Source organism: Columba livia, chromosome 2 (genome assembly GCF_036013475.1).
Source record: "Columba livia isolate bColLiv1 breed racing homer chromosome 2, bColLiv1.pat.W.v2, whole genome shotgun sequence".
Lineage (NCBI taxonomy): Eukaryota > Metazoa > Chordata > Aves > Columbiformes > Columbidae > Columba > Columba livia.
Genome location: NC_088603.1, coordinates 66,378,145 through 66,450,233, shown reverse-complemented (window position 1 = coordinate 66,450,233; position 72,089 = coordinate 66,378,145). Strand labels below are relative to the sequence as shown.

The 72,089-nt window shown below is 38.9% G+C and overlaps 1 long non-coding RNA gene across 1 annotated transcript; it reads right to left on the bottom strand.

Annotated features, from left to right (window-relative positions):
• Nucleotides 1-23,695: 23,695 nt before the first annotated feature.
• On the bottom strand, nucleotides 23,696-66,031 carry LOC110361247 (uncharacterized). The gene is made up of 3 exons (XR_002417717.2): nucleotides 65,770-66,031; nucleotides 25,428-25,473; nucleotides 23,696-24,770 (listed from the first exon to the last, which is right to left on the bottom strand). It is a non-coding gene; the product is annotated as an uncharacterized LOC110361247 (long non-coding RNA).
• Between the last annotated feature and the right edge of the window lie 6,058 nt (nucleotides 66,032-72,089).

The following is a 72,089-nucleotide window of genomic DNA, read 5'->3' as shown; positions in this document are numbered from 1 at the left end:
GTGTATCTATGCAGTTACATAATAGGTGGATTAGTTTTTAGCAGGTTCATTTATTAGCAGCATGCTGCAATTATCAACAAGGTGAATCAATAAGCATGAAGTACACTGGGCTGCCTATGTGTGACTAATACAGAACAAGTTCTGTTGCACTCAGAGCCAAGGAATGCCATGCTGTTGCACAGGTCTTCTACTCTGTCCTACATCAGTGCCAAAAACATCCACTCCTTGCAAAATGGATGACTTATTAAAAACCAGTTTGTTAATAGACAAATTCCCATGTTAGAGTGGGGAGCTTGCAAATCAGAGCTAAGGATTCCATGCCTTTGCCAACAAACACTGTAGCAAATGGGAATTTCTCTCATTAACTTCAGTGGCTTTGTTTCAAGTCCTTAATGATGAGAGGACTTATTCTGTCTTTAATTAAGATACACATCACTTCAGTCATAGTAATCTGGCTAAATGGTAAGAGCAATAATATGTTGGCAGTGTGGTAGTTCACCCACTCATTTCACACCAGGAACAAGAAAATCACTTTTACTAATGCAGGAAGCCACCACAAGATATTTCTCTAGAAACTGCTATGCACATGTGATTTGATCTTAGAATTGGTCTTAAAGGAGAAATGACAGGGTCATTTGATAACTACTTTGTACTTCAGACAAACTCCAATAATGCTTAAAACGAGGTAAGTCTAGACCAGCATCCATTACAATATTTTGTATAACTAAGTACAGTGTCCTAATTTTCACTTAGCTCTGGTCTTGCACACAGTATTGTAGTAAGAGATTCAGCCTTGCAGTGCTTCATTTACACATCTTCCACAGCCTGCGAGGCTACACTGCCACCAGCCCTTGGATTGTATTTTCTTGGCAGTGCAGCTACAGTGAGAAGAGGAGGGAAAAGTGTGGTCCCTTCAGGCTCTAGAGAGAAATGCTAAGCAGAAACATAGCATTTCTCTCTGGTGACCAGCAATGGGACATAAGAAAATGGAATAAAGCTGTATCAGGGGAAGTTCAGATTGGACATTAGAAGAAGGTTCCTTAGTGAGAGGGTGGTCAGTCACAGGAACAGGCTCCCTGAGGAAGTGGTCACAGTCTCAAGCCTGTCAGAGTTCAAGGAGCATCTGGATGATGCTCTCAAGTCATATGGTTTAGCTTCAGGTAGTCCTGTGAGGAGCAGGGAGTTGGACTCTATGATTAACTTGGGTGTCCTGATGTAACCTGTAAGTTTGTTCATTGGCTACAGAGGAAGACAAGGTTCTCCAGGCTAAGTTAAACATTGAGGACAGACCTGATTTTCTCATTTTCATTTGGTACATGTTAAAATAAAGGAAATAATTATTTACTGCAAGAACAGAGCAAAAATACTATGTGTCCTGAAATTTGTCCTCTGTTGGTTGCAGCTCTTTCATCCTACTGGAAAAGTATGTCACAGCTGCTAAATGACACAGGTTTATAAATACTCCTGGTCTTAATTGTGAGCACTGTTCACTGCAATCAAAAGCCATAACAAGTTATAGACATCCAAGTTATGAGACCTTTCCAAATAATGTTAGCTTCCTTCTTCCAAAGAGAAAGGCATTTCCTATAGCCTTCCCTACAAGTTTATAGGCAGTGGTAGCCAAACATAACCAAGAGCTGATATAACCTTCCTGAAAAATAGCTTTAAGATCAAATTTAGAAGTCAGTCTGTCTTTCTCTCAACTTATGTTGTGATATCATTACAGCTGGGGCAAAATTCACAAATGTAAGGGGACATATACACATTGTTGAACATCACAAACTAAATCAACAGTACCCCAGGATACTAATCAGCTAACTAAAGCAAAGTCTTTTGGGAGTACTTATTCCTCCTCAGCTTTTAATAATTACCACAAAGTATCTTAGATTTTTTGGGGGAAGTGTTTTGAGTGTTTTATAAAGGAGACAAATCACTGAATTTGCACCAAATGTAATTTTACAGACTTCCACAGAAGTCTAGCACACATTAAGTTTAAGACAAGCCACTAATCACATGTGACTTACTCTGCTCCCCTAGAGGACACATTAGAGGAAGCATTGATGCCAATTAAATATGCATTTGTTTGTTTGCACCATTTGGTCCTTTATCCAAGTTCAAAAGCAAAAAGAGGTTTTTCTGGTAATGTATTGGCATGTACCATGCCAGAGAACTGAATGAATTCACATTTTTAAACTGCTGTTGCGATGCCATGCCTTTGCATTGATATGTTTGTTGTCTTATGGTAATCAACACAGAATTTAATATGTCCGTATCACATTAGTTATCTTGCAAATGGAACAACTGGCTCTGTAGCATATTCTTAAACAACAACAACAAAAAACCACCACGCAAACCAACCAACCACGAAACACCAAACAACAAAAACAACAAGAAAGTATCTTAACTGGGATATTTGTAGTGGGACTTCAGATAAGAACACTTGGGATATTTGTACAAAGCCCATTCAAGGTTGTTGACCTTCTTGGTGGTCTGCTCTATTCTTCTGAGGCAGTCTTGTCTCAGTTTTCCCTTATTATTATATATATATATTGTCTTGCATAACCTTGCAGTTTGCTGTGAGAAAAAACAATGAACTCCATATACATTTGCAGCATAATTCTAACTGCTTTGACTTGTATTTTATCTCTAGCAATTGAGTCACATAAAGAAGCTGTGCTAGGATAACTTGAGAATAAGTGCTCCTGACTTCAGTAAAAATAAAAGTCAAAATCAAACAAGTCAGAATCTTCAAAAATCCTAAATAATAATCAATAGATCAATACATTTTCTTCTGGTATTGACTATTTTAATGCTTTTTCAACCTCTACTGAGGATATGTTTCTATAACTAAAGCTGGAACTTTCTGTTATGAAAATGTCAATATGAAATGACAGTTCAAAAATCTCCCCCTCACACTCAGAAGTTTTCAATTTGAAAAGCCTATCCAATAAGCTTGTTCACAAAGCAATTTATAGATTGTGAAAACAGCCATTTTTTATTAAGAAAACTAATTTTTATCATACAACATGGGGACAAAAGGTCATATAGGAGAGACTGTCAAACACAAGGGTATGTGGACTGCCCTTCACCTGCAGATGAAGACAACGTCTGAATACCTCACTAAATCTAACTCACATCCATATTTTAAACAAATGTAATCTGGGATGGAGTGTCTATTACCGCTTGCCTGGAAAGAAACGCTTGTCACTCAGACCCCTGTTATTCCTTGCACAATTGTTGTCTCAAATTTCTGGCAGTGAAAAGCTTTTTAGATACCCACAGTATCACATATTCTAGACACAGACCTCTCTAGTTTCACTCTTTACATATGAGAGACTCTTATCTCCATCACACACCCCACTGCTTCACCTCCAGCAGCTCCTAGGCTGATGGCACAATGCCATGCTGCAAAACTGGGCATCTGGATGCAGCTGGGAGGCTCACAGAGCAGTCATGTTTGGCAGAAGGTTTCCAGTGAGAGTAATACACCATACCAGGGAACACAAGCCTCCTAACAGCACCCTGCAGGGCCAGGGGGCCTTAACAAAAAGAAAATTCTTCCTGGCTGAAGTCACAGAATCACAGAATGGTTTGGGTTGGAAAGGACCTCTGGAGATCATTTAGTCCAACCCACCTACTAAAGCAGGTTCACCCAGAGCAGATCACACAGAAATACATCCAGGTGGGTTTTGAACGTTTCCAGAGAGGGAAACTCCACAGCCTCTCTGGACAGCCTGTTCCAGTGCTCTGGCACCCTCAAAGTAAAGAAGTTTCTCCCCATATTCAGATGGAACCTTCTATATTTCAGTCTGTGCCCATTGTCACTCATTCTATCATTGGGCACCAGTGAGAGGAATCTGGTCCCATTCTCTTGACACCCACCCTTGAGATATTTATAAGCATTGATGCAATTCCCTCTCACCCTTCTCTTCTTCAGGCTGAAGAGACCCAGCTCTCTCAGTCTCTCCTCAAGAAAGGTGCTCTAGGCCCCTCTTCATCTTTGTAGCCCTTCACTGGACTCCCTCCAGCAATTTCTTGTCCTTCTTAAACTGGGGAGCCCAGAACTGGACACAGTGCTTCAGATACGGCCTCACCAGGGCAGAAAGTCCTTTTGTGTCACATAATTCGGTGGAAATCTCTCTACAGGAGAACAGGGAGGAAAGAACAGTACAGAGAAAGACATTTTCTGGTCACATGAGTTAGCATACAGAGCTTCACATGTCAGGTAAGAAAAATTCCAAGAGGCCTGTATATGGCTCCATCAGCCACGAGCAAATGTGCAGGGTAGGTGAGGAATGCTACGCCTCCTCGCTGCAGATACCTAAGCAGGCAGTGAGAAACACTCCTGCAGCGTTCCACACGTTCCATTTTTTCTTCTTTTTATTTTATCTGTGCCCACCAGCTTTTAAATTCTGATAATTTACTGTGCTTTAGATATCAACAACTCAGATTCTGACTATAAAGCTTACAAGTTTGTTTGTTTGTTTTAAATAAAATTGGTAAGAGCAAGTAAATATAGGAATTCATTTGTATGGAGAAACTAACAAGTTAAATACTGCTTTGACTCCATTGTCATGGCTCAGGCTTGCACTCACTTCACAGACCTGACAAGAAAGACTCACTTTTTAAACGAATGCTGCCTTCTATCACTGCAGTGAGCTCATGACCTGTTTCAAACCTGGGCACACAGAAGAGGCCAGAACCTTTCAGAAAATTATGTTCTCTTTCTTAACAGATGCAACAAACCCAGCAACAGCAAGCATCCACAAACACTAGTTTATCCTGCTTACATTTTTGCATGACTCAGGCTTAAAAAAAGTTGATATATAGATGCAAAATAAGGTCTTTTCAAACATTACTCCCAAACAAGAATCTACATAGTCATACTTTAATCTAGCTACCAAGTTTGCAACTATCTACATGTAGTAGGTACATGCAACATCCACATATAATTTAGACTGTCTCAGCCTTGCAACTGGCTACAAAATTCCAGCAAGCAACACTGTAAGCTATAGGCCAGCATGATCAGAAAAAACAGGTAAAGGACAAATTAAGGAAAGATGTTATTTCTGCTCCACCTGTTTAAATGTTAATAAAGACTTGCAGTAATGACACTGCTGTGTGTTCTGATCATGCTGTAAAGAAATTGGAAACACATTCTGGTACATCAAGCCCCATCAAAAGCACTGACTCTGAAAACAGAGGATAATGCAGTCTCTCACATGACGTAGTCAATGTTAAAAATTATAAGTACCTTAAAGTATCTGATAAGCAGTATACAGCTCACACATGCTTAGACAGTAGGCTGGTTAATATTTTATAGTTTATCTGATAAAGTTAACAAAAGAATTTAAGTCAGAGTGGAGGCATACACTGAATATTTCATCACCTGCTTAATTGCAGGATACAGACAAGACAAGTTTTTCCCTTTGGGAAAAATACATGTTAAAAGTTATTAACTGATTGGAATCGGTTTGGCAATTAGGTTAAATCCAACTGAAACCAACCAGAATTGGAGTGCTGAAAACATCACTGAGCTAAAACATATTCAGCTGACTCTATTAATTTACATGATGAAGCAAAAATGTTGATAGTAAGGCTTGTGTAACTCAGCAAGCTGAGGTTACATTAATGCAGAATAAAACACTGCTCTGTGCTTTTTTCTTATAGTTAATTTGCAGTCTTGAGAAGCTGCTATTCTTTTGCACAGCAGACAATATGATATACCTAAGCCTTTTCATTCCGACTTCTGATTTAAAGGTCTTCAGCTTGTGCTACAGACCTTAGCCTTGAAGCCAAGTGCAAATTAGCTTTAAATCAATGAAGCTGATTAAAGCTTCATTGTGGCTGAGCCCTTTAATAGAAGGGGGGGAGGGGAAAGACCCACTTGAACATGGCAAAAGAGCTGCCTCTCAACTTGGAACATATGTAATGCTTTTCAGATCCACTTTACTCTGACAAAACCATGAAGGGTTTAAGGCCATTTACCTGCTGACAGGATGAAACCAAAGTCCCAGTTCAGTGAGAAAGGCCAAGAATCAGAGATGTTGCTATGCAAGCAGAAAGTAAAAGGTTCCTTTCAAAAAGAGTGGGGGAAAAAGGGCAGAGAGAAGGAGATAGGAATCAAAACTTCTCACCAGGATGGGACCAGGGAACAAACTTCCCACCCTGCTGTAGCAGCTTTTCTTTTTTAAATTATTTTTTTTAGATACAGAAGTTCCTATTTAGAGAAGGTAGCTGCAGGCAAGATGCAGTGCTATGAAAGGAACTAGCTCTTTCATGGAGTTCCATTCTCAAAACAAGCCACTTGTCTCCGGGGGCTCTCTTTCACTTGGAATGCAGACAACCTGCCAGATTCACCTTTAAAAAACAATAACAGTACCAAACAAGAACAGGGGAAGATCCTTACACTGCTTTGAATACCATCGTGGGAATCCACATTGCACAAATACGGGTATTGCTGTCCTTTCTTTCCTTAGCCTTATATTTAGTACAGCCCAAATACACATAACTTTAAAAAGTAAAAACAAACAGAACAAAAATGAAAATGAAAACACCACACCCCTCCATCATACTTTCTGTTGGGGAGAGGGTTTTTTTTGTTGTTTTCTTGATTTTTTTTTTTTTTTTTTTTAATACATATTTGGGAATTTTTGCCAAAAAAAAAAAAACAAAACAAAACAAAAAAAAAACCAAACAAAAACAAACAAACCACAAAACACAACACATTGTACTCCATGGTACTGAAAAACACTTCTCTCACCAGAATAAATAATATTCATATATTGCTAAGTTACACTTAAGGAACCAAGAATCATCCCACTCTCCCATTTGAAATCTTAGCCTTGAAGGTAGATTCCTCCTCTGAAGACAACTCAGTCACACTGAGTCCCTCAACCTCTTACCTTTTACCCTCCAGAGATAAGAGACAAAAATACTGAGATTTCTCACAATATAAGATGCTACAGAGGGGAAGTCAGTCCACAAAACATTGAGAAGATTAAAAAAAAAAAAAAAAATACAAGTAGCAACAACAATATTTAATAAAAAGAAAAAAAAAATATTTGAACACAGACAAGGATTAACAATACAGCCCAGTGCTTCACAAAGATGTTTGAATGTATGATCTGAAGAAATGGAGAGCTGATGCAAGGAGAGTGATCTTGGATAGCTTGCTTGGTATGCACGGGTTTATCTCCTAAGGTAGCTGTACTTCACTTACTCTTCCCTCATTTACGTACTGTACAAGCATTCTGAGCAGACAGCAATTTAGCACTAGCACCACACTCTGATAACTCCAAGTAAGTCACAATAGATGGTAGTGTGTTGTTACAGAATGCTAAAAACCTGCCATGATTAATTAATCCAAATTTTTATTTTTTTTTTGAAGATTAAAGAAGTCTTGCAGATAAACTCAGACTTCATGATTAAAAGGTGGAATTCTCTCAGAACAGAGCTCAATACATGGACAATCTACCAGTTGCAGTGTCCAATTCCCTGATGTTATCACCCATATTTTGCATGCATGATGTCATTGTCCATTTTCATGAGTTATCAAAAAATATTTAGAAGCATAAAAATGTTTATTTCCACTATCACAACTCACTCATGAACTAGCTATGTTGACTACTTTGGAACATAAACTTTCAGCAGCTTTGACAGATCATTTATTAGTGGACTTCAATATGTAGCATGAATACTCATATTGCCTCACTTTAAGCAAATATGGGAAGCTAGTCTGCACAGGCTCTCATCCCTCAAGTCAGGGCAGGGTACTGTCCTGGGTCTCCACACATATGTTATCAAATTGTTTTGGAACAAGGCAGGGAGTTAAATCTGTACTGTATCACAGAATCTCCTTCCCTCCTGGATTTTAGTAATAAGAGATCTATGCTGCTCAGGGAGAAGCAAATATATGATCCTCATTACACAGGGCTTTTCCTTGGCCAGCCTACACATCATCCACAATGAGAAGCAACTTTTTATCACAAAACTGGCCAAAATAATATATATTATCTTGAATGAAATCAATGCAACTCTGAGTAAACAGTTACACATGGCAATAATAATTCACACCATACATAAAAGCCCAATAACAACGGGCCCCGTGCAGAAGCGCTCATACTACAGATTTACAATTTCAAGAGCTAGTCAGCAAGTTAGTGAGTCAATTTTGGAGGCTTATGTCTTTTGGTTGCTTTCTTTTTAGTATCTACTATAAAACAAAGACTTGAAGTAAAGAGGTATATTTGTTGTACCAACATTAATGCATGTTATCTCATTTCTATATTTTATTACTGGGCATCTCAAATGTCTAAAAAATGGCAAGTTTCACAATACTATAGATTGGGACTGATCAGCAATGAAGGGTCACTGTAAGAGAAGATAAATCCTCTTCAGTGGTAGATGTTTCCTCACTGATGCATTTCACATTTTGTATTATTAGTATTCTTTTTTTAAGTGCACTATCATCAGTCATGCTGTGTTCTATGTGCTATAAAATATTTCCTGTATAGTTGAAAAACACTTAACAGAGTTTGTCACCCAAATCTTCCCTAATTAGAATTCAATTTGTCTGCTACTCATGGAATATATTTTGCTATTTAAGTCAATTGATCAAGCTTTTTTCATCCTAACAGCTGCAGGATTTGGTGAAATCAGGCTACCTGTCTGTGTATGTTGAAAGATGGGAAATGATGAGGGATTAATATTTCCTGTAGCATTAACTAACTGACAGGATGTAAAAGGATTATATGTAGTCACCATTCACGGCTCTCTGAAAACCCCTTAGTTTGAAAGTATTTGAAAAAACCCAAAATTTTACCATAGAACAGCACTCATTCACCTACAAATTTTGTAACAGACATCTCTTAAAGCCTTTAAGGCTACTGAGCAAAATTGACTACCCTATTCAATACTGATAGTAGTATGTCAGAGATCATAAATTGACAATCTGTTCTCAGGACTTCCTGTAATAGGAAAGAGACAAATTTAGACGAGCCTTCAGAACCCAGCTCTTCTTGGCATGGGATTCAGAGATCTCCTTTCACATTTACGTGCACTCTGCACAAGTCTCAAAAGCCAGCACCATCATTACTCTGCTTCCAGCCTGGGAACAGCCTCTGGCATGGAGCAGTAGATCCAGTGCAAGGACTGGTACAACCACAGTGCTCCAGACACAGTTTTTTGCACTATCCACACTAAGACAAACCTGTTATGCCACTCAAGGGCTTCAATCCAGCAGCCTTCTGATCTCTCTGTGCCAGGAGACATGGCACACTGCAGAACGTGGTTTTTAATGACTACACCAGAGCTGCTACAAACATCAAGTCATCTTAACACTACACGTCCTAAATTAAAAGAAATAAAGTGCCTATCATTAAAGGAATCACAGATAATTACAGGAACACATTAAAGACAAACAAAGGTCAAATATTACTATTGTGACCTCACACTTCACAACCACACACAGAACAAATGGAGTCTTGAAGAGCCTTCAAAATGGACAACAACTACATCCTCCTTAACAGTACTTACCTGTTAACAAAATAAGCACTGGCTGACATTATATCATGGCAGTATTTCTGGTGTGAGAGGAAATGTAATCCAAACACTACAGTGTGCCAAAGAGGTCTATACCATTTTCATCCATCCACTAGGGAGCACAGAGCCATTTCCCATTATTTTGACACAAGAAAAAATATAAAATAAATAGCTGATTATGTTTGTCATTTCTACAATCACAAATCAACCTCAGTTTTTCATTACTCCAGATACGGTTTGTCTGCAACAGCAGTTTTTTGGGAAAGGTTTCCCTATATTATAAAAACACCTTCAGGACCAGTTTGACAAAGCCCACCTATTGCAAAACAAGTAGGACACTGAAAGCTCCTCTTCCCTCTCCCAGTTCACAGTTTATGACCCAGATTCTTGAACACATTAAAATAATTTTGCACTGCACAAGATAGCTCCAAAGCCAGAATGACCACTTTAAGGTTAAATATACAACAGCTGGTTTTCAAAGTATAACACGCTCACTTCTTTACCCACACAATTTTCCAGAATTAAGAACTCTAAAAATCAAGAAATATGAAAATAACATACAACATGGCATAATGTGGCATAACAGTGAGCATCACTTCCTCATGATCAACAAAACATCAGGAAGATATAAGGCAATAAGAAAGGACATTTTCCAGTTCATTTGTGATGCTCAACTGGTGAAAAATAACCTGGGATTTCTATCTCCTGGAACATATTTATAATTTGCCTAAGATTGCAGAAGTGTAAATTCAAAAGTCTGCTGTGGAATTCCTAAATTCAGCCAAAACAAACATCTGAGCTTGTTGTTGCTCTCTTTTGTTTTTGGTTGTGTGGGTTTTTTTTTTGGTTGGTTGGTTTTTTACTCAGTAGTGAACACAAAGACAAAAGCAACACCTGAGCAGGCCAAGCACATTCACTTTTTAAAAATTTCATTTCATAAATCAGGGTGAGATACGAATATGGCTCATATTCTTATCTCTCAGGCAAATGTTAGAGTATACAAGCTCACATTACTATTGTTTAGACAATTCTGGAAGATATAGGCCAAGCAATATTCTCACTATAAAACCAATATCAGAAACTAAAAGTAGTTGATGAATCAAAAACAATTAAATGGATATAAATCTAATCTTAACAGAAGTTGGTTTGCCATTTTTGCATACAATGCATACAGCATAAATTATTTCTCAGGTAAAAACAGATTAGTTGAAAAATACAGCAGTAGCTTCGTTTTGCTTTGAAAAGTGCAAATTATCAACCTTAAAATTAACCAACTCAGTCAGGGGATGTCACATTTGATGACAGCAAAGGGAACAAAAGGAAGCTGATCTTTCTGTTGATCATAAAATTCACCCGTCTCCCTGCAATACATGAAAAGCAAGAAAAACCCTGAAGATTTCAGAGCAGGTATTACTGTCAAGAAACCAAAGGGGTGATAATATGAATTGCAAGAAAGGTGCAACAGGCCATCTATTTGAAATTTGTTTTTCACACAGTTAGTACAAAAAACACTGCTCCTGCAGGAGAGGTCAATCTACCCACGTATTAATCCCCAATCAAGCAGCACTCTGAGAATCAAAATGTGATTGCAAATCTCTTGCATGCCAAGATGAAGGAGTTTTTCATTTCAGTCCATTACTACGAGCATTTTACATTCATTATGGTCAGGGGGTGAAGTGAGTACTAGGTACTTGCTGGTTCTGAATGCCAGTGCTTTCTTGATTACATTGCCAGAGAATTAACATACAGAACCTGTATTAAATCAGTACAAATGGGCTTACTTTAGCCACTTTCAAGCTAAGGCTTTCATAGCAGTCTTACTTTCCAAGTCAGAAGGTTAAAAAGGTTAAGAGGTTAAAAAATAGCTGTATTACCTATAGATTGCTACAAAGAAAGGTCTAAAAGACCAAGCTTTGAGCATTACAATGACACAAAGGCTATTTTTGCTTTTGTAAGCATTTCTTTAAAATAAACTCAGTGAACTAGCAACCCCTGACGTTGAGGGTGGTTTTGGTTGCTGCTGTTGGGCTTTTGTTTGTTTGTGGGTTTGTGTTTTGTTTTGGGTTTTGGGGGGGTTTTGTTTGGTTGGTTGGTTTTGTTTGTTTGTGGGTTTTTTTGGTTGTTGTTTTTAAAGCTGTCAGTGGGCAGATCAAAATAAAACTTACAGAAAATATATATAACCTCCAGATTTACAATAGGCTAGCACATGTACTAACTCTTCACAGTAGAAATTGCCACAATAACAAGTTACAATGACTCCGACAGGTCATTACAATCTGCAGACCTTGGAGAAGATCAAGAGAGGAACTCATCTGTTTTTCTGAAAACAAACCTCAGCACAATTTTTCAGGATTTGAGGATGCTTGAAATAAGCCCTACTCCAAAAATAAGCCTTAGTTACAGTTCATTTTTTAAAAAGTCAATTTATATAACGCCCAGGCAGCTAAACACATTAAAAATTATATTATTTTTTGCTCCAAAATATGCTTAAGTCCCTGTCTTATTTTCAGGAAAACAGCATACTAAACACATTAAAAGGAAAGAGGATCTTCCCTACAGCAATGAGTGAGATAAGCGATCCTAAGGGAGTTTCAGATCTCAGTACACCTCTTGCAGGATTTCTGCCATTTATATCATAAACGTATTCCAAGCACTCTAATCAGGGACCAAAGTAGTGAATATTTCCATAATGGAGTTAATGCATTAACCCACCTGTATTAGGAGTTTAGATATCCAATAAATGCATCAAGTGATGAAGAGCAAGTGAAAAAACAGTGACTCTTCTACAAACAAGTCAGTGTAATGTATATTATTAGCTGTTATCTGAAAAAATTGTTTGGTTAATCCAATCACACTGAGAGTGCAAGTTATGGGCAGTGTATGATATAATGATTATATAAAATCATTTCTTTGATTATCAGAACATTATAAGATTGCACACATTTCTTTGGTTTTGTTTGGTTTTGTTTTGGTGAGTTGTTTGTTTTTTAAAGTTTACTTTTTTCCCCATTGGACTTAAAGGAAATCCTTTAAAAAAAAAATCTTCAGCATGGGACTATATTAATGAAGACTTATTATTTCCAGATTTTAGTTTATTTGCATATGGCCAGCTCACCCAGTGGACAGAAAAAAATTCAGGGGCTTCAAGGTGCAAGAAAAAACAGAACGCCTGTTGGAGCTATAAATTCTGAGGCCAGCAGCTGAGCTGGACCCATTCATTGCTTAATAAGATGAACCAAAGCAATTTACTCATTAAAAAAAGAAAACAGATATAACAGTGCCACAGGCAATACATCATACTTACATTGCTTGGATATTATGCACCAGTTGTGCTGCTAAAACAATTACAAATACATATAGCTGGATTACAATGCTCTACCTATAGAGCTGGACCTTTACTACTCTAGAGCCCAGGCATTCCTTGACACATATATTAATATGATCTCATGATATGGGAATCAGAAGAGAAAGTAAGCCCATTCATCTAGAAGTCAACCAACTCCAAAGGATGAACAGACAGCAATGACAGTTACAGCTACCTAGAATCGTAGAATCATTTCAGTTAGAAGAGACCCTCAGAATCATTGAGTACAACCATAACCTAACTCTAGTACTAAATCATGTCCCTAAGAACCTCGTCTAAATGCCTTTTAAACTCCTCTAGGGATGGTGACTCCACCACTTCCCTTGGCAGCCTGTTCCAATGCCTGGATATTAGGAAAAAATCTTCACTGTCAGTCTACCTGAGAAATAATAATAAACAATTTTCTGGACAACAATCTGGTAGCTATTAATCCAGTAACAGTTATTCTGATACCACGTTTCAGCTATCACCAACACTAAAATACATCACCACAGTTTTTCAATCAACCTAAAGAGGTTTTAGAAGCCAAATGAACACTCTCCTACTAAACAACATACACACTTAGTGAAACAGCAGATTCATTAAAGTACAGAGACTGAACCACACAGAAATGGCCTCACAACAAACAAGGGTTCTCAAACACTTGTACTAATTCCATACTTTGCAGGTTTTTCCTCAGTGGGAGGTTCCACTGAGGTTCACTCAAGCCTGTTTGCTTCTTTGCATTTGTTTCTTTCACTTTGTTCCTATTGATCAGTCTTGTTGTATTTGATGCAGTTTTGAACAACGTTTCCAAAGTAATGCATGAACTCAACAAATACAAGCTGTGTACAGTTGCATTAATTCTAGTTAACAATCAAGGGAACCACTTATTTTATGTGTTTTTTTCCCACAGGAGTGAAAAAGTCAGATGATCATTTAGGAGCAAGATTCCACAGTTAGAAACTATTCAGTGGGTTCAGGTGACAGGTTAGACAAGCATTTGTCAAGACAGACATTGCTACAGGTGATGTTGCCTGAGGATGGGGAGATGGACTGGATAGCCTATTGAGGGCCTTCAGCTATGTTTTCTAGGGTTCTCTGTTTTCTCTCCTCCTGAAAGGTTGGAAAGAATAAACCAACAAGTGTTTGTTCCTCCATATATAGCTTATGGCACCAAGAAGAGCTCTGCTGGATTCTGTGACATTTGTACAAAGTTTCTTGTGAGAGAAAGCAGGCATCTTGCTTAGGAAACAACCACATTCTGAAAACATTTTCCGAGGCTTCCCACAAAGAAAACTTCTCCCAGAATAAAGAGGCTAATTCCCCCAAACACTCAGGACCAGCAGAAGCCCTTTCCCCATTCACATGAATGAACCCAGGGCAAGAGTTTACAGCAGGCAGTGTATATCAAAAACATGAGGCCTTGTTTGGTTTTAGCTGATGACATTGCCTTGGCACAAAATATACTACTCCCTTACTATCACTGGCCAAAGTTACCTCTGATGCCTATAATCTGACAGCAATCTGGTCTGAGATGAGAAACAATAGCGTCACATTGGTGCTAAACCAACCTTATAAAGCAGAAATTCATTAAAATGCCCAAGGGATTTACAGGTACTTTGAAGCTACTGAAAGTGAATTCGAACATGGATAAAAGAGGCTTTTTAGGGAAGGTTGTAACCAACAAAAGAAATTGAAACACTTAGTTGTCAAGTAGTATTATACAGCATTAATATTCTTTCAGGAATGTGGCATACTAAAAGCATAGCAACAGAGAAATATTGATCTGCTCACAACAGAAGTGTCTTGCAGCTTCCATGGAATGACTGTATCCCAGGAGTTGTCACTGCAGAGCATTTTACCAATAAAAAAGTTCACCAAGAAGAGTTTGGACTCAGAGTGTGAGCAACTGGGGCAGCAAGTTAAACAGAAACCAAGATCAGAAAATACATATTTGACAGGAGTCCTGCACACCTGGAATTCACTTCTGAGCATCAGTCAAAGTTTTTGGACAACCACCCACCTGGGCATTAATAAAACTGATTCCCTAGATCCTGCATATCTCTTCTTCTAAGGGCACTGGGGAATGGTCATTAGCATCCATGACATCTGGGAGCTCATTAAACAGCAAGATGCAAAGGGTTGGGGGAGAGAGAAATCAGGAGTTTATTTCAGTAACAGTCACTTTAAAAAAAAAAAAAATCATTCATAATGTAGAACTCCCTCCAAAATTAGCCTACACACTGATATAAATTGGTTTTCTTTGTGGTCTAAAATTGACTTGCAGTTCACTACTTAGTCAGAAAATAGCTACTGAAAAGCCCTGGCCTCAGAGCTTTTGGACTGTGGACTCCTTTCATCGTGTAAACAAATGCTTCAGATTTAAAGCTTTCCCATAATTGTTATGCTAACCTTGGAGTGAAACCTCTCCATTTGCATTTGAAGGAGCTAAATATTAGGCAGGAAAGAAAGTGGTCTTTTTAAAAGCATGAGAAAATTTTCCTTCTTTTTGGTCCTCAACCATCTGGGCAGGCCCTGCTCCTCTCTCTCTCTCTCTGGCAAAGACAGAGGGAAGGAAAAGGAGCACGGATGGCGGTAATCTTGCTGAAAGAGAATTAAGAAATTCCTTCAAAACATGAATGAATGAGACTTCCTACAGGGGAGAAGAGTCTGTGTTCCAAGGAGATGTAAGAGGCTGTAGGAAAGGGGGAAGGAACAGAGACACGAATACATCAGCAAGTTAGTGAGTGATGTAAGAAGCACCTACATTTTGTTAGGTTTTTATACCAATGTGTTCTGGAACCCAAAGCCAATTTTCTTTATAGACCCACTGTGTGAACCCTACAGCTAATGGGACATTAATGTTTCCTCTTTGACCCTGCTGAAGCTAAGAGGAGTATTTGACTGCACATGCATGCACACGCATACTCACACTTGCATGTGTATACAAGTGAGTGAGCAGAATTATGTCAAAAAAAAAAAAAAAAAGAAGAAGAGAATAGCCATGGATTTCAGTCTGAGGTTTGTGACGAGATAATTACACCAAGTATTTCAGCAAGGGCAAAAAGTATAATACTTGCATGGAAAACCGACAGTTTTGAAATTTCTAGTAATACAGTTTAAACAAAAGTTTTCACAAGAGGAATCATTCTCATTTTCAAACAGCTCTATGAGGGGGGCTGTCTCTGTCTCTGCACTGGTCAAGAGATTACTCCACTGAGCCTGTTTAGAGTTAAAGCTGTAATCAGTAGAATAAATATTTGATATTACCACAGTAAACACATAATAGAGAAAAACAAGACTGACAACCTTCTTAAAAATAATCTAGGCCAAATTATCTGCTGGCACAACTCTGCTTTTGAAGTGATGCCAGCAGGGAGCTTGGTGTTACATTTTGAGCTGCTAAAGAAAGTTATCACAACACACTTTCTCATAACAAAAACAAACAAAAATAGTTAATTGTACTGGAAGGAAATTGAACAAGGATTACCGGATTATCACCAGCCAGAACAACAGAGTTTGTGTTAGCTCTGTTACCAGTTTCTATCTATTTTCCATCTGTTTCCTTGCAGAGCAATGGATCAACATTCTCATTGCATTTTCTGTTATTATCAGGACCTAACTGATGGTTGAACCACCAAGCGAGATTCACTACATCTCTGTCACATACAATATGAGAAATGGGCTAAATGCTCTTGATATTTTCCATTTCATATTAACATTCAGGATTGCATTTGAGTAAAGATTCCAGTTTCTAGAGGGAGGACAATTACAAGATACTGTTTGCCCATTTCACACTGGGATAAGGTAACTGCCATGTTTCATTGCTGGGCTGCAGAGCACCAAGCAGGAGATCTAACTACCAGAAAGACTTCACAGAAATCTCCTGAAACTACCAGGAATCTTTATACATGTAAATATGAGTTAAGCCCAAGAGAAAAATCAAGAGTCATCAAAATGGTAGCCGGGCATTCATAAGCATCATCTTTGTGCTTGAGAACATAAAGTGAAATTCACCCCATAAAGACCGCAGTATACAGCAGACTTTAAACTCACTTCACTTCTAATTGGAGAGGTCAAATAAGATGTGGGCAAGACCAAGCCTTGCCTTCATCTGCACGAGTATAGCTTGCATACTTAAAGTCTCCCACAAAGCTTCACTCAGCACAAAGGGGGACTGGTGTGAGGAAAACTAAAAATCATATATCATAAACAAAAATACCGACATATTCACTAGGTCTTGGGGAAAAGTTTTCTTCTTTGTTTACCAAAAAGTAAATTATTTCCCTGCCTCCCTCCCAATCAATAGAGCAACAAGAAAAAACAACATTGGATTAGATTTAATTGCCATCTATGTTCTCCCTACTAACACTTTGAAGAGGGTGTATAACAAGCTCCAAACTCTTTACTTTGTCCTAGAGTTTAAAAATTTTTGCTGCATACATTAGATACCAGCAGCAAATTTTACAGTTTATAAGACATTATATTTAATACCTAATTTTCTGTATTTATTTTACTCCAAGAGTAATACCAGAATGTAGAAACATAATTTACATTTATATAAATTGTGTTGCCTGTGCTAAGCAGTAAAAATGAACTCAAGCTATTGTTTTTTCAATTATGCTCTTTATCAGCTGCAGACCCTGCAGTTCCTTGGACAGGGCAGGGATGTGAACTCAGCTCTGTCTCATTCATGTTTCACCAACCTATTGCCATGTGAGAAGGGGGAGGGAGGGAAGCAATAAATGCATATCATTAATAGTTGGGATCTACTGTGCACCAATACCTAATTCTAATACACCTGAGCATCAGAATTTATGAGGATGACATGAGTTTTCCATGTAAAAAAAAAAACAACCAACCCACACACAACCAAAAACAAACAAAAACCAAAACAAAACAAACAAAACCCACACCAACCTTACAAGTATTATTAATTCTTCCAGTATTTATCAGCTGAATAACTGAGCTTTTGGTTCCCAAACTGGTAAATCACCACAAGCCCAAAAAGGAGGAAGCTAAAAACTCACCTCTCATCATTTGTTCTCAGTTCCCATTTCTTCCCAGCTCTGTTTCTGATGGTTCTTGCTTCTTCTAGTTCAAGGTGTTAGCAGCTAACTGTCCACCTGGTCATTAATAAAGCCTTTGTTGTATTTGTTGGCGTCCAGTTCCAGGCAAAACATGAATTCTTTACCTCTTGCACCAAATCGTAGAATCATAGAATGTCCTGAGTTGGAAGGACCCACAAGGATCATCAAGTCCAACTCCTGTCCCTGCAAAGGACAACCCCACAGTTCACACCATGTGTCTGAGGGCAGTATCCAGTCTCTTCTTGAACACTGTCAGGCTTGGGGCCATGACACCTCCCTGGGGAGCCTGCTCCAGTGCTCCACCCCTTCTGGCTGAAGAACCTTTTCCTCATGTCCAACCTAAACCTCCCCAGCACAGCTTCCTGCCATTCCCTTGGATTCTGTCACTGGTCACCAGAGAGAAGAGATCAGCGCCTGCCTCTCCTCCTGCCCTTGTGAGGAAGCTGTAGCCACCACAAAGTCTCCCCTCAGTCTCCTCCAGGATGAACAAACCAAGTCACCAGCCCAACATGACCCCATTTACTAGAACCCTTTGAAGCCTGGCCTGTCAGCCAATTGCTCATCCACTGCATTGTGGTGTTTATCCAGCTGTATGTTGGACATCTTGTCCAGGAGGATACTGTGAGAGACAATATCAAAGGCTCTACTGAAATCCAAAAATATTATGTAAACAGGCTTCTCTTGGTCAGCTAGGTGGGTAACCGCGTCATAGCATGAAATTAAGTTTGACAAGCAAGACTTTCTCCTCATGAATCTGTGCTGGCTGGGACCAATGACTGAGCTGTTGTTCAGATGTTTTTGAATAACTCCCAGAACAGCCTTCTGCATGATTTTGACAGGAACGGAAGTGAGGTCTGAAGTTGCCAAGGTCATCCCTGTTGCCCTTCCTGTAGATTGGGAAAACATTTGCCAGATTTCAGTCTTCTGTGACCTCTCCAGATTTCCAAGAGCATTGAAAAATCATGGAGAGGTGTCTCACTACAACATCAGCCAGCTCTTTAAACATCCTTGGATGAATCCCATCAAGACCCCATCAACTTGTAGGGATCTGGCTTGAGTAGCAAGTTCCAGATTGGTTGGGAGTTTATCATTCTCACAGCCATGGTTTTCTAACCCAGGGTTATGGGGGCTCCCAAGTCCATCATCAATGTTGAAGACAGAGGCAAAGAAAGCATTAAACGTCTCAGCTTTGTCTATGTCCCTGTTACTAAGGTGACCATGCTCATCAAGTAACAGGCCAATGTTATTTCTAGTTTGCCTTTTGCCATTAACACATTTCAAAAAGCCTTTTTTATTGTCCTTCACAGTACTGACCAGCTTCAATTCTAATTGAGCTTTGGCAGCACAAATTTTCTCCCTATGATGGCAAGCAGCATCTCTGCAGTCCTTCCATGTTGCCTGACCTTGCTTCCACTGCCCATGTAATTTCTTTTTTCACTGTGTTTCAGTAAGATCCTGCTCAACAAAGCTGGCTTTTTGCCTCACCTGCTAGATTTTTAGCATTTTGGAATTGCCTGGTCCTGCGCTTTTAGCAGATGATACTTCAAAAACGACCTACACTGATGGACCCCAATGCCTTCAAAAGCTTCTTCCCAGGGAATCTTACTAAGGAATTATCTGAGCAGCCTGAAGTCAGCTCTCCCCATACCTAGTGTTAAGGTCTTACTGGCAGTTTTCCTCCTATTAGTAAAGATTTCAAACCTGACTGCTTCATGGTCACTGTGGCCAAGGGAGCCACCAGTCATCACTTCAACAAAACCCTCTCTGTTACTGAGAACCAAATGTAGGAAAGCACCTTTACTGGTCAGTTCAATTAGTACCTGCACCAAGAAGTCCTTGTCCTTTAGGTATCTTCTGGACCTGTTGGTGCCAGTTGTGTGATATTTCCAGTTGACATCTGGCAAGTTGAAGTCCCTCACAAGGACAAAGGCAATGACTTGGAGACTTCACTTAGTTCCTTAAAGAATAACTCAGTGTCACCATCCTGGCTGGGTGTCCTATAGTGGACACAGTATTCTTATAAATACAGCAGAGTACTCTTCCATGGGATGTGCTGTAACCCATGGCTACACATGTACAGAAACTATGATCACTGGTCAAAAAGCAAGGCCATTGGTTTTAAGAACAGATGCTTCTGTAGTAGCTCTAGCAGTCAGCATCATAGTCTCTTCATATTACCCTCTTTGTGCCCACCAGGGCTTCCTACTCAATCCAGCTGCACACAGAGACCAGCCTCCCCAGCAGCAGTGAGATGTTTCTCAAGCAGTTATATATTCCATCCTCCACCTCTCTTCACATCCAGGGATAGTCCTTCCCAGATGCTCAGGTTGACCTAAAAGCTATAATTAGTGGCAGTTTAACATAAACAGAAGAGAATAAAATTTTAACAAGATAGTTGAACACAGTCATATTTAGATAAACACTGATGCTGAACACACAGGGGTTTGCGTGACTTAAAAGTGAATCAACAGGTTTAAAGTTGTCTGATTTTCAAGACTATCACCTGCTTTCTCCCACTAGCAAAGGAAAGATCATCTCCCACAGGAAAAATAATAAAAGAAACACAACACAAAACCCACTACACACCACACACACACACACAAACACACACACAGAAAAAAAACAACAACCACCACCACCATCAAGAGAAACCCCAAAACAACAACAAAAAAACACACATAAAACAAACAAACAAAACACACAAAAACCAACCAACAAGAAAAAAAACAAAAAACAAAAAACAAAACACAAACACAACACAAAACCAAAACCAACTGTCCTCACCAGGAAAGAAAGACTATCTGTGTGGTTATTCTATAGAGATCATTGACCTGTACTGCATGACTATACCCTTGATATAATATCTACTTGCTAACAAAGCATCAGAGAACATTACTCCATTTCTGGGACTGATTTCTTTTCGGAGCATCAGTTTTGCAGCCAAACACAGATATTTGGAAAAATTCTGAAATCTGGCATCATGTGCTTTCCCATGTAGTTCTTTATTTTCTGACTGCATAGATCCTAATTACAAATGAAGTTAACAACAGACTTTGGAAAGTATTTAAAGCTCTCAGATGAAATTATTAGACATTCTTGATGCCAGATACTGGGTGTGTCATGCCACACTGAGTAGGACTTAGCATCTTTAAAATCACACTTTTCTGAAAACAACATGGATGCATTTCTGAATTTAAGCCTGACATATATCATCTTTTAGAGAGAGGGTTCCTAATATACAGAGCAAATGGCAGATAACAGACAAAAATCCCTATTGCAGTTATAGGTGATGGGCTCTTATTATCACACTCTTGGCAGCTATCATGGAAGGAAGGGGACATAATTACACACACTTGAGGCTTCATTTCCTTCACAAGCACACTTCATTAGTATTCACTGGTAAATATACTTGCACATCTTCAGAAAGGCAAACGCTGCTTTTGCAGGATGCCTCATCAATGCGCTAATTTGTGGTGGCAAAACACACAGCAAATCATTTATCAGCACTTCTGTGGTCTTTGCATACACTGGGGAAGCCACAAGTTTATTCCCATCCTAATGTGTCAATAGCAAGGGCTAACAGCATTTCATATAGTTTGGTCTGCTTTGTTTCCTGCATATGACATTTAGAAACAGCCATGTATTCCCTGAGCGCCATCCAAAGCTGCAGGTGAGGTGGCAAGAGATGCACACATCTCCTGCCTGTGTCAAAATGGGAGATGCCACTTGAAAATCAGCAGGGTTGTGTTCCACGGAGTGGCCTCATTGCTGTCAGTACTGGGTTACCTGCAGCTCTGCAGTGACAGCAAGGTCAGCTACAGGGAGAGCTAAAAGAAGCAGAAGGTACTGAGATGGCCTTCCCAAGGAAGGCCTTCAACCCTTTCCACCCTCCTGTTGCCAGACTACTATACTGCAATACTCCCTGCTATCATGTATTTAACACCAGAAGACTATGTACTGATGTACACACAAGTATCCTGTTTTCTTTTTTGTTTGCTTGGAGGTTTTTTTGTTTGTTTCTTAAAAAAAAAAAAAAAAAAAATCCCCAAACTCTCCCCTGATTTTTCTTTGGGCAAGGGATTTCACCCCCTTTTCCTCACATCTAGTCTGTATGTTCTTTGGAGCAAGAGTGTTCCTATACAGCACTTCCCACCAGGGATTTTGTTCTAAGCATCTCAGGGAGCAAGCTCTCAACTCCTGACTTAATTTCCCTTTCTGCTGCAGACTTCTTGTTTGAAAATAGATAAGTCAGTAAACCATTCACACATCCTTTGAACACCTCTAAAACAGACAGAGTAATAGAATTCAGGAAGGTGAGTGGTTGGCCAGGGCTTCTTGGAGACGTAAAATTCAGGTGATAAAATTCCATTCTAATGTTTCACTCAATAGTTTCTCCCCAGCCCTTTCTAAAGCTTCAAATCAGATTTTTATAATGCTACAGGTTTCTACTTAGATGTTGCTAAACTGTAACAGAGTTAGATGTCAGGTGGACATCCTACAGTCTCATGCATGTTCTGATTTTCCAAATGGCAGATATCTCTTCAAAATCCTGCTCACATGTAAAATGTAGGTACCGCCCCTCTCCCCCTCACACACAAACAGAGCATTGACATTTTCAGGCAGTAATTTTATTTTCTCTTTTTACCCTTTCCTCTAATTTTCCTTCTAAAGACTCTGTAAAGTTTTGAGACTTCACCAGGCTTATAAAAGCAGCAGCTGTCTCCTCTCTCTGTTCATTTTCTCTGTTCATTCATAAATTCAGAAGTGCCCTGCACAAAGCAAAACCTTTTTGTGGTTAATATGATGTACATATCATTGCATTAGCCATATTTACAAAGCTATAAGCAAATTATGTTTTGCATCATAGCCGTGAAGACAAATATAGTAACAGAATCAGGTACCTTTCCAACCAGATGTAAATTTGCTAATGCAATAGGAAGTTGCTTATTAAATACAATGAACTTCTGGTGTCAGGAAATACAAAGTGCAAGCACCATCAGGTGAAGGGAAAATGGCTACTTTAACGATCCTGCACACAGACACAAATTTTTCCTGATTAGAAAAAAACAACACCCCCCCCTCCCCCCCCCCCGCCCATACACACACACAAAACCAACACAAAACACACACCACTGTCAATACTTAAACTCTCCTAACCAGGGTTGTTTTTCTGTTTGGTTGTTTAGGGGGTATTGTTTGTTTAAATCACACATCACAATACACTGCTAAAGAAAAGGCTTTGTAATCTTTTTACAAGTAAAATAGAAGCTATTAGTCAAGTTCTGAACTTTAGACCAATACTGGAATACAAAACAAATCCTTTAAAGCACTCTAACACCAGCCTTTTATGCAGATGTTCTAAACCCTTCAAGCAGTGATACAGTCTAAGACATGCTGTACCAATATTTTTAGATGAGCAACATCTAGAACAAGAGAATGGTGCTTTCACCCCATTTGTGAGAAACCACACGAAGAAGAATGTGTGAGCTGCAAACAAGCAGAACAAGCAAATTAGAAACACATTCTTCGATATCAGAAGAAAATTTGTGTCAAGAGTCATAATCAAATCCAAGATGACAACTAGCAAACAGCTTATCTTGTCCATTGCTTCTGTGCAAAGTCATTGAGCAGCTACTGAATAGTTCCACTTCACCAGGCCTTGCAAGGATAGGTGAGCCCACAGCCTCTAAGCACTGTACATGGGTCATGGAGCAGACTCCATAAAGGAGTCAGAAAATAGTTTCAGAAATAGTTCATAAACACAAAGACAAGGCAGTGAACATCCCAATCACTTTGAGAGATTACATCATGCTGTTTAATTAGAAGATGCAATTTTGATAAGGTTCTCACAAAGTAATCAATTTTCTAGAACACAGATCAGAATTATTGAAGATTTTTATTTATTTATTTATTTTTAATCAACCTCAGCTACCACCACCCAGAAAAACTATTGATGTCAGCTTTCTTTTCTGCTCGTATTAGGTCTGCAGTCATCATGGCAAAACTCACACCAACACCACAAAAAATAAAATTTCAACTTCACCTGTAAGGCACATAGTCTGCAAAATGGACCCAACACAAGAAGTCTGCATCAAACGGATCCATTCAAAACATACAACCACAACAAAGCTCCAGAGGAGCAAGTTACTTTTATTTAGGTCCACAAAACTCATCTACTGGAAAACACTTGGATGAGAGCATATGGGCTTCAACTGCCTGAAGAATTATTCTACCATAGAGAGGGTTAAGTAATTCCTGCTAGAACAGTCCTCCCAGGTGCCTGGATAAAGGGCACTGTGAAGTACAAACTAGCACAGAGGTGCGAAAAGACATTCCATAATTAAGGTTCTACTAGTATTTTCTTCTAAATGGATATTGCCAGTTTTCTAATTCACTTCCACCTTGAATATTTTGTTTCAGCAGTGCTCTGAACAGCAAATCTTTGGAATGTAAATTTTCTAAGGGTACTTCTGAGTTTTAGGGGCTAAACTAAGCAAAAGAATTTTTGTTCTGGCTTGCAAACAACAGAACACAGTCCAGTCAGCAATTGTGAACAATAACCCACCTACTTTCTTCATAAAACAACAACACAGAACAATATTCTGAGGCAGTTTTGTTTTGTGCTGGTTTTAAGTGACAAACTGCTTGCCTCTCCTGTCAGAAGACTTCTACCAGAAGCGTGCATTTTCAGCCCAAGAAGCTGTCACATCGGCATATTTCAGGGAGATGATAGATGTTAGTTCTTACGCCTTCTCATCCTTCTCTCAGAACTCAACACAGCAGCCTGGCACCTACCACAATAATCCAACAGATAAAACACAGAATCATACTTACAGAATGAGAGGGGCTTGTAAGCAAAGCCAAATTAAAAAGACATACACACTAAGGCTATAGCTGAGCATCAAAATGCAGTATCATAGCAGGTAACAGCTCAGAAAACAACGTCTTGCTAACACAACCATACCTCAGTTTAACTCAACCTGTGTAACACAGTACTGCTCAGACCTGCTCTAGAAGGCTCAGGCTCAAAGACCCATTTCCTTATATTGTCAAAATTGTCATTAGTAAGTGTACGGTGTTTGCCAACTTAACTGCCTAAAGAATTAATAAACCTGAGACTACAAAAATGGCAGAAGTGGTACGCTCATTGGAACTAGGAGGTGTCTGTTGCATTGCTCATGTGATAATTTGAGTCAACTAAATGGGATCCACTGAGGATTAAAGGAATAAAATAGAAGTGAAACTCAACAGTATGAAATGCAAGGTCTTACATTTCAGGACTAATGCTATTCTTGAGATGGGTTTAATCACCAGAAAAGGACAAAGACAACTTAAAAAAAACAGGTGATCAGTGGATGAAAGTGAACCACCAATGTCATGAGTCAGCAAGAAAAAAAAAAAAGCATCCTAGGATGTATTAAGAAGAAGAAAAAAAAAAAAACCCTCACCTCAAAAGCCAGTCTCAAGCTCAAGCTTTCCAGTCTCCAATTTTACCTGTTCAAGAAAGGAGAGTTAAACTAAAACAACTGTGATAACAGGTTATAAAAATTTCACTGTAGAAATGGATTGCTGTCAGGGAAAAGTACTTTGGGGAAGAGACCAGACTGCATTGGCAACCACTGCAGCAACCTCAAAGAAATGCTTCTGGATGAAGTTAAGCTGTGAAACCACCAGAGAGTTGTCCTGCACTGCACAGGCAAGTCTTGCCCCCTAAAAACCTCACTTTCAAGAAACACCAATATAGACACGCATCCACTAGAACAAGCATTCTTCACATGCCCATTAGTACAAGACCAGCTGACTCACGTTACCGGCTTGGTGTACAAGATATATACATTTTCTTTCTGAGTGAGCATGAGATTCAGGTATTGCACACAGTTGCTTCAAACCATCTACCAAACACCTCACCATGCCTCTATTCCTTCTTGGCAAATCTTTTCCTAAAGCAGTCAGTCATAAGCTAACACAAAGAAATATATTTATCTTTACCTGTGGAGGTATGTTTGTACAGGAAGAGACTCAATGGCAGCTTATTGACCAAGCCCATTAAAATTATCCAAAAGGTGAAAATTTTGTTCTTCTAGATAAAGACTGTTGGGCCAGTGTTTCACATGCAGCATTACCATTATGTAAAGAAATTCCAGATAGCTACCAAGAATATAGTTTCACCAAGCAAGGTTTCTTTTCCTTATAACTGCAAAAATAGTAACGGAGAAAAATAAAATAACCCCAAAATCAGACTTATCTATGTCGTGCTGCACTTTTTTTTTTTTTAAGCTAGCAAAAGATACAATAAGTTAAGATCAAGTTGCTTTTAATTACTACAGCATTAAAGAAATACATTTCATTTTGTATGGCTTGAAATTTTGACATCATTCTTGGCTTCAGTATCATCCTCAATTAGAAACCCTTAGAAGAGCGAAAACGACAAGAGCCATTAAACATGTCACAACATGGGACAAAGGGAAGTAGTGCTGGAAGTAGAGGCTTTTCAAAGAAAGCATAGGAAATTGTGCTGCACAAGTGCAGAATATGTTTTTTCTCTCTACCTCCCTGGCCTCCACCTCCTGCCCCCCTCCTCATGACATACACACACATTTTATGGCTTAAAAGCCAGTGCAAAAGGGTGTGTTCTTTCAGGTTTATAGCCCTGACTAATGGAATTGCTCTAAATAACATTTTGATCTTGTAAGGTCACGCAGAGTGCTATACCTTTCCTTTAATGATTCAGGTCTGGACCAAGCATTTCCCAGAATTGAGATGGTAATGAAGTCATTAGTTTCTTCCTACTTGAAGCTCTGGCTAGGAAAGGGAATTCTATGGGTAAAGTCTGAGAGGGTCTTTTTCATAAAGCTCATACCCAGCTGAGCTGTAACACCTGTTACATTTTCCCAGGAGCCTGAGCTGCAGAGAATTTCCAATCTATTTGCTCTTCTCCTACACCAGACTGACAAAAGCTGGAGGCATGGGTTTTCTAAGGGAGTGCTAATTGAAAAAATAAAATAAATAAAAAAAAAAAATATCAAAAACCACTATGGCTGGTACAGATGTTAGCTCGCATCATAGCTAAAGCATTGATAATTATTTCCTTGTCATCTTTGAAAATACAGGCAATTCCAGACTACATTTAAATTAAAAACACACATTTGAAACAGGTTACTTGGTATTTCCTCACCTTCTATGTATGATATAAAGGCAGAACGTTGACTCCAAAAGAAACTATTGAAAACAAGATTTTATGCTAACAGTTTTTGATACTAAAATACAGTCACTGCTCAGTAGAGCAACACAACACTAAGTACATGCCAGTAAACATAGAACTAAAAATTATACATGAATTCTTACAAAGGCAAATAATATCTCCTGGAAAAACATTTTTAAAACATGGTTTCTCAAGCAAAGAGAACAACAGACATGGGAAGGGGTGTGTTGTTTTTCCATTTGAAGTAACAATACATATGATTTAAAGAAATTCTAAATCACTAAAGAACAACATATCCACAAGTTAGACTCAAAACTGAAATGCATTTAGCAACCAGCAAATACTATGATTTGCCACTGGTACCCTCTCAGATCCCCTCCAAAATGAACCCATTTATAAACTATGTTTTATAAAGCAGACTAAGGTATTTCCACACATTTTAGTCTTGCCAGCTAATTAGCACACACACACACACACACACACACACACACACACACAGAGTAACATAGATCATTAGAAAGGAAGCTAGCAAGGGAACATTACTTGACTTCAGAATTTGTTCCTCCTAGCAAATCAAAATAACCCAGACTGACTGAACCCTAGAACATGCCACAAAAAAACCAGACAAAACAACATACAAACAAACAAACAACACAAAACCACCACCACAAACAGCTATCTGTGCTGAAAGTACAGTCTAAAGGTAGGACACTTCTTTAATTCTTTTTGCTGCAGGACTAGCTGGTTGTTGCTGTGATCATTACAGCTTGATAATCAGAGACAGAATGAGATTCTGAAGAAATGTCTGACACAATAGCATCTCAGTGTCTAAAACATAACATTGGAGCTTCAGCACACCTATTATTGGAGTCAAAATACTGCACTGCACTTCATTTCCTGACTTCTGTCTCTAAAAAGCCTCCAAACGTGAAAAATAACTGGGATTTTTCAGTTGCGAGGCTTTTTGGTTTGGTTGGGGTTTTTAAAGTTATTTATATGTCATATTGCACAAACATATAGTGTAAGCAAGTGGAATAAGGTATGGAAAATTTTGAGCATCTTTATAACACTTAGGAAGTCCATATGCAAGGAGGACCATATCAATAACGTATAATATAAAATTAATCTTGCATTTTTAAGAAAACAGAGTGTGCATTCAGGATAGACTACTACAGTGCTCATTTTTATGATTGTTATGCTAAAATATCATACTAGAAAAAAGTAAAGCATTCATTATAACAGGCTAAAGGGCTTTCTCTCCTGTACCCCTCCCCCAGAAACATCAAGTCAAATTATTGTTTTTCTTTTAGTATTACAAATCTTAGTGAAAAATAATTCCCTGCTTTTTAAATGAGAAATATTATAGATTTATTTCTTATAATTTTGCTCACACATCACAGCATACTTACCTTCCTGATTTACTAAGTCCATTCTACACAGCTGAGGGAAGCAGCCTTGCTGCTAGGCTTTACTTCAAGGATTTGTTAGTTTCCAAATAAAGTGAAGCAGAAACACTTTCTGTCAGTGTTTATATCCCCTAAAATCAGTGGATGCAATCACACTAATGTTACACATCAGAAAATGGCCTATACAAGGAAGCATATCTGAAAGTTTATAGCGTAGTTTTACTTTTATCTGTCTATGCTTTCGCTTAGCCCCAGCCAGGCAGTGAATCATGCTATATCAGCCCAATGGAGGAAGGGTAAGAAGGCAGTGACAGACAGAACCTCCCAAGCATTTCATCTCAATTCTGATCAGATCAAAGTAGCAGTCTTAATTCTCCCCTATAATGCATAAGCTAGGTATCTAATGCACCTGAAACATACCTATTTCCACATTTTATCTGTGTCCCACCAACTGTATCCTTCTGGTACGCTGCTTCCATAATTGTTTTGTCACTTCCTTCCAAACTGCCACTTGACTCAGCATGTAGTGTCCTCCCCATACAAGCTATTCTACTTCTTTAACCCATTCAACCAAGTAAGCTGCATGAAATCCAGTTCATCCCTTTCTAAACACTTTGCAAGCATATTTACATATTCCTGGTTTACCTGGTTACCTCTTCATTTTAATACTCACTTCCAAAAACAAGTAACATTATCTACTGGTGCTCCATGCAGGGCAAAATGCCTCGGTTGGACAACAGTATTTTCTATCCAATGACAAGCTTTCCCAGAAAGAGGTGGTTCCTGCACCACCCACAATCAAAGTCTGATGACGGCAAGTTTACAGATCTGCTAGATCTACTACATTTTGGGAAAAAAAAAAAAAAAAGAAAAGCAGACCCTATCAAGTAACTATTTGGAAATTACTGTGTCCTAAAGACTCCAGAACTTTTAGGCTTCTAGTTGTAACTTTCTTCATGTTTCCACATATCTGGCAAAGGCCTGACCAGAAACCTGGGATTCAGATATTTTATCTGTACTATATGATTTGAAGAGAAGTAGAAAACAGATTCGTTTCACCTTCACACTTGGCACAAATTTCTTCCTACACTGCACTACATCAAACTGTTAAATAACAGTAAATTGTTGAAAGTAAAACATAGCCTTCAGCATCTTTTGCCTGCCCACAGAAGGTGAGCAGCAGCAACCCAGCAAAAGCTGCCGCCCCACATGCTCTGCACACAGACAGAAGCACAAACCAAAAGGTATCACTCAATGGGACTGGGGTTTTCTGAGGCACAAACAGGCCATAAATCTGACTATATGTTTGATTAACGTCAAGAATTATCACAATACAGGCTGCATAGAAACAAGGACATTAAAAGTTACATAACTTGAATTATAATCAGCTACAACCAACACACCAACAAGCACCACACACAAATACCTATTGAGGCTTAATCATCTTCCATATTTTTGCCACCTGGAATGACTCCTTTACACTTTTGCCAAAAATAAGAGGATCAATAGCCACACAACTTGATGCTGCCTCTGGAAGAAGACTTCAGCAAGGCCTATTAAAACACTGGTAGCCCAGGACTATCCAAGAGCATGAAATCACTAAGGAATAAGGGAATATTCTGGAAAAGTATCACTGCATATCTGGCCCTCCCTGGACATCTGCAGCTGGTCAGTGCTGGAGACCAAGCAATGAGCAAGATGGACATTCAGATATGTCAGAACTCTGCAACAGAGAAAGGACCACTCTCAAAAGCTTATACAGCTCCCAGCATGACAACATCCAAACTTTCCATACTCATGTAAGTTGAACAAATGCGATTAACCTGGTTTTACAAGAGGGGAACAGAAGCACAGAACAATTAAGCAAGTTCTCCAAAATGCCAAGGGAAGTTTGAGGGCACCATCTGAGCCACAGTTTTGAGGTTTAGATGACAGTCATGACCCTTCTAATGCATGAGTACAGTCAACACCTCCATTTCCAGTAAAAGTCATCAGGGACATGATTTTGTAATCTTGTTTTCATCTATCAAAAATCTCACTAAAACTTTGACCTTTCAAGCTGAATTTAGGTGGAGCCACTACAGATGGTAGACTAGAGAAAAAGTTCCCTTTCAGCTGCAAGCAGAACCAGGCAAGCTGTTTTTGAATGTGATGAAAACAGATTAAAAATATTACCTTAAGAATATTCTTGAAATAAATATATCTATATAAAATAAATGCAAAAATTACACATTTTATTTACATATTTATGTTTACACTTCACTTCCACAACAAATTTATACACAAGTTTATAAATTCATTTCCTCCCACAGATTTGGTATTGTGGAAAAAAAAGTCTCAAACATTTTTAAGCCTTATTTAGTTACTATAAGATTCTCTTCAAAACAATTCATCCTGCAGCCTCCCTTTTCCCAAATAGTAATTGTGACTTTCAACTAACCTAGCAAACTGTTATGATAATCTTGTCATCACAAACACCTCAGTCTTTTAACTAAGTTACTGACACCTGCCAATGAAGTGCAGTATTTTAGATAAAAGCAATAGTGGTCATTTGCTGTGTACACCCAGAGTTAAAAACATATGCAAAAACCACCCTCAGATATCAAAATCCATGGAAATTAAGGTAAAAAAAAAAATTCTAAGATTTGCCAATCAATAACACATTTGAATTACTACAAATTTTCCCATATCTAAAACATTTATTTTTCCTTTTTATTTTAAAGCCAAAAGCTTGGGCTCTGTCACCTGAGTGCTGACAGTTCAAGTGCAGGGGAAAGAGAGGAAAGGTAGCAGTTGCTCTCAGATACATCATAAAAATAAGCCAAAACAAAAACCACCAATGAACATGGTAGAGATTCAAAGCTGAAATGAAATGGCCTTTGTATGCTCCAAAAGAAATTTGTTTTGTGTAAGTTAACAGCCTTTGAAATATCAAATACCAAGCAGCACATTTTCATCATTTTTCCCCCTCTGCTATTCAAAGTGCATAGCTAAGAAGAGAAGAATGGAAAGGAATTGAAGCCTGACTGCTGTTCGCACTCAAGTTATGTGTTACGTACACAAAGCATTACTGTGAACTGACTTGGAACAGAGCTTGTGTGAAATTTTCATACTAAACTCACATTTTCATCCAACAAAATGCAGTCAACTTGGAAGGTATCACACACCCAGATGCCCTTCCTAGTCAGTGATCTTCTCTCGCGCCCCGATCTCATGAGACACTAGCAGTTAGGAAACTCACCTGGGACGGATATCCAAGACTAAGTCTCCAGCCTAGCTAGTTCACAGCAACAAGAGCACCTAACCACCAAGTATCTCCCTTTCAAGCACTCTTGTTGGAGCTGTTATATCTTGTACTACTAACAGGCAATGTACCACAAGACGGGAAAAAAGTAGTAGGTTTGATTGCTTTCCTGGGGTAATGGAAGGCACCAAAGATGACAATTCATATATCGTAAGCCAGCATCCTGACCATGGACTCTTACAGTATCGTGCTCTCTCCATCTTACCAGCTGAAAGAATTTGATACAGAAGGTCAATGTATTCAGAGCAGTGAGGTGGAGACCTAAATTTGCAGGTAGCATTCTTGCTGGCTTTACAAGCAAGAGTCCAAAGTCAAAGGGAAGTCAACAACACTTAAACCACTCCGGCATCCTTGAAAAAGATCCATAAGTGCTTATCCTTACATGCCTTTCTACACTTGAGAACTGTGCCTGAGTGCCTTGTATAGGTTCTATAAACAAGAGAAAGAGAGAGAGAAGAACAAGAACCTCACAGGCACTGCAGAGAAGACAGCAAGAAGATTCTCCAAGGCAACTTGTACAGTGTTTACTGACAATAAAGCATCACCACATGGCATTTTCTCAAAGTGGTAGGTGTCTCAGATTCTGGAAGTCGCATTCCTGGGAGTTCTACCCATGTCTTCTCCTTTAAACATGCATAAGATTTTATGTGAAAATAATGGTATGGCACATTCATATATCAATTTTTATGTCACAATCACAGGATTATTCTGCCTCTTAAACAAAGTATTTACTTTGAAAAATGATTAGCAGTAGGATGATATAACGTGCCTCACAGAAAATCTACCTCACTCAAAAGCCTCCTCAAATTTATTACTGATGCACTTGCGTCCCCACAAAAAAAAAAAAAAAGCGCCAAACAAAAGAAACATATAAGCAGAAACTTAAGGTACTAGAACCAAGAGAATGTGCCTCTGTGTTCCTTAATGGATGCATGATCTTTAGCTGTGACTGCACATTACTATTCCACCAATGACAGGTCTGCTTTAAATTTGCATGTCCTTTACTTTTGAGGTTTGTACTCCTGTTGGGGGCTGCTATCCTTCAACATGCTGACTCAGGTGTTTACCTAGCTATATTATTGGTAGGATTCTGTTAATATTATTTAAAAACAAAACAAAAAAATTTAAAAAAAAACGCTTTGCAAATTTTAAAACACCGAAACCAACAACAACAAAATCCAATACAGATTATGTTAGATTTTTCCTGAAGAATCAGAGTGCAAAAACCTGAATTGTGTAGAGAGAAAGCAACTTCTGCAACAAAGCTGAGCAGTAGCATGTTGCACAATCTCTACATTGCATATGGTTCTGAAAAAAAAAAAAAAACCAACAAAAAAAACCCCACACAACCAAACATTAGCATAGAACCATAGCCTTGATATTATAACCCACTCACTCTCTCCTCTTCATCTCTGATCATCATGCATTCTTCCTGCCAAAGTCCTCCCTACAGGAACCATAGTTTCCTCTTGTTGCTTTAAAATTGGTGTTTGAACATGCTACCTCTCATGTAGATCTTTATTATATCACTTTTCAAACAACAATTCACACACAGCTTTGCGCTAACTCAATTGGATGACCCAGCATCAGACAACTGGGGGTTTTTTGTTTGTTTGTTTTTTGTAAGTTTGGTATACATTACCCAAGATCAGTTTGAACACTCTGCCTAAGAGCCATCATACCTCTTCCAAACACTGAACATCTGTCTTGTTGATTTGATCTATCATGTTGATTTAGACTATAAACTGTTGGGCAGGCACCATTTATACACAGTGGCCATACACTATGTAAAGCACTAGAAGCTCCCACTTCTCATTAGTCTTGGAGGTAAAGAAATAATAAGAAATAATGTGCTCAATTTTACACCATTTCCAATTATTTGAAATGAAAACCTTCTGGTTTGCTTATATCACTAAAGTTTTCTGCTCAGTTAGCTCTGGTACTAACCACTCCACTCATGAATTTCTGATAGGAGAAATTAGTTGGAAACAAAACTTCTAATGCAGATAAACAGAGACGCGCCCCCCCCCCCCAAAAAAAAAGCACACCACAAACACACACACACACAAACACACCCCACAACCTATCTCTTAAAAAAATATAAGGTTATATTCAAGAGTAGAAAGTGGTCACAAAACTAAAGAAATTAGTACCAGATACAAAATAGCCAACTTAGCAAGAAAAGTCTGAATGTTTGTGTTGGAGGTTTTGGGGATTTGTTTGTTTTTAAAGCAGACCACTAAGTGTGAATTGCAAGGCAACCTTCCAACACCACAAGGTAAGCCAGGGTCAGGTGCTGCTTAGCTGTGTCCAGAAATTACTATGTAAATACCAACCATGGTTATAGTGAGAAGAGTGCTTCACCTGATTGATATATATGAAATGACACTGAAGATGGAAAAGAGACAAACAATATCACTGAAAGTGATGACAATACTAAAGAAGAGATAGAGAAGAGATTAGAAGTGGACAAGAGAGACGTAGCATGTTATCATAAAGTTAAAAGACAAATGTTCTTGTCTGCTGGGACCTTGCTTCTCAGTTGTTTGGTGATGGCTGCCTACTTCCTCAGCAATTTCTGTGGAAGAAAAGAGCCCCGACAAACCCTTACCAATCCTCCTACAGTGTTGAATAAACAAACAAACAAAAGCACAACAAAAACAACAAACAGTTATCAGAAGCAGCTGGCTCCATCTCACAGACATCTAAAAGGAAAGCTGAGATGAACAGAACAATGTCCCATTGCAAAGTTTCATAACTACTTTGAATGAAAACGAACAAAGAAAGAAAGATGCTGTACACCACTACTCTTCTTACCAAATGATATAAGAGGGGAAAATGAAGGAGACTGGTGCATCATAAAGTAAAAGGCTCCTGGAACAGGAGAGGCAGGCCAGTGTCATGTTAAAAACTACACAAACACTTTTGGTGGGAGATAAGTGACTACATCCTGACAGCAATCAGACACACTGGGTGGCCTACTTCACGCTATCAGGCGTCAAATTTATGTCTAACCCCAGTAGTCAACACAGGGGAGGATAAGACTTGAAATAGGTCCTGTAGACTAGAAAGAGGTCACAGATAAGTGCTTAATACAGTTTACCAATGGGCAAATTCCCTGGAAATCACTGAATTGAAATTGGATGTTTCTGAAAGAAATTCAATAGTTAGTCTATAGTTATAGGCTCTGAACTGGAATTATCAGGCATCATTCAACAACCCTTGTTGCATAGGTAGTTCGACTACAAGTGATCAAAATAGTCCATTCTTGCCTTAAAACATACTACATCGTCCTTGTGGTCCTCCTTACCTCTAGCCACATAAACAGTGGCAGAGGAAAAATACATTTCACATCATAGGAACAAGCATAAATCCACTCAAGATGTTGTGAGGCCCTGCAAAAAAGCACAGAATTGGGAAGCATATGTAATGTGCTCAAGGAATAAGGAAGGATTTGGCACTACCTCACATTCAGAAGAGGTAGAAGATGGAGAAAGTGGGGGAGGGGCAGAAAACCAAAATCCCTCCTGTGATATGGCAAATCCTCAGATTACTAGACACAGGGGCAGGGAAAGTTTAGGCAGCAAGCTGATAGAATAGCCCTTCCACCCCCTCAAACGTCTAATTCTCCACGAGGATATTCAGCTTCAGTTTACATTTGTTATCAGGTCAGCTTTATATGCAGCCTAAACAATAAAATACATGGAAGACAGGGAGGGGAGGGCAGACTGAATGCATTCTAATCTATCACAGAAAGCAGAGACAGCCTAATTCGTGTCCTGTTCCTACCCTCATTCATACAGGTAAGAAAGAGGAAAAGGGTGAGAAAAAAAAAAAAAGAGGCTTTTTATTTTGCTAAAGGACCCCAGGGAAGGGCCCCTGATGCAGAGGCCCTGCTTTTACAAATGCTTCCCTTTCCTTACACAGTTCCTTTAATACGAGTAAAAATTCCAAATTCCTCATTTGTTTAGCCTGAAATCCCTTGAACATTTCCCACAAACTACTTCCTTTTCTCTCTTTTTAGCTGGACTCCCTCTCTTTTTAATGAAGAGAAGTTCAGAGAGTTTTTCCCATGAATAGATGGCAGGCACCTGGGAGTTATGAATTTTAAAGTGATCATTTTCTTTCAGGCCAAGCTGGACAATGGGGATCTCCTTTTGACTCACTTTCACAGCTTTGAGAGGCTCTCAGATCAGCCACATTCCAATCGGACTGGAGTCAGATCAGAGCCGGGCTGGACGGCATCAAGGTCTCGCACACAGAAAGACACAGAGCAGATGGCCAACACTGAGCTCTCCTCCCCTTTTCAGCGCGCAATAGAAGGCAATGTGGGAAAGCGTTCCCCCAGCATCGCCTATTGATTTCTGAATAGGACCACCACATGCCACCAGCCTGTAGGTATGAACCTCTGTTAACAGATGGTGAGATCATTATGAGCAATTAATTCCTTTAATGTATCAGTGGGAACATGTTGGAAAGGGTGATGCAAGCACAGAGTGAATAGTGAACTTCTCATTCCTCAGGGAGAGCGGCAGCTACATCACTGGGAACAGTCTTTCAAGAGACTCTGTACGTACTGAGAACCAGAGTTAGCCATTTGGTCCACAGAAACAAGGCATGGTTTTTATTAACTAATCATCCCTCCCTCGTTGATATGTGATTAACAACAGATTTCTTTCTAGGGCATTTTTGGAGAGACAAAATTCAAAACAATGGGAAAAAAATCCCAAACTTTCAGCAAGATACAAACACAGGGAATTCGGTCCTAAAGATGATGATGGGATATTGCTACCAAACTTTGTTACATAAAGTTTAATTTAGACTAACTATAAATTAATAAGGAAACAGACTATTTTGAACACAACTATGAGTGTATAAATGAGAGGCATTCATAATAGCTCTTAGCACTGAAAACAGAAGTGCACAAAATAAGCCCCAGGCAGACTTGTCAGAAAGTTACTTGTGAAGGAACTTACACAGAAATTATAGACGGTACAATTTAAATACAGATATCATATTGAAATACAGATAAATCCACAGAAAAATACTGCATATTTACCGCTATTCATTGTTATCTGGGTAAATTAAAATTCACTGTACTAATAACAACTGTAAGAGTAGGGCATTCTCGCATCATCTACTTTACATGCATTTATATGACAGGCTTTGCTGTTTCTGGGGTTTTTTGGTTGTGGGTTGTTTTTTTTTCCTTTTAGAGACAGAAGGAAAAACTGAAAGCACAATATAGATGGCTAGTTAGCTCTTGGTCTTAAAGATGACAGCAGAATGTGAACAGGAAATACAAGCAACTATTCACTTATTCATATTTAAATGACACTTTTTGCTTGTAATTAAGACACTCAAGTCATGTCTCTGTTCATGAAATTTACATAACTGTACAATAGCTTGCCTAAGTGAACAGCAAATGGTAGTTAACCTTGAAGTGTATTATCTTAATTGAATAAATCTGGCTATAGTTCAATATATTTAAACAGAAAAGTATCTTTCAACTACTAAAATAATTTTTAAAAACAAATTTGCTTTTACGTGTTAAGATGACTCACTGTTTTTCTTCCAGATTTTTATTTCTGCTGTAACACTGGCCCTTTTAAAAAGGAAATGGTTGCAGAACACTGAAGACATTGATACATGTTTGCTGTTTTCTCCGTATTGTTTGCAGTTTGAGTCAGTGTCACATTCTGGAAAGCCTTGATAAGAATATCAGAATATTGAATCAAAATGTATAACTTGCCTGTTTGAGATAGGCCATTACCTACTTTCTCTGTCCTTATTGGACTTGTGTTCTTCCCCTCCCCCACCACGTACCAGCTGAGTATCCCATCACACAGTGAGAAACCTAGGTGGGAGAATATAGATTTTTTGCATAGGTTAAATAGGAGAGCCACATTCCACCACTCTTCCATTTAAATCAGATTTACATGGGGTGTAAATCCCCTCAGAATGGAGCCATTCACAAAGGGCTCAGAATGTTCCCCTCACAACACTGATCACATTAAATCAGTAGCAGTCATGTTTCTTGGATTATATAGTTGCAGCAAAAGAAACTGTGCAGCATATTTATATTTGTGTGAAATAAATTAATGAGAATCCACCTGTGCCTTATACCAGTTTGCAAGAAAAAACAGAGGAACACAGGTGTTTTAGCAATATAACTATGTATTTTTATATGAATTTGCAAACACTAAAAATGAACATATTGTTACTAAATCCAGCCACATAACTTGAAGGACAATATTTTGGCTTTTGTTTGGGCTGTCCTAGTCCTGAAAAAAATAAATACAAAGGCTAGGTTCTTGACCATCAATAAGAGCTATAATTTGGGCTTTTCTCCCTCTCACAATGTTCACCATTGTACCTTATGCAACATAGATTGTACATGCTCAGTTCTAACCCACATTGCTGGTGAGAAGCATTCATACTGTGAATTACCATTTTTCCCAGCATCTACATATACTCAAAAGAAAGCACAATAATACACTAGAAGTGCCTTTGTCTGTTTAAACATTGTTCTTCCTTGCTACATGAAAAGCAAATTGTCTTTGTATAGAGGAAGAGTGGCACACAGCAGCTCTGGGAGTAGAGAGAAGAAATTTGTATCACTAGCTAACCACCTCAGATACACATATGCCAATTTCTTCATCAGTAGCAGACACATTGATGTTTCATATAATATTTTGGCCATGCTTTTTAAATTATTAGTTGTAATAAAATGACTCCAAGGTGATCAATTTGCTTTTGCCCTTATGAAGAACATCCAAGTTGTCCCACAAATGTTTTTTGTGTTTGTTTCTTTGCTTGTTTGTTTTGTTGTTTTGTTTTGTTTTTGTTGTTTTTGTGGTGGGTGTTCTTGTTTTGTTTTTTTTTTTTTTGTTTTTTTTTTTTTTTGCGTGGGGTTTGGAGGGAAGCACTTTATTAAAAAGTGCTTAATCTCTAGGCTTGATGCACCAGATCTAAAATGAAAGCATATCAGTAAACCTCATCCTTTCATTAGGATCAATTCAGAAAGCACATCAAATGACAAATTATGCAAATTCAAGAACAACATTTAATTTTGCAATTCAGTTGAACAACCATAATCTAAACTGATGTGTTCTAATGAGGATTTTGCAAAATGTATTACGATGGTCTTGAAATCAGGCAAGTTATGGAACAAACATACTTTAAAGGATATTCTCAATTGCACTATGTTTACTTTTTCATTTTAGAAATAATATAAAGTCAGTATGTATTAAAAAAATAAATTGGTCAACAAGTCTAAAGTAAAATACTTTAAGGACTAGAGAGGGATGCAGTCTAATACAACAGTTTCAGATGTTGATGGATTAGGAAAGGAATGGCATCAGAAAGCAGCCAGGTTCACATTCTTCCTGAGTAGCATTGCTTTCTATTGCTGTCAAACATATAACACTGGACTCAGGCCGTTGATATGACCCATGGACATTTCCTACATTCTTATTTTCTCCATGTGAAGAAGTTTCTTCCTTTTGGGTACAACCTACAAACCACATAGTTTTACCCTGGTCCACATAGGACCTGTGAAATTTTATGCCATCTATTACCTGGGAACTTAAAATGTGTGATGGACTCTTTACTCCAGCCTCCTGGTCACAGTACTCCCGTGCTTCCAGCCATACCTGCTCTGCAGAGCATCCTGACACAGTTCAGAAACAGGAATTAAAAGGAGAGGCTGGGGCCTGGGCCACTTAGGCTCGCCTCCTCTGCATCAAGTGACACCAAATTCCACAAATTTCCTAAGGGTTGAAGAAACCTGGCCAAACAAACAGATTCTAGGATGACAGTCTACTAACTACCTTCCGCTCTTTCCAAAAATGCAGGTAATAAAATTTACTCATTGTTGCTCCTGACGAAGTTTGTCATTGTAGTTTGCAACCAAGACAGCTGAAATCATTAGTCCACCCCTAGCAAACTAAAGTGACTCCGCCTGTCTCATAACAGCTGAAAGTATTTAGTCTAGCTAAATCATATTTTAGAGGCTTACAAATTCTAGTTAATCCAGAATACCCCTAGCAATTCTACACACTCACTGGGCTAGTTTGCCAGCACAAGCAGAACAGTACTTCGTAATGCTTGAACAGAGAGTCACTAGGAGAACCGCACTTGGTCGTGTGCTCACAGAACCCACATTCCTCTACCTTCAATTATGGATTTGGATCTGATTTTTAGGGTTTGAGATTTATTTTTTTTCCAGCTGGTGGTGGCTTACAGTACTTACCTACATGGAAAGGTTTCCAAAATTAATACAAATGTAAGAGCTCTCCATAAAGTCACAACACACACTGAACAGGCTGCTCCTAAGGAAAGAAGGTCTTAACTATTCATTTCTCAAACAAAAAGTAATTTGACCATTTATGCATCTTTTTTATTTTTAGGGAAGCAAAAAAAATACTGGATTCCTCAAAAATATGTAATATATATTAATAATTTCCAAAGGATTTTAATTACCTTCCTTAATAGACAGTTTCTGTTCTCTATTAATATGTAGGCTCTTTTTAATTATCATGTCTGTAATAGCATTTTTCGATTACATGTGCAGAGAGACAACATACAATTAGAAATATTAATTACTTTCAATTAAGGAAAGTGAATCAGTTTGAATCTGAAAGCAGAGAGCATTCTGGCAGTGGCAGTTGTGCAGATGGGGAGACACTTCAGCAAGCTCCAGGATGTCTGAGCACTTGATTCTGGAGACAAACCACCTCCATTGCCAAGAGCTAAGCTCCAGTCATCAGGGCACAATGCTATGCCACAGCACCAAAAACTGACACAAAACCACCTACCAATATGCCTGTTCACAATTTAACTCCTTTTAGAAGGACTGGACACTATCTGGCACAACAGAGAAAATGCAATTTGAGTTTTGCTGCAGGCACACCAGTCACAATCTGCTGTTTAACTGGAGTAACTGAATTCAGATTACACGCAAGTCCTTCCAGGAGAATACTGTGTTACCGCTTCCACCAAGAGTTTCAGATAGAAAACAAATAGATTGAAGTCGTGTTTCAAGTTCATATTACTTGTTATTTAAAAAAAAAAAAAAAAATGGATAGCTACTCTACCAAGAACATACCAAACTATACTGTTCAACTTGAACACTCACATATAAATCAAATCATAACAGCTTTCAGCACCAAAATCCTTGGCAACAGAATGATCTGTTGCTTGCATACCACACACATTAAGTACTTGCAAGTGCCCTAAGTTTTCGTTCATTTTTAACAGCGTGTAAATATCTTGTCTATAGACACCAGCAACAGCCAGCTCTCAGGAGCTCCACTTGACTGGAACCAGTCTGTAGAAGATGAGGAGGCAAAGAAATACTAGGTACGAGCACAAATCAAATTCCTCAAGCTCAACACACAATATGGGTGTTTGCTGATTAATCTCTTCTCCAGAATCAGCTGAAGCACACAGATCATAAACTACAGGAAAGATAAAACTAAGACCTGGGACATCCAGTGTTCAGGAATGTTGGCACAGGTATTCTCAGTATGACCATTTCAGAGTTCAGACTTGGACTGCTGACACAGAATTTTTATTTAATCTTATCTGTCATAAACACAGACATGAAAGTGGAAGAGCAGCAGGGCTACACAGCTAAGATTCACTCAGGAAAACCTCAGTCAATATGTAAGCAGAGAGAATTTACTAAAAAGCACTACCATTGTTAAAGCAGCTTACAAGCAAGCTCTGAAAACTTAAACATTGAATTACTGTTCAAGAGGCACAGAGAGTATAGAACAGGCATATGTGCAAAAACTAAAACCTCTAAATAATTAGGTTCTCCAAAAAAAAAAACAAAAAACAACAAAAAAAAAAAAAACACACAAGGAAAAGCCAAACCATGCATATCTAAGCAAGATTAAGATGTTTGTTTTGTTGTGTGTGGTGGTTGGTTGGTTTTTTGTTGGTTGGTTTTGAAAGCTTACTTGGTCAGGATACTGACAATCCTGACCCCTTAAAATTAGCTTCTATTAGCGGTATGAATATCTATGGACACAGACCTGGTTGAGTTCCCTAGTGAAAAATGCAACGTATTTCCACACAGAAATGAAGGCTTCTCTATGTCTCACTATGTTCCACTGCATTCCAGCCTCTGGACAGGTACATCCTCTGGATTCAGATTCTCTTTGTCCCACAATCTTCCCAAGAAAACGGCTTCAGGACTCTACCACCAGACTCATTTTACCCAGGTGATAAACTTCCAACCTTTCTATCAGCACAGTGGATTCAACCCATTTTGCAAAACCAGTTTAGCCACTTCCTTCGGCACATGCTTACTTTTAGGCCAAGGGTCTTGATAGCTATCCACTCAATCCCAGCAATTTTTTTTTTAACCATACACTTGTCATTTAACTGGCTATTTCCGGCTCCCAGAAAGCATCCCTGCAAAGCATCTGGGGGTTTCTCATGATACTGGAATATGTCCTTCAACACAGAAATAACTCCCAGGCAGACAGGAAGAAAAGGAAACCAAAAGCCAAATCACAGCATGCTGCAACCTGCCACCACAGCTTCAAACTGAGTAGTAATAACAATTCCAAAATAGTTATTTCTCTCCAGCCTTGTCCTGCCTGGATGGTAAACAGCATGCTAACTTTGTCTTACCTTTCTCACAGAAGCAGCAACCTGCAAGCAATGCACCTAAACATGATTTCTTCACTATTTGCTTTCAGGGCACCTAAAGATGTTAATGTGATTTTTATCATGCACCACTGTGCATGTATACTGTGGGGCTCCTACTCTCCCATCTCTTTGTACTGCCTCTCTCTGCAGTTTTATTTGAAGGTATGGATTCTGTAAAAAAAATAACTTGAAAGATACCTTGTTCACTAAAATTCAAAGATACACAATCACATTTCTCAAAGAGACATTAGGATTTCTGTTAGACTCAATGAGAGCATTAGTGACAAAATGTATTCAAAGTTAAGGCTGACTTCAGGGACCTCAACAAAAAAGCCAACAGAGAAAACATGCATCTGCGCGTTTTTCTAGTCTAGAGTTGCCATTGCTGATACTGAGTCATGTTAGAAATACAGAGAGCTATAAAAATAGTCATGCTATGCTGGCAAAGTGCCCTCTGAGCTCAGTGCCCAGGTTTCATCAAGGCATTATCTGTCATAAACTTTGATTTGCTTTCAGGGTAAGAGTTGCTTATTAGCATCTTCCCTGACTTGGAAGAAAATATGCCAAGCAACTACTGATGTTAAAAGGTATACTCTTACAGAAGCTAAATCATAGCAAGAGTTTAAAAAAAGGATCTAATTACCTGTGCCTGTTGCAACTTCCATTGTTTGATAAGTCTTAGGGAAATCATAGCCTCACTTAAACCAACAGATGTTTTAATAGCAACATCAGAGTCCAAAATTTGACCCTTAAGATATGGATAGATTTTTTTTTTTTTTTTTTTAAATCTACAGAATACAGTTCCCAAAAGACCACAGGGCATTTAAAGTCACAGATGTATAACTAACAAGCCCTTAGAACAGTCTGTCTCTTGTCACACTACTTTTATGCCTCAAGTCTGATACAGGTGCAGTGCAAAATGTAAACACTATATTATTATACGAAGATTAACCTAACAGCTCTGATATTTATAGGAGTCTAACCCTGCTGGAAAACAATAGGTTTGATGAAAGTAGTCTTCATCAGAGCTCTTTAATAAAGTGTTGGTCATCTGTCAACTGTTCTTCAGAAGGAAGTCAGTCTCATCCAATTCTACTTCAGCAAAGGGATAGATGGTTAAAATAAAGACAGGAAATTTTACCTGACCTCTTCCAATTGTCAGCACTCATGCACTTTGTTTCCTATTATAGAAAAAGAAAACACTGCAAAGAAACAAATCTCTCTTCCCATAATTTCAACGCAGCCTGCACTGAACCAGCCTGCCAAAAACCCTACAAGACAGTCTTAGTTTGTGACATGGATAAGGTTCAAAGTAAGGAAGCAAGAACGCTAGGTGCAAACCTGGAAAAATGCTCCTTGACTGAGTTAGGGAGTATGTGAATCTAAACTCCTGAAGCAACAGCCTGGTCCTCTGTAGGCTAAGATCTTCACAGCATGCATGAGGATTCAAGACCTGTTTTTTTTTTTTAATTCCCATCCCCACCACTCCTCCTGGCTCTCTGTGTAGTATCCTTACATTTCTAAGCACCTGCCCTTCTCTGTATGAATATTAGTAGTCCTCCTAATTTCTGAATTCAGTGCAGACTGTCAGAAAAGACATGCCACATGCTCTGTAAGACTTACAAAATTATCTTCCTTTGAAATAAAGTTTTCCAACTGAAAGCATCAGATAGCAAAGGACTCTTTATCTTCATCAGCCACATGAGTACCTTTCGCACATCTGAGTTTGTCCAGGGTCAGCTGTTAGCTTCCCGCTTGTTATGTTTCACACCATAATTCCATAATCCATTTAATCTGTCATAGCTTGGTGCTGCTGATTAGAGGGGCCAGTCCCATCTTCCTCCTCTATATTATAGCCATTCATTCCCACTGTCTCCATCACATCAGTACTATCATTTGTGTGAGGAACTAAACCAAATAAATGAATAAGCTGAAACCAATTTTTTTGTTTGTTTGTTTCTGCAGGTTAGGAAACTAACCTGGCAGCAAACTACCTCAGTTTCACCCAGAAAGCACAAAATGCAGAGCTGGCACAAAGGAGAGGCAGAAATAAGCAAACAGAGGACAATAGGAATGGCCTTTTCAGCAGCTGCATTAAATTATGCCAGATAAAACAGATCAAGGAACTACAGCACAAATCACAGTATCACAGTATGTTTGGGATTGGAAGGGACCTCAAAAGATCATCTAGTCCAATCCCCCTGCTGGAGCAGGAACGCCTAGGTGAGGTCACACAGGAACATGTCCAGGCAGGTTTTGAATGTCTCCAGAGAAGGAGACTCCACAACCTCCCTGGGCAGCCTGTTCCAGTGCTCTGTCACCCTCACTGAGAAGAAGTTTTTTCTCAAATTTAAGCGGAACCTCTTGTGTTCCAGCTTGATCCCATTACCCCTTGTCCTATCATTGTTTGCCACTGAGAAGAGCCTGGCTCCACCCTCATGGCACTCACCCTTTATATATTTATAAACATTAATGAGGTCCCCCCTTAGTCTCCTCTTCTCCAAACTAAAGAGACCCAGCTCCCTCAGCCTCTCTTCATAAGGGAGGTGCTCCACTCCCTTAATCATCTTCGTTGCTCTACGTTGGACCCTCTCTAGCAGTTCCCTGTCCTTCTCGAACTGAGGACCCCAGAACTGGACACAATATTCCAGACGTGGTCTCACCAGGGCGGAGTAGAGGGGAAGGAGGACCTCTCTCGATCTACTAGCCACCCCCCTTGTAATACACCCCAGGATGCCATTGGCCTTCCTGGCCACAAGGGCACAGTGCTGGCTCATGGTCATCCTGTTGTCCACCAGGACCCCCAGGTCCCTTTCCCCTACACTGCTCTCTAATATGTAATTTCCCAACCTATACTGGAACCTGGGGTTGTTCCTGCCCAGATGCAGGACTCTACACTTGCCCTTGTTAAATTTCATTAGGTTATTCCCCGCCCAACTCTCCAGCCTGTCCAGGTCCCGCTGGATGGCAGCACAGCCTTCTGGCGTGTCAGCCACCCCTCCCAGCTTAGTGTCATCAGCAAACTTGCTGATAGTACACTCAATTCCCTCGTCCAAATCGTTAATGAATATATTGAATAATATTGGCCCCAGTACTGACCCCTGAGGCACTCCACTAGATACTGGCCTCCAACTAGACTCCGCACCATTGACTACCACTCTCTGGCTTCTCTCCTTAAGCCAGTTTGCAACCCACCTCACTACTCTATTGTCTACACCACACCTCTTCAACTTAGCTGTGAGGATGCTGTGGGACACTGTGTCAAAGGCTTTACTGAAGTCAAGGTAGACCACATCCACCGCTCTGCCATCATTCATCCACCTTGTTACATTCTCATAAAAGGCTATGAGGTTGGTCAAGCATGACTTACCCTTGGTAAAGCCATGCTGACTGCCCCTAATAACCCTCTTATCCTTGATATGGCTTGAGATGGCACCAAGGATAAGCTGTTCCATTACTTTCCCAGGGACAGAGGTGAGGCTGACCGGTCTATAATTACCCGGGTCCTCCTTCTTGCCCTTTTTGAAGACCGGAGTGACATTTGCTTTCCTCCAATCCTCGGGCACCTCCCCCGTTTCCCAAGACTTGGCAAAGATGATGGAGAGCGGTCCAGCAATGACTTCAGACAGCTCCCTCGGCACCCACGGATGCATCCCATCTGGACCCATGGATTTATGGATGTCCAGACTATTTAATTGCTCCCTAACCCAGTCCTCATCGACTAAAGCAAACTCCTCCATTGACCTGGCTTCATCCGGGGTCTCAGGGGTACAGGGCTCCCCAGGACAGCCTCCGGCAGAGTAGACAGAGACAAAGAAGGCATTCAGTAATTCCGTCTTCTCTGTATCTTCTGCCAACAGGGCACCCACCTCATTCATCAGTGGGCCTACATTGCCTCTGGTATTAGTTTTATCTGCCAACTTCATCAGTGTAACACCTCTACTTAGGAAGGATGCAGAGGATTCTTTGTTAATAGAAGGCTAAATCAAGAGTAGGTCTCCAAAACCATATGCTTAGCTTCTTCCAAAGATACAGGCTAACTGAAGAAACACCTGGGTAAACCACTATAGTTTCCCTTACACAGCAGTGACAGTATTCTAAAAACTTCTTTAAAATCTATGCAACTTCTGTGAGAATAGCCTTACACTTCTTCAAATATACTATCATGTTAGAAGTTCATCAACTCTCTAACAAATTATTTATATTTCTTAAAAAATTTGTGTCTTTTATCCTTTGGTTTAACCTCTGCCACAAACACCTTGAGGACAGTTGTTAGCCCTGTGTTTACTGGCAGCCAATCTTCTTCCTATCACAGATGGGCTTGGGGGAAAAAAAAAAAAAAAGAAAAAAGAGGATCTACAGTTATATAGCATTGTTTTCACTGTTCCAAATGCATACAATATCCTATCTGAAGCCACAAGTTCATTTTTTTTCAACTTTATAATATAATGAACTTTCCATTAATTCAAAAGACTCTCTCAATACATGATGTATGGGGTCTGCATAAACTTTAATACAACTTTTATGCTTGTGCACCCAGTCTGATGGTGCAAGCAGGTGTGTGGATTGCTTTACTGCAGAACCACATATTTTCAGTAAAAAAGGTGCTTAAGTGTCTTGGGAATCTAAGTTTTTTCATACTGAACTTTATACTTCTTCCTATCCTGAGTTTTACTAAGATTCTGAAATATATTACTATGAAGACGTGATAAAAAAATAACAGGACTTACACGTCTTGCCACTGAGGAGGAAATATTAAAAATAAAAAGGGTAAGAACAATGAAGATATGTTCTACAGCTTTTCAGTGCCTCCTGCTGGCCTTGAAGCTGATGTTTTTGCAGGCATATGGTACCAGGGTATCTGCCATTATTCTACTCACTTTGCTACTAAACAGAGTTGAACCTATAGAGAAAGATTCATGCAGTGGGCTTCCAGCTCATGGGCTCAGCACTGAGGAACAAGCAACAAGTTGCAGTGCTGCTGATCTTATCTCCCAGGTGCATGGCTGAGTGATCAAACAGACCTTTGATCCATCTGCTTGTGGCACATCAGGTTTGAAAGCAGGATAAAGGCTGCAGAGCTACTCCACAGCATCTGCTAGTGTTTCAGGCCTAAACTTCTGCACCTTCTTCTCTGGTGCAGCCTCCCAGCTTGACATCCCCTGGCAGACATGGTCCCTCTCTCAACAGGTGGCTTGAAGTGCCACTGAGGAACTTGCACAATGGTGACATTATAAGTGGCCTGTCCTTATCTGGATTAATTAGCCTGAGCACACCACTGTATTAATGCAGGTCTATTATTTGCAGCACTCTCTTTTCTGAAGTTAGCTTCATACAACATCACATTATACTGGGGTAACATACAACAAAAATTCAGGACAAACAAATTTTTAGCAGTCTATTACACACACACACCCCCTTTCAGCAGGTGGCCTACAGCCACTGTTGCTGCACAAGAAGATTCAGGTTCCTACATTTCAGAGAATTCACAGCAAATGTTTAGCACACAAGCTTTGGAACTCAACATCTTATTTCAAAGGTCTTAAATGTTAAATTCTACTAGTAATCATTCCCTCTGGCAAAACTTCAAACATCAGTAAACTCCTCAAGAGCATCTAATCAGGTAGTGAGTAGAATAAAGTTTTATTCAAACCACAGGAGCCTATAGGAAAATAATTTAAAAAACAAAACAAAGGCAGAAACCAACAAACCCTTTCATTGATTGGTTTTGCCACCCACACATAAATCCTGAGGAATTCAACAAAAATATCCAGTAGTTCCTCACAAAATATTTTCAGGATTGTAGTTCTAGTCTGAAAGTTCAAAATGCCAATGCCATTTGGAGGCTGTGTTTAAGTTATTTAGCTCATTTATTTTTAGACCCTGCAATCACTAATTTGACACTCAAGATACCTCCAAAAACACCTAAAGAATCTGACAGAGAGAAGATACCTGCTGCTCTATTACACATCCTCAAAACCATGTGGAGAGGTTCTGAGAGGCATGAAGAAATCTACAAAACCAACACAGAGGTTCTTCCCCACTGTGGAACTGACCACTAGAACTCAGCCGTCCAGCCAACTATTTTTCTCAAATACAAAAGCCTTCCAGACTCTGAGGAATGCAAGTCCAACCCCTGAGTTTCTGAAACATCAGAAAGAGCAGACCTGGTATTTCCCTTTCTGCATCCATAAGATAAAAGATACCTAACCCTGAGGGGTTGTTTTTTTCTGGGTATTTTGTGTGTGCGTTGTTGGTAGATTTTTTTTTTTTTTTTTAAAAAAAAAAAAAAAAAAAAAAGAGCCCTAGCAAAATTCCAACATTTTTGCTGAAACAGTTGTTGCTCTAAGTACATTTTGGAGTACGCAGAACTCATTTTACAACCACTCATGAATTAGAAGACTATGAAACAAGTTAATTTTCATTAGTTAAACTACCTCCTCTGAGGCTGGTGGGACAACACAAGATGGTACGCAAATATTTCAGAAATTAGCACATATAGGCATGTATTTTAATATGTTTGTGTATTACACTAATAACTCCAGGGGTCTAATCCTACTAATCCTCCTCCAGTTATGCAAGTGTAAGACACCGTTTAAGAGGTCTCCTTGAGATCACTGTCATGTGTTAGTTCAAAACATTGAATACAACACATTGCTTTTAATTAGGACAGCTGAGTGTAGATACACAAACATCAAACACACCAAAACATACTCAAGTCTTGCAGTGCTCACACCCTTTTATATGTACAACGGGAAGATTGTAGACTGGCATTTCCACAGAGAAAAAGGACTTTCAAAAGCTCCGCTTGGCAAAAGCAATCTTGTGGACTGCATTTGCAGGGCTTCTCATATTTGTTGACGTTTTATCAGTGTGCATTTTAAGTTCTGATATTCTACATGGGTAATTTTTTTCAAACCACTGAGCTGAGTTAAATTCTGCTCTAATTAGACTCCTCCCCCAGGGAATCAATGCAGTCCTTTAAATTTAGTCTTCCTTCATGTTTGATTAATCAGAAGGCAAATCCTACCATTGACAAAAGATCAAGCAGAACTGAAAGTAATGTTTGACAATGTAACAAGTGCTTGTACTTTGCAACATCATCCCAGTAAACAAGAAAGATGGAGAGCACAACAGCTCTTGCACATAAACCATAGCATACATCCTTCCAATGCAAGTTACCTAAACTCAGTAAACTTAATTTTACGATCAGAATTTACACACATTGTGCCTATTTGTAGGTTACAGTGTTGCTCTGTTCATACAAGGCAGATATCTCTGAGGTACATTCCAGTTAGTTTTAAGTGTACAGAGACTTCTTCTAAATCTTAATACCTTGCATATTTTTTTTAACATTTAGGAAAAAAAACACTATGTATTTGACAAAATGTGGAGACTTTACCTCAAAAGATTAATTAAATCAGGCATGCTACATGGAGGATACCATGCAATCTATTTGCAGCACCTCTGTAACTATGCAGCTGCAGGCATGTCATCCCCTCCCAACACAAAGGCAGAGATTTGGAAACTAAAAATGGAAGCCTGGTCTAGAAGAAAGGGTTATAAATACACCATTTTTTTCCACCTTGATTCTAGGTTCTATCCAAAAGAAAAAGATCAGTCCCTCATTTCTTATTTATCACAATCCTGCAGGAACAAGATCCCCTGTGGTGTGCAGGTGTACTCTCCAAATACAAATAGGAAGTAGTCCAGAGAATTTCATTCATGTCAGTATCTTTAGCTGTCTAAAAGTCAGGCATCTAATCTAAACTAGACATCTAGGCTGCCTCAGAGAGAGAAGCATCTCCAGACAGTGATTCATCACACCCTAAAATAAAAATATTTCAGTTGGGGGAAGGGGACCTGCACAGGTACCCAGAGAGTATGATCTCTGTCCCCTGACCAGAAGAGGGGCCTTCCTGATGAACATTCACAAGCCTTTAAACAGCTGAAGTCATAGGACTGCCACATCTCCAGGTGGCTCTACATCACAGCAAAAGGTGTTTACATCTAAGCGAGCTTAAAACTAGGTAGCTGAGGGGCTGACAACAAAAGCCCTATTGCAACAGAACACCATGCACAGGCACTGCAAAACCAGTCCTAAGAGCTCACACTGCCTGTCCACATGGTGCTCTACCAGTAACTGGATTGCTGCTTCTTTGTAAGATAGTTAGGACTGTTGCTTAGGCCACCATTGCCACTGCCACATCTAACACAGAGATAACAAAACCTTATTCACAAAGCTTTGTAAAGCACCAGAGTTCTGTGGTTATTCAATTATTTGGCTTTCTCTCTGCAGAAAGGCATTAATACAACGGACCACTGCTGACTGCTGACAAGCTTCTCATCTGCCATTTGTGGGTTGGTCATCAGAGGAATTGAGAACCTGCAACTGCCAGAGCAGCTCTCTCAGGCATTCTCTGACCATCCAGTTACAAATGGATCTCATGTTTAAGGTTTGTTCTTCTGGTAGGGTCCTTTTCCACAAGGCATTCAGTAAACTGTAGCCTGAACTGATAGGTTTCCTCCAGTTATGTCAATTCATGTAAAGAACAGAAATTTTACTTCTATCACAGAGAGCAAGTATGGGAACATTTTTGTCTCCTGCAAAGTAGTATTTGACATGCTTACCCATCTAGCAAAAGAGCAATTAATTCCAAATACCACCTTTCCGTCCTGAAGTGTATTACTAGAACTGCTGCTAAGATCTGTAATCAGCAAATGCCTGTATCTGCAGAGGGACTTGTTGCACAAACTCTCCCAAGTATAGACAGTAAACAGGAGTGTTCTTATGGATGTTTAAATAAACCCATGAGCACTGGGTAAACTTTACCTCTCAGAAAAAAAAAAAGCAATGGAATATAAAGCTTTACACCACGGGTCACAGTTCAGAACTGGCCCAGCTCAGTAGCAACTAGAAGGCATTGCCAAACTACAGTTTTCATTTTCACCTACAGAACATACTGACTCCACAGCATAGAATCAGTCTTTTACAACAGCATCTGATAGCTGCTTAATTGTTTTTAAGAGTCTGAACTATCTAAACAGCAAGAATCTCCATCATCTAAAAGGACTGGATGCAACAAAGACTCTGACATCCCCTGAGGAGTGGGACATTGGTTCTGAGCCACAGTAGTAAAAAAAAAAAAAAAAAAATATATAAAAAAATTGAACTTTCAGCAGCTTGTGATTCTGCTACTGCTGAAAACTTTCAGCTCTATGAAGATGACATGTTTCACAAGCACAGTGTTCAGATTTAACAAAATATGGAAAAAGAAACAAAAAAAATGGATTGTAAACATATAGATAATGTTTCCAAGGGAGCCTTGAAGATCAAAAGCAGAAGTCAGCTGGACCAGTTGTACAACACACCCGGTACAAGCCTCAAAGCTCAGAAAGCCAGAAGTTGCACAACTGGAAGTTAAATTTGATTTATTCAGCAGCATTGGACTGGGAGGGACATAGCAGCTTCCCAGTATTTCACAATGGGAACTCTTCTTTATTCATTCTGCCTAATTATATACTGACATCGGAAAATTACATTATGAGAGCAGTAACTTTTCTAAATAATTGTCACTCAAAGACATTCTGCAATGCTCTGTGATGTCTTCTAAAGCAGGCTATTTGAAGACTGGAAACAGAGTTTCATGTCAGAACAATTGGTTCATATACATTTGTCTGAGGCATATTGTTCTCTTCAGCTTCATGTTATAAAAGCAGCTGCAACACCTATTGGCCCAAGACATCTCATGTATGCTTCATTTATCTTTTTGGATCAGTCACTGGAAACCTGCCCCGACACTAAAACTGAGATTATGAAAACCGGCCAGAGTTAAGCGTTTGTGTTTGGCTTGGTTGGAGTTAACAGAATGTTTTCTTTGTTTAAGAAACTAAATGAAAGCTGCCATTTAGGTCTCAAACACTTGCATCTTATCTTGCAGTTAAACCCTTGAACAGAGCCAATGCAGACCCAGTGCACTGCCAGGACATGGGGGACTGGGCTTCGCAGTGCTCGTGATGGTCAGATAAAAGAACAGCAGGATGTTGGTTGGGTGGGCTCAAGCATCTGAGAAAACATGGGATTTTTACACAGGTAACTGCTAAGGTCCTGATTTCTATTAGCAATACAGCAATTAATATAATTAACTAAGAAGTTTAAAGCTTTACATATTAGAGAGAGACTCTGACCTAGTAAAATTTTCAAGATTATCCATCATTAGATATTCTGATCCCTAATACGAATGAAGGAATACACACAGAGTGAGGGCCTTGAAATCTCACCTGTATGTCCGAATGCAGATTTTTTTTTTTTTTTTTTTTTTTTTTTTTTTTTTTAATATGAGCCCTCAATATTGGAAAGCATCAGGCAAGAATATAACAGTCCTCAAACTACCAAATCAGTGAAAGAGACCTTCCACAGAATTACATGTAATAGGCCTTGCCAGGCCTGATTCTAGTTACACAGTCACTCTAACACTTCTGTAGAAGCAAACAGTAGATTATCTAGACATGCGCTAGTATATATAGCAACTACTCTGTCAAGGCTGCTTCGAAATGTGTTTTTAAAGGAAAGAAGAAGTAGAAATCCTGCACTTACTCTTGCTTGAAATACTACCTGAGATGCTGTTCCAGATTTGAAGGTGAAAAAGAATGCATCTGAAGAATTTTGTGGACAAAACATAAGCATGGCCATTTAAAAGCAAACAAACAAGCAGTTGCCTTTTTCTAGTGCTCATTAGCTATTCAGTTACAGGCTCCTCCAAAACAATACTGCACAGGTGAACACCATTAGCCTTGCTGACAGAGACATCAGGATATATTTGTGTCTATATAAAAATAAATTTTTTGTATAGGCATGCAAACACACATGCTCTCTCTTTCAATAAGACTTGACTTCTTTTAGAGTAAGACTTCCAGAATATAATTATTGCCTCAAATGTTAAAATAAGCAAGCATATAATGTTCTTACTCAAACTGATATTCTCATTTTCCCCTCATGAAATCATCCTTTAAATAAAACCTTTTCATCACATTCTGCACAGAACACCTGTTCAATTCTCTTTGGTCCCCACAACACACAGTGACACTCCAGCAATACTCTAGGAGTGATTTAACAGTATATTGGCATAGGTCCTTGAAAAAAGAAAAAATGAAGTGGGCTAAGTGTACTTTCTGTTTACTTGAATGGGAAGATTAGCTCAGTACTGGATCTTCTGGCTGTGCTGACTAATTCTGGTTTGCTCATCTGTGCAGATTTGCTAAGAAAGTTCTTGCTATGCACTAGATATTGGAACTGCTTAACACCAAACATCAACCAAGATTATTCCAATATGTTGTTTGATCCCATATGATCTCACACAGACTAAGCTCCTAGTGACTTCAAATGGAATATTACCTCAAACGCACATTTGTGGCCAACACTTCTGCTTGAGCACAATTATAAAACATGGTAAAAATGAACTTTCAAAGGGCGTAGACTAAATAGGAAGACAATTCTATCAAACTTTTTTTTTTTTTTGCAAGAGATTAAAGGGTTTCTACATATAAGAGAGGGAAAAAAATAATTAAAACTGCAGATTAAAGTATTTTACATACCCACACGTTTTTGAAGATAACTTACTGATAGCCATTTCAACCATCACCTTCTGCTTGTAATATTCCCTGGTTTAACTACTGAGAATACAAAACTTCCAAGTATCATGCATTAGGGGAAATCACACCAAAATGCAGCTGCTCTGTGGTCAGTTTTCCATTTCTATCATCTCTCTGAGCATCTGTGCACAATGTTACTGATTACAAGTTGTGCCATTCATTCCCCAGCAAGAGAGACAGTACCAGAAATTCTGCTATGTGTTTTGCTTGGCAAAAAATAGAAGTCCCTCTGGAAAATGAAAGGGAATAAGAATGAAAAGAAAATACGGTACCTGAGTCTCTTACATTATTTTTTGTTGTTGTTCTTGTTCAGAACAAATTTCAAAGTGCAAGCTGGTGAGAACTAATCCTATACAGCCCTAACTTTAAGACAGAACAATAGGATTTAACCGTGGCCATACACTGTGTTACGGCCCAACTGTAACAAGTTGACAGACTATTTTTTTCCCCAATCTTCAAAACATTTGAACACTGGAGTAGAAATCAAGGAACATATGTTTTTCTATCAGATTTAAAGTTTTGGAGAGATCTGAAGATTTTAATTTTTTTTTCAGAGAATTTCAAATAAAAACACTTTGGGACCACAGTGCCTAGCAATGAAGCTACTTAGCAACAGATAATAGAAAAAAATATCTTTTTAAAATCAAAGCAAGACAGCGATTATGTAAGAGTTACTTGTGCTACTTTTCTTTTTAATCGTAAACATCTTTCTGTAAAAACAATCTTTATTTTGTTAGAGTCCAAACATTCAGAACACCCTGCGGAAAAAAAGCTTTCAGAGATGCTCTACTGTCATTTGTGAGTTTATAAGTACCCTCTGCTGCCTTCCTAAAGCCGATCACACTCCCTCAATTTAAAAATGCAGTAAGATCCCTACAGTGACAAGTGTATCATGCAGTGGTAGAGCAGATTCTTCCTTTATTTTACACAACAGAATTTTCCCATAGAAATTGAAGCTCCCTGTGTATAGGTCTCTGATGTAATACCCCACCAATGAACAGACTTCTTCCAGCCAGCAACTATTTTAGATTACCTCGTGGTCTAATATCTTAAAGGTTTTTGTTCACTTGGTTTTATGCTTCCATTCAAACACATAGCATCAATGGGACAACAGATTTCAAACCTGAACACATTGGGTAACCTAATCTGTCCTCATACAATATTTGAAGTAAAAAAAAATTAATGTTGAAGCCTCTATCTAAAGAAGTCCACCTCCGCTGCTGTAAAGCCACCAGGGAGAGCCAGGCCAGCAGGGCCAGGCAGCAAGTCCCACAGGCCTGAGGGTGCAGAGGGAACCATGGCTGCCCTGGCTTGTACTTTGATTCAAAGGAGCATTCACACAGGTTCCAAACAAGGCAACTGAAATGACAATGTAAAGACGCAATTGACTTCCAGCCTCTCCATAGGAACAGCTTGGCCAATCTAAAGAATCAGAGGACTCCTTGTTCAGTCTTTTTAGTTAGCTGGTTTTCCTCAGTACCCTTTTAATTATTTTCACATGGCACTCACTACAGAAGCTGCGTGGAACTCATTTTTCTTTAGGGAAGAGAGGTCTTGAGGCCCCTGGCATCATCCCTCTGGTTTGTTTTCCCTGAGACTGGTCTCTTTACTGGTAGAATCAAGCAGGACCATGGGAGTTAATAAGCAGTTGGCCAGATGGTGCCCATCTGAAGGTGATTGCTTTCTAGACAACTGGAACTTCTCTTTGGGAATAAATCAGTGATACAGAAGAGCCAAGCTGCATTTCAGTAACACACAAGTAGATAGACTATGAGCAGAGATAATTACATTTGCTTTTTTTCTCCCTCTCCTTCCACCCCACCTCATTCTCTTCCCCAAAACCAGTAGATGTAGACACAGGGAGTGAGAAACAGAGGAACTCCAGGGCTAAAAAAGAACGTTCTTCCAAACACTACAAGCAGAAAGCTAAGCCTTACTAATTCAGATGCTATCAGCTCTTACACCCCCACTGCTGAGTTAATACCCACATAATAACAAAATGGCATGCAGCAATAAAAGCTTTTGATAGTGTAACTTAAAGACTGAAGCTATTGGTCTTGTGTTAATGAGGCCACTCTTGTGGCCTTGTATCATAAGACAATTCAAGTGCTGATAGGGCAACCTTGGGCCATGGCAGCAACTATGTTACTACTGTCCCACCTAACTTCATGTTCCCATATGGAAAACACTTCAGTGTAGCTCCGGCCTGAAGGAGGGAATCTACTGACATAGAATGTCACTGAGTCTAAATTAACATCAGAAAAACATCTACACAGCTACAAAAGAGCATTTCTGCCAGTAAAGGATGAAGTAAATAGGAGAAAAAAATACAGTTAAGACAGTAGCTAGGAGTCTAAGTTTTCTTTTTTGACCACAGACATCACACTACCACAAACTACTCACTTCTTCCATAACTCCTGTTCTACCTTTCTAAAAGGGATAATGCAGTTTATCTTAGTGTGGTGTCTTCAGGCTACAGAAGTTAAGGATCCTCAGGAGTAACAACAATCGGACCTACCAAGAAACTCACACTAGTTGTGCAGATACACAGTCAAAATAAGAACTTACATTAACTTTCTTTATCCATTCCTTGAAACAATATGGAACCAATTTGCTTTTCCAGAAAGTTCCCTCTGCCAGTAAACACATGCCTTCTTTCAGAAAGCTCCCTTTTTAGGCAACACTAGGATCTCTTCCAGCTGTCCCACTGACACCACTCCACAAAAGGTGATTGTACATGGAGAGATGATGGATGAGTTCCCTCAGAGCTGCAGCCATGGAATCCCAGAGTACATGAGCCCTTTCCCTCCATCCCATAGAACAACCATGTAAGCCTGCTATACTTTTACTGTCATTAAGAAAAGAGATCAATTAAATAGTCCAAGGGTAGCATATCTGTTCCTCTGAAGTAGCTCTTTACTATCTGAAAGGAATTCGTGAGTCACAGGCTTCTGGGCAAGAGTAGGTTCTTTGAAAGCAGAAGTCTCTAACAGTATTGAGACCAACAGAGGAACACAGTGGCTCTGATGCATTCCAAATTTGCATTGTTCCCTGCTGCATCATGTATTTAGGTTCACACATGTAGAACCTAACTGCAGTACACACAGCTTCCCAGGAAGTGGCGGGGGGGAAGGGCGGCAGGCAGGGGGGAAAGTAACTTTGCAAACAGCTTCATTTCATTTCACAGATTTAGTGCAAGGACTGAACTCCAGATTTGTAAATCCTAATTTAAAAGGATTTTTTTTTTTTGCACAGTACTAGTCTAATTTTAATAACCTTTTCAGAATCAGAATCTTCACCAAGGAGTGCAAACTGAAAGCTGGTCTGTAGTCCCCACATTTATACTTTTTAAAAAGCATCTCTCTCGTATAAGAAACTAGAGGGACACTAGTTTCAGTTCAAGCTGTCTTCACTTGACCTTCTCATGCAAGATTCATATTAGGTAACAAATTATCAACATTGCACCGTGTCCAAAACTGCTATGACCTAGAAGAGTTACAGAGAATGCTCCTACACTGAATGCAGAAAACATTTTCTGCAATGTGAAGTAAATCCTCCATACAGATGACCTATGAATAGCACAGAACCAGAAAAACCACTAGCACACTCCTCTATGCTTGCATGCCTGACACTCATATTATCTCATATTATCCATTTTTCCCATATGTGTAATGTTAATCACAGTATAAAAATTCAACTGTAGATAGATCCTTGGAGTCCACATAACAGAAGTTTTGCATAACTGCATTAATTTCCAATTTACAAATATGTCATTTTTCTTCCTCCTTCCCAGCTCTGACAAATGGACATGTCATATGTTCATAATGCCATTTGCTCAATTTAAAAGTCCCATATAGATTTATCTGCCATCTTTCTCTTTGCAGTTATATCCCGAACACATCATGGGCCATGGCCTTTAAATAAAAACATTCAAGTACTAGGAAAAAAATATATCATGCAGAGAAAAGCATTAAAGACCCCGGAGCAAGACACATGTTCCCCAGATTCTGAACACCTGCAGTTTTCTTTTTCTAACCACACTTGAAAAACTCCCCAACTTAAAGAGTAATATAGATGCAGACCATTAGGCTTGCATCTTCATGTAATTAAGGTAATGCCTTTGCTCTGTTTATTCACTTTGTCATACCATACATACAAAGAGCAAAATAACAGGATTAATCTGCCCACCTTTGACATCTTGTGCATTACAGAGTCATTGAATCACAGACTCATTCAGGTGGAAAGAGACCTCAGGAAGCCTCTAGTCCAACCACCTGCTCAAAAGGTCAGCTAGAATCAGAACAGCTTACTCAGGGCTTTATCCACTTGAGTCTTGAGAACCTCCAGGAATGGAGTCTCCAGATCATTTCCAAGCAACTTATTCCACTTCCTGGCTGTTCTCACATGGAAAAGATATTTTGCTCAGAGCCAGTCCATGCTGATGGTTCTTAATCACTTCCTCTTACATCTGTGCAGAGATGTTCTCCAAGAGTACCCCCTATATGCTTTTCCCACAGAGCAAAGAGAGGCTGATAAGCCTGCAGTTCCCTATATTGCACTTTTAACCTTTTCTGAAGACTGGTACAATGTTTGCCTTTGTCCAGCCATTGTGGCTCTTCCCCAGTCTCCATGACCTTTCAAAGATGACAGAAAGCAGCTGAGCAGCTCTCGCAGCAGCCCTGGTTTGCAGACCATTCTGTCCCATTGACTTGCATGGGTCAGGTTTTCTCTACAAATCTCTTACACAGTCCTTGCGCCCTGATGGGACCCCTTGTCCTTCTTGAACCCTTTCATCAAGCACAGAGGACTGTGAAGCCTCGTTAGTTAAGACAAGTGCAGGAGGCACAAATAACTCAGGCTTACCTGTGCCCCTTGCTACTAATTCACACGTCCCACTCAGCAACAATCTCACAAGATCAACAGGATCCTGGGTGAAATTAGCAAGGGCATTCAGCAACAGAGACAAATAAATCACTATCCCACTCTACTCAGCACTTGTCAGGCTACAGCTGGAATACCATGTTCAGTTTTGATCCCCATTATACAAAAGAGACATGGACAGGCTGAAGAGGGTCCAGAGACGGGCCACAAAGAAGATCAAAGGACTAGTAAGCTGCCATACTGAGATCACTGGGCTTGTTTAGCCTTGGGAAAAAAAAATTTAGAGAAGACACCTCATCACCATGTTCCAGTATATAAATGGTGGCTACAAAGAAAGTGGAGACTCTCTTTTTACAGCAAGGCACATGGAAACGACAAGGGTAACAGGTTCAAGTTCCCCCTCGGGAGATCCCAACTGGACACAGGAGGGAAATTTTTCACAATGCGAAAAAAATCAGCCATTGAAATAATCTCCCAAGGGAAGTGGTTGATACCCCAACATTGGTCACACTTAAGATTCAGCTGAACAAGGGGCTGGGCAATCTTGTCTAGACTGTGTTTTTGTCAAGAAAGGTTGAACCAGATGATCTTGTAGTCCCTCCCAACCTGGTACGCTATGATTCTATTAATTTATTTTTTCGGCACTTTCTTACTGCGTTAGCGGCTGTGTGGTGCTTAGTTGCCAGCCAGGGTAAAATCACAACACTTCAGATTTCAGAGAGTTTCAGCCTGTGAGCCAGACTTCAAGTTGTCTAAAGACTTTGTATGCTTCCTCATCATCAGATGAGGATCTGTAACAAACTCCTATAATGATGTGCCACATACTGGCCTATCCCTTTATCATGATACACAAGATCTTGAGTTGCCTGTGCTCTGTCCCACAAAGAATTTCATGTATTCAAAGTGCTTGTTCACTTTGAAAAAAGCTCCCTCAATCCTTGTCTTCCTGTCTTTTCTGAAGAACCTGTCTGTTTATTGCAGCACTCATCATGCAAGCTGTCTCACCATATTACAGTTATCACAAAAGTGGTGTAGCTGCATGACCACACACAGAGTTCTAGTTCTTCTTTTCACCCTGCGTAACCATTCCTGAGATCGCTCTTGTAGCTGTCACCCTGCATCATTTGCTTCTCAGCCCTGTCCACTGTTTCCTCAGTTCAGAGCTCCCTTTATCAGGTTTTCCAGCCTGTTAGCAGTGATGCTCTTGCCCTACTTAGTTGGGTGGATCTCATCCTTTCCCAACAGTCTTCAACCCACAGAGGTTTCCATGGCCACAAAAGCCAAATCCCGCTCAAAGACCCCAGCTGAACAGCCAGATGTTGACTCACATGATCCATCAACTCCTCCCAAGCCTCTCACCTTCACAGGCAAAAACACAAAGACACCCATACACTCCACCCTTGCCCCATTCTTGATGGCCATTCTTGGCATGCTCAGAATATCCCTGGTAATATCATTTGTGCTGAGATGGATAAGCAGAAAGAGGTGACAGTCCAAAAGACAGACAAGCCTCAGACTCTCTACAGCATCCCAGATCTTAACATCTGGTAAAGCAGCAATCATGCTAAGACTTCAAGTCAGTACAGTAGATGACTGACTCCATCCCATATGCGACAGATTCTCCAACAGCTACCACTCTCCTCTTCCCCCTTGTGCAGAAACATATTTGAAGCTCATCTGCCTCTGACACATCCCCTGAAGGGAGGTCACCTTCCTCCCCTGTTTCCAAGGTACTGCATCTGTTGTGTAACTGCAGCATAAGCCTGCTGTGGGTGCAGAATTTCAGGGCTTTGGGTGAGTATTCCAGAATAGTGCAGAGGAGAACCAAACAATTTAATGAAAGAACTATTTGCCCTAATACAGTTTTTATTAAAAAAAAAAAAAAAAAAAGAAGGGGAGAAAAGAAGAAAAATATACGTGCATAAGGAGCTTAAACATATTCAGTCAATTAGAAGATAAAACATTTGCAGTTTCCAAGAACATGCACAATTTTTATCCAATAAGTGACACTTCAAAAACAGTAAAATAAGATTCCTCCACCTGAACGAGTTTTAGCAATCACTGTTCAAGTCCTAAGGTTTGTACACCCATTCAGGAAAAGCATTCCCTCCATCTCGCAAGAAGTTGGAAACAATTGATGTATTACACCTCTGGAACCCCATTGTCTTCAAAATACATGTTGGGTAACACCACTATAATAATTTTGTCTGTAATGAACTTTCATGAGTAAAATAGATGGGAAGAGAGCAAATGCTCCAATGACGGAAACAAGGAATGAACCCTACTACTCACTTCACCATGGTCACATTTAGTACTGAAACTACAACCAAAACAGCAGTGGATACCTCACATTGCCACTGCCACCATTGACCATGAACAAAACTACATAGAAACAAGTGATTAAAAATATGCCATTTTATACCATACCACAGATGTCGGTATTTTATACCAGATCTGGTCACATCATAGTCCAGAACTGATTTCCAAAAGTCTGGGAATGAAACTTTTAACAGAACTATACTTTTATGACCTCCACTTCAGACAACAGTAAGCACTATATCACCTCCCAACGATAGTGAAGTATTCCCTGTGCTTTCTGACTAGCTACAGTCAACTGTGAAGACCAGAGTTTGTTACAAGTTCCTCCATCAGACTGTGCAACTGCTACAAATCTCAGCTAGATAAAGAACACAATTTTACCGTACTTCTCAGCTGCATGTTATCCAACGCATGGATGACATTTTCAGAGTAAAATAATCACATACAATCGAGCCCTTATTTATACACGTGTTCTTAAGATCATTTAGTAGACAGTGTTATCCAAGTTAACATGACTTTAATAGTTTTATAACCTACTTCTGTGGCTAAAAATTATATAGGTCTATGGCATCTGAAATGATCAGACTAGAGCAGCAGAAGTGTCCAAAAGATCAAAATTCTGCTCTGAAACTGGAGGCTATGTAAGAGAACTTTTTGCAGCTAGAGCACAGACTAGAACCATTCTGCTTATCTGCTTGAATATCAGTTTCAACCTGTATAGGAATATCAATTACTTTCCAAGGATAGCCCTCACCTCGCTGTTTCAAAACTGAGGAGTGATAACAACATATTCTGATTTTCTTATCTTTCTCACAAAACCAGTTACAATTTAAAATAAGTACTAACCTTGAATCTTATAGAGAAAAAAGCATTTATTTACCGGAATATTTGAAGGTGTGAAATTCAATTTCATAATAACAGGTATATTAAATAACAAAGCTTTAGAAAAACATATGTAATTAGATGACAACATAGTCATTTAAGCAGATATTTCTATTGAATCTTTGCTAGACTCCATGCTTGTCACCAAATCAGATGCTGTCCCATGGTATGCATTATAAATGAGGTGATTCATTTCATGAGGTTTATAATCAGTGACTGGAATTATAATCAACAGTATACATGAGTGTCTTCTAACATTTATAATCTTTTAGAGCCCATTTTGATCTCATGCTGGTTCCCTGTGACAGTAACTCCCCTGTCTTTATACTGACTTCCAGTTTATGCTGATGTGGGTTAGAATAGAGCCTCTAATTCTATATGAAGCATTATAGCACTCAAATATGTTTTAAGGTACACAGTAATGTCAGACTATTTGCATACTATAAGGTTTTATCAAAAATCAGAAAAAAATTTTTTTGTCTTGTGGGGTTTTTTGTTTGTTTGTTTTATTGTGTGGTGTCTTTTGTATTTTCAGTTGTTTGTGTTTGTTTGTTTGTTTTACTGGCTACCATCACTAACAAATTGCATTCCATTCACTTAGCTCAAGCTGCAGGTCATTTACTCCCTTAGCCCCACAGCAAAGGAATGAGATTTTTTTCTTTCCATTTTTTGAAACTACATGGTGCGATACATACAGCAATCCTGGCTCTCTTCTTTAAATTCAATGAAAAAAAATATTACATTCACCATTGAATCTTATCAAGAAGTTTCTCCACTTCTCTCAGCAGGAGATATTCCCCATCTCCAACAGCTGTAATTATTTAAAATGCATTACAGCAACCTTATCCTAGAGGTACCTACAGAAGTATCCTACAACACACACCAGGTGCATTCTCTGTTTTCATGTCAAAGAGACAGTGAAATTTTATCCAAATTTCCATAAAAGTAAAAAGAAAGCACTGCACTTCTACAAAAGTCTGCATCCCTACAGAAACTTGGGGAAAAAAGTGTCTTGTGTAACATATTCAGACACCAGGTTGTGTGTAGAATAACTGAAAAGCAGGATTTCTCATTTGTAGGAAATGCCTGACTTCAGTAAGAGCAAGACTAAAATCCGGAAGCATTAGCCTCTCTACAAAACAGAAATCTAAAGAAAAATCCAGTCACATTACCTAGTGAAAACTTCCTGCACTCTTGAGAGTCTCAGTGAAATTAAGCCTCATTAATTTTCCTTCCCCGCCTTAGATACCTGGTATTATATGAAATACTATTCTCAGTTTTCATGATCAGCTACATAAGCTCCCAATATCTACAGCTTTCAATCATCCCCATTAGGCATACTGTCCTAAAATCATCAGCCTTGGGAACAATTCTCAAGTTTGCCATTCCTTAAATCCTGCCTCTAAGACCCCTGGACCTCCAAACTCCATCTATAGAGACAAGGCCAAGCCTAAGTGAGAACCAATCTCATTTGGTTCCCAGCACGGGAGTAGAAAATACAGAAATTCTGGTTGAGTTATCCAATCCAATAGCTTTGCAGAGGTTTGCCATCCCTAAGGAATTCTGCTTAGCAGGTTTGCTGCAGAGCAACAAAATCTGGAAGGCTAACAAGAAGAGTGCCACAAGACTGATGATGCAAGGCTTTCAAGAGCCTCAGCTCAAAAGCAGAGCTAAGAGGTGGATGACTCTCACTTTAATACCACAAGAGTTCATATCAACCCTATCTCAGATATACTGCTGAACTGAAATCCCACATTGTTGAAAAGAAAACATTCCAGCCTTAAAAAGGTAACATTCTGCTGACCACATCCAGGGTTTTTTTTCTGTTTATCTCTAAATATTTATCTGCGCTCAGCAGCGCCTTGTCTCAGAATGTCATTTTCTGCACATCAGACTTCTGTGCTGAATAGGAGAAGGAAATAGACCTTTGCAAATAGGAAAGAGTTTTCTAACAACCACAAACTGAGCTAAGCTACCTATGCTCCATTTAACTAAGTTCCAGTCAAAGCTGTGAAATATAGGGCTGATTATTACACACAGCTGGGAGACAAGGAACAAGAACAACATTCAAACATTATTTGGGGATTATCATAAAGCCAATGCATGCCACCCATTTAACTAATTGGTAGCGAATCATATTCTTACTAAGATTGCTACATTATTGTTGAAGCTGGAAATGGAGGGAAGTATTCTAATCTCTGAAGAGTCCTTGATAGGAGAAAAAAAAAAAAATCTTCACAGGTACAAAAAGGAAGTATAGCAGAACCATATGTACTCCAAGAAACTTGAAGTGTTTATATTATTACAAGTAGTTATATTGTCTAGATCACTGAAATATCTTGTTGAAACATTTAGCTAGAGAAAGACATTGGCTGTGTTTCTCTCCTTGATCTTATAAGCATAAGCTTCAAGTATTTCCACTCAATTCAGAGTTTCTGCATAGCAGTGCCAAGAGAGCACAAGAGTACCACTATCTTACCAAATTCTTTAACTTTTCCTGAGCTGAAAGCTATAGCTCAAAAATTTTAAACACACACACAATCACACAGTAGAAATCCATAATAATGTCAACACTTCATAACCAGAATATGAAGGGCAAGAATGATTCAGCATGAAGACATAAGGGTAGAAGAAAAAAAATTTACCGACAATTACTATAAGAGATCAACAAGACAGAAGAAGCCATAAGCTACTGATAATCCATAAGCCAACTCAGAACATCCATTTTATACTCAGGGCCCAAGGTGAAAAAAGAATAAATGTTTCTGCTTTTAAAACAATGCTTTACAGCAAACTCATGACCAGTCTGAGACAAGATATATTAAAAAAAAAAAAACAACAAAACACCACACACACACACAACACAAACTTCATACTCAATCATAGAAGGTCCCTTGATCAGAAAAACACAGAAGCCGCTAAGCCATCTGCCAAGTAAAACACCATCTCCTTCAAGCCATACTTTTAGGGGGGAAAGGGGGGAAAAAAAAAAAAAATTACAATGGCTAGCCACCAAGTCATAAGTGAACAGCAACACAAAACATTAAGATGCCTTGGCCTTAGAAAGGCAGCTTTACAGCACAGTTACTGTTATTCAGCAAAAGGAAAACAACAAACTCACTAACAGAATCCCCCCAAACATTTGACACTGTAGGGTCCTAAATAAATTGCAGAGACATCAGCTAAGGTGAAGGCCTTTTTGAAGGATATGAAGAAGGCCAAAGGCTACAGTCTAGTCACTTCAAAACAAGGAAAATTAGTTTCCTAGGATATGGACCAATAAATTACAAGTGAAGCAAAGGCTACGTAGGCATGAGCTGGAGTCTTTCACATGACTTGCAGATGTGGACAGGGATAGCAAATACTTAAAGGAAAGAAAAAGGATTTAATTCTTTGCTGATCAATATGATAGGACAATTCTGATGTATCCCCGTTCGCCTTCTCCCTGAAACCTCCCATCTCCAATTTGCATTATTTACCTTAACCCACACTGACATCTGTCAGCTGGGTTCTCAGAGCAATTTCAATTCACTGGTATATTCTCACTCAGTAGTGATGCTCAAAAAAGACACTACAGTTTTCCATGTTCCTCAGCTATTCCCTATGCCCAAACACAGCTCTTCACTTGCCACATGATTCTATGTACTGGCCTGATGATTCTATGATTCAAATGCAGATTCTACTGTTCTGTGCTTGATTCTCCACTACAGATTTCCAGGAAGCAGCATCTGAAACACAGAGTAGAAGATTTTGTAAGGTGCACAGAAGTCAGAGTAATGTAGATATTTTGCCTTATGCAGCACTAGGTTTGCACAAAAAGAGATACAAACGAGCTAGTCTCAAAATATATGTCTAAAGCAAGTTTGCTGGTTTCAGTAACTGGCATACTCTATAAATAGGATTCTACTCTGTTGATATTTGGAATTAAAAATACAAGACTTATAGCCACAGCAACAGAGTACAGGACTGGGGACTGGCATTCTAGCAAAGGCATCTAATATGCAACCTCAAAGATTAATAAGAGGATCTGAGTCATGCTGTATAGTAAAATCACATTAAGAAGCCTCCCATAAACAAAACTGTAGACACTGAAGTAATTTTGACTGTACAAGAAATGCCTTTTACAAAACATATTTTTCCTCTGAAAATCCTTTTAAAATATTCTCAGGCTGGTTAAAAATCCTCCTCAAGTCCCAGATGCAGAGAGTTAATATAGGAGACTTTCTCTTCAGCTGTTATAATACAGCATTTAAGGGTCCAACTAACATCTTCAGACTTTACACAGAACATGAGTCTCCATTAGTTCCTATCTGTTTCAGCAGAACAGTTCTGCAAATAAGCCTGCGCATGCCTGTCTTAACTCATATGACTAGCTACAGAGAAATACTGCAAACACATCAAGGTATGTCTTTTTAAACCATGCAGAGGAAACTTACTACAGTCACCATATTTATTTGCCTTGAGCCTTCTGAATAAGAGACAAAGCCATATTGAGACATACGTTTTATAACTACATTCAAAGAACTGTTGCTTTGATTCATTCTCTCCCACACAGCTCCCAACACTTGCATATCTGAGTTCTTTGTGACACATAGAAACGCACTGTCCCCTTTCCAGATGATAGACTCAGATGAGCTTTTCAAGGCGGTGGACTACAGCAGTATTCTTCACTAGATACTCATTCTTCTCTGGAAATGCAGCTCTTTTTGGTTTTTACAGTATCAGGAAAAGGTTTAACACAAAGAGCATTTCTTAAGCTGGAGTGCCCTGTGCTCTCACTGTTTCAGACATTCAAGTCACTCATCCCCCAGGTATTTGTGTATGCACAGAAGATCAGGGCTTCTGGTTTTATTAGCCCATGCATAGGGTCCAGAGTTCATCAGCAAGTATAGGACAAAACCATGTATTTCTAAATGAAGGCTTAGACACTAATACTACTCTCACTATAATCAAAGAGAGAAGTCTTCATTGATTTCAACGTGTTGCTACTGCACTACACCCTTTCATCCTGCTATCTGCCTCCTGTAGCCAGAACTCTGCCCATCACATTTGATAGCATCTGTACAAAGTTTGAAGGGCTGCAGAAAGCTTTCTGCTGATTTTCAGATAGATATTTGCAATGAACATAGATGATCAGCTCTCCTTGAGCTCAGACAACTGAGCCCTCTGATATTACTGCGGTATTATATAGTTATCATCAGAAACAGGGCTAGGGCCTGGAAAAGATACTTTGGGATTTCATCAGTTTCCAAAAAATAATTTCAGAAATATTGTCATAGCTTCATATTTCACTACTACAATCTGAATTTAGAATAACCAAGAGTAACATCTACAAAATTACTACATGCTAAATACCATGCTCACAAATACAACATCTCCCTCACAAGAAGATTAGCTTTCTAGAAATATCTAGCATAGCACAAAATCATACACATTTCAAAACCTAAGTAAGCCCCAAATCAGTTATTAAAGACATGCATTCCAATATTTCTCAGCTAACATGAAACAGATATTTGCAACACTTATCTTTTTGAGTCTATGTATATAGATTGCAAAATTAGGAAGTGGTTTATATATAAAACACTACCAAGCATAAAGGAACAATTTTTAGAAACACAATAAGAGAAAGCTTAACAGCTTTAATACTGGAAGGACTAGGGGCCCTCCCTTTAAACATCTTATTTGTTGCAAAAGAAAAGGTTACACTACATTATTAAAAAACAAATTCAGGTTTTGCAAAACAATATTTCATGAAAATTATTACTTACCTTTTTTTTTTTTCTTTTTTCCATGTATCTAAAATTCCTGTTATTCTGCTGTTGTAGTAGTGAGGACTCCCATTTGTGCACAAAGGTCTGAACTCCACAGTTTTTGCCCAACTATTGGTCAGATATACCCTTGACTGAATAGAACTGCTGCACTGAGAAAAAGCACTGTCTACCCCAGGAAGTAATAGGGAATTAAAACAGAACTAACTTAAGGAAACAACAGAAAGGGGAATCACAAAGGTGCTTAAAAATATTCATTTGCCCTTCACTGTGTTTGGTGAAGAGAGTTGCAGAGGTTTTTAATGAGGATTGATGACCAGCTGGGGTTAATGGCCCTCAGCTGCACCTCAGGCCATTAACTCCTCCCTATCAGTTATGAATCCCCAGGAAATACCCTCTACCTCTCTCGTTATTGCTTAACCATAAGTAGCCAGAGATGATCAACCAGTCAAGATTCTGGTGTGGTGTGAAGGTTCCTGTTCCTGCCTCTTCACGCAGCATGTCTTACATTGTAAAACAAACTATTTAGATATTACTACGCTGAGGTCACAAAAGGATGAAGAAATGCATGCGAACAGAGAGAAAATAAACATTTTGTCTGGTGACTGCATTTTATATTTCTTCTTTAGAGTAAACATAATATTTATAGCTTGTACACTTCCAGTCTCAAGTCTGTATGTTAGCAGAGGATGATCAGAGAGTTTGTGCATGGAATTAATATAAGACTGAGAACACAACCTTTAGGTTTTAATTTTTTTTGCAGAGAAAGACTGTACTGGAAATTGGTTTGACTGAAGAAGGGAAGCGGCATTTGTATGATACAGCATCCTAGGGACGAAAATTATTTAATCTTTTTTGAATATCAGAATTTCTGGGAACATGACTATTGATCAGGACATATCTAAGTAACATACTTTCCTTCATACCTACTGAGTTCAGCCACTCTGAAATATGACATACAACTACACTAATAAGCAATCTGAAGATCATCTATCTTGACTGCATCTTCAGTGAGTAAACCTACACCCTCTTGCAGTGTCATTTTACATCAGTCTCACAGAAAGAGCAAAAAGGGATTACTTTTCCATTTCATTCTTTCCCTTTCCTGTATATTTGGGCTGCCCATATCATAAGGCTTGTGAGGCACTGACATTTTTTAAATGGATCAATAAATTATGTCCTTGTGTCTTTGTAAAAATTCTTACAGGTAAAAGAAATTGCAACTTCCATCCCATGAACAACTCTGTTTATTTCAATGTGAACATCAGTGTCAATAAATGCCTGAAAAACTCCAGTCTTAAGGGGACAGAGAGTACCTCAACCCCCAAAGGCTATAAGACATTGACTACTATTATTCTCTTTAAAGGAAATAAGATCACATTGAGCTTCAGACCGAAATACAGATCCTTTCAGGTCACATTTACCAATGATCCATGGTGATACAAATTAAATCAATTACGTCTTTTATTTGTATACAAATCATAAGTCAAATGAATGTTCTGCTGCCCTACTTAAATGTAATTATCTATAAGCACACACAACACTTTTTGTGCTCCTTCTTCTGACAATGTCATATTTTTCTTAGTCACATGTAGGACACATTTTGAACATTCAGTAGAATAACCTGCATTGAGAAAGTTAGATCTAAAATCAACATTTGCTCAATGAAAGTTCTCCCAAGAGCGGGGTGCTGTCAAAATTAGCAGAAGAATCAAGAAAGAGGTTGTAAAAAGAGGTAATATATTTCATTTCAGAACAGCGTGTTATGTCCTTACACCACCTCAGCTGTAACAACATTTTCATCAACTTCAGTAGGCTTTGGATCAGGCTCTGAGTTGGAATGGAAGTTGATGATGATAGTAGGAGTGCAGAGTGATGCCAACAGGCTTTGAATTGATCCGTTATTATGAAAGCTGTTTACAAAGAATGAATAAGTAATCCAAACTCTGCTATATACACTACCTCTCTACTCAGTATAATTAGGCTAGTGTGGCTTACTGACTCACTGTTTTTACCATTTTCATAGCCACTTGATGTCTTGGTGAACATTTGCTATAACAAATGTTTAAATCTTTTTACATTTGAAAATCCAAAGATTTTCATGGGGTTTATCAAAAAATATAAAGTGGGACCTCTCCTCCTCCTACACTAGTTTCTTTTAACCTGACAGACAACTAATCCTGATGAAACATCTTTACATCAGCTGCTTATGTTTTACAGAATGTTTTTTCCCTAATTAATTGAATCATATACATCATAGGCACATTTATTAAATTTTGTTAATTATTAGATACATTCTCACACATAAGATTTTAAAGATTTGTTTAATGTCATATCTATATATAGTAGACAATTAAAACATTATATTCATTAAAGTTACTCAGTTCCTTTGCTTGGCAGTAGGAAATGGAACTTTGAATAAATGTTTCAGTTCACTTTAATATAAAAGCACACATTGCAAGCAGCAGCGAGTGCATATTTTTAAGGATCACTTGTGAAATGTGCTGGACTTACAATGCCAGATTCTGAACCCTTCTGACCCTATAAAAGATTTACAGAGTATAAGAGACTCCAACCCAGCTATTGTGCTTGCCTCTTCAAATGGGGATTAAATGAGCAGTTATATCCACCATAGCTTTTGCACTATATTTTTTTGTAAAATACATACTTTGAATCAACTGACCATCAGAACGGTTTTCTTCAGAGACCGATAGCTAAAATTTCTTAGTTTATTTAATAGTGGTTTACAATGGTCTCTCCTGTCCTTAAAGGATATAAATATATTATGAAAACAGTGCTACTGAGTAGCAACTGTAATATAAACAAGTTTGTTTTCATGTCATTACAACAATCACACACACTCATGAGTGAATTGTTTATGCAGACATCTATCAAATATATAATAGATGGTGATCATAAACCATTGAGTATGGTCTTTCAGAAACCTCTTTTGAGGGGGTTTTGGTCACTGGCATTCACAATTCACAAACCAGCCAAACTAGGAATTCAAGTAAGCTGAGAGAGAATAAGTGTTAGAAGGTAAGTCTGATAAGTCTGCTTGCAGTCCATGGGAAATGACAGACAGAGGGCTAGTTCAGCCCACTGAAGATCTTTGGACAGTGGTCTGTATGCTTGGGAACGGTTCCTAACTCACAGTTTCAGATGCTGTCTTATCCCATCTTCCAACTCTCTATTGAGTCAAAATCAGTCACACGTGATCTCTTCTCCCATTCTGCCCCAATTACTACAAGAAAGAAACCTCACCTTTTTGGCCAGAGGGGCACCACACTGTGCTCCAACTAGATCCCTAATTGGGACAAATCAGTCTTGTGGCTTGGACTCACCATATACTCTGAGGTTGGTTAGATGCAGCCTTTCTCCTTAAAAGTACAGCCTACAGTTAACACACTTTTAAATTAGATCCCTTAGGTAAATGCTTGCAACCGATTGGGATGAGACCAGTCTCAACAGGTACCTTGTTAATATAGCTGCTTATCAATAGCAAAGATTAAGACATATTCATCACTACTTCTCTGAAATTGAAACCTTAACTTTGGTATAGTCTGACGTTTTTCTATCATTCTACAGATGATAGTGACAAAACAGAACAAAATACAACAGGAATATAAAGCAGCACAATAAACAAGATGTATTTTCGACTGCAAAACTTGCATGCATTTTTAACACTACAATATGGATCTATATATATTAAATTCTTCAGAACACAGCTTGCATTTCGAACATAAATTTGCTTTGCCTTACTCTTGAAGAGAAGGAAGAAATCTAATCAAATTCTACTGAGTGTTTTCTCTGCTATAATTTAGTGGTAAAACTGGCAGGCTGCCTAACCACGTCAAAAATGGATACATTTGAAATGCTGTAACTATAAAATAACAAGGAAGCTTTTAGCCACATTCATGTAGTGGAGACTATGAAAATGTTTACTTCTAATGTGGCTAGCATATGAAAAGATTAATCTAACAGGAAAATACATTTTAAAGTTGTGAAATTGTCTTGCTTGATGTATAAAT